The 70630-nt window shown below is 44.2% G+C and overlaps 5 protein-coding genes across 8 annotated transcripts; 2 read left to right on the top strand and 3 right to left on the bottom strand.

Annotated features, from left to right (window-relative positions):
* Positions 1 to 16659: 16659 nt before the first annotated feature.
* Positions 16660 to 19493, top strand: LOC124662314. The gene is made up of 7 exons (XM_047200165.1): positions 16660 to 16674; positions 17915 to 18047; positions 18172 to 18234; positions 18374 to 18421; positions 18526 to 18585; positions 18904 to 18961; positions 19053 to 19493. The coding sequence occupies exons 2-7, from the start codon at positions 17931 to 17933 to the stop codon at positions 19121 to 19123; spliced, it is 417 nt and encodes a 138-aa protein (XP_047056121.1). The 5' UTR covers positions 16660 to 16674; positions 17915 to 17930; the 3' UTR covers positions 19124 to 19493.
* Positions 19494 to 19932: 439 nt separating this feature from the next.
* Positions 19933 to 22756, bottom strand: LOC124662313. 3 transcript variants are annotated; one of them, XM_047200162.1, is made up of 7 exons: positions 22627 to 22756; positions 21594 to 22415; positions 21356 to 21508; positions 21027 to 21245; positions 20729 to 20927; positions 20570 to 20650; positions 19933 to 20481 (listed from the first exon to the last, which is right to left on the bottom strand). In XM_047200162.1, the coding sequence occupies exons 2-7, from the start codon at positions 22401 to 22403 to the stop codon at positions 20444 to 20446; spliced, it is 1500 nt and encodes a 499-aa protein (XP_047056118.1). In that variant the 5' UTR covers positions 22404 to 22415; positions 22627 to 22756; the 3' UTR covers positions 19933 to 20443. The 3 variants fall into 3 exon arrangements, with proteins under 3 accessions (XP_047056118.1, XP_047056120.1, XP_047056119.1); XM_047200164.1 differs by having other exon boundaries at positions 20594 to 20650; XM_047200163.1 differs by lacking the exon at positions 22627 to 22756 and having other exon boundaries at positions 21594 to 22450.
* An 18944-nt stretch (positions 22757 to 41700) lies between these two features.
* Positions 41701 to 48105, top strand: LOC124663468 (mitogen-activated protein kinase 8). Of its 2 annotated transcripts, none has more exons than XM_047201166.1 (10): positions 41701 to 42065; positions 43471 to 43879; positions 44832 to 44959; positions 45074 to 45133; positions 45765 to 45914; positions 45997 to 46152; positions 46240 to 46451; positions 46569 to 46670; positions 46967 to 47043; positions 47132 to 48105. In XM_047201166.1, exons 1-10 carry the CDS (start codon positions 42030 to 42032, stop codon positions 47551 to 47553), a joined length of 1752 nt encoding a protein of 583 aa, XP_047057122.1. In that variant the 5' UTR covers positions 41701 to 42029; the 3' UTR covers positions 47554 to 48105. The 2 variants fall into 2 exon arrangements, with proteins under 2 accessions (XP_047057122.1, XP_047057123.1); XM_047201167.1 differs by lacking the exon at positions 41701 to 42065 and adding an exon at positions 42972 to 43087.
* Positions 48106 to 49912: 1807 nt separating this feature from the next.
* Positions 49913 to 51559, bottom strand: LOC124661892 (60S ribosomal protein L5, mitochondrial-like). Its single transcript, XM_047199781.1, has 4 exons — positions 51449 to 51559; positions 51263 to 51336; positions 51125 to 51179; positions 49913 to 50849 (listed from the first exon to the last, which is right to left on the bottom strand). Exons 1-4 carry the CDS (start codon positions 51515 to 51517, stop codon positions 50244 to 50246), a joined length of 804 nt encoding a protein of 267 aa, XP_047055737.1. The 5' UTR covers positions 51518 to 51559; the 3' UTR covers positions 49913 to 50243.
* Positions 51560 to 54714: 3155 nt separating this feature from the next.
* On the bottom strand, positions 54715 to 62753 carry LOC124661007 (CTD small phosphatase-like protein 2-A). Its single transcript, XM_047198865.1, has 7 exons — positions 62671 to 62753; positions 57637 to 57821; positions 56964 to 57064; positions 56483 to 56588; positions 55800 to 56279; positions 55374 to 55711; positions 54715 to 55134 (listed from the first exon to the last, which is right to left on the bottom strand). The coding sequence occupies exons 2-7, from the start codon at positions 57791 to 57793 to the stop codon at positions 54982 to 54984; spliced, it is 1335 nt and encodes a 444-aa protein (XP_047054821.1). The 5' UTR covers positions 57794 to 57821; positions 62671 to 62753; the 3' UTR covers positions 54715 to 54981.
* Between the last annotated feature and the right edge of the window lie 7877 nt (positions 62754 to 70630).

The raw sequence follows: 70630 nt of genomic DNA, 5'->3' as shown, positions 1-70630 counted from the left end.
TTATTTATCTGCAATATCAAAACCCCCTGAATACTTGTCTGTGAGCATTTACAGTGAATCCTTCATCGAAACTGCTTGTCAACACCTTCTGCTCCTCGTTGGGTTCGACACTCTTATTTATCGAAAGTACTACGATACACCCCCTATACTTGTGGGTCATCAGCTGCTAGGCCCGATCGCACGTAGGACGTTCCGGTTATGCGGTGAAAACCCTAAACTGTCGTGGATCGTTTTAGCTTTGTTCTGATCAAGCAGGATCCCCATGCCATTGTAAATCCAACGTGAAACATGGGGCGATCGGCTCCTTGAGCCGATCCACGGGAAACCTGATGAGCCGATAGGGCTCGTATTTAATGTTTACGTGTCTACCATGCGGGAACAATCGAAGCACTCTAACACCTTCCTGATCGGGTCTAGGTCGGGTGGCACGCCCTAGCAACCGCCAGGACGTGGCTGGAAGATTTGCGGGACGACGCGAGGTGCCAGGGTCCACTAAGCGGCCCTGGGAGCTTCCCGGCTCTTCGTGTTGCTTAGCCATTGCCCGTCGGTGGGTTTTGGAGGGTAACACCTACGGCAGCAAAATATTCAAGATGTACTCAACCAAACAAAATTCTAATTGGATAATCAAAGGAGTCACATACCAGGGAGCAAATGTGCCAAATTTCAGACAGAAATCTGGGCTGAGCAAAGAGATCGAGAAATCGCGAGTTCTTGAGCAGAAACGCGAGTGAGAGAAAGTGAGTACGAGTTTTTTCGGGAGAGAGAGTGCACTGAGTGAAAGAGATGATGGAGTGGGGCAAGGAGGGACCCACACACCAGGGTGGCGCGCCCCCCTTGCTGGCCGCGCCGGCTGGTGGGGTGGCCCCCTGGGGTGCCCCACAGGTCATCCTCTGGTGCTCCCAGATGCCTCTTTGAAAAATAGGACCAACGGTATAATTTTTGTGAATTTTTGAAAACTTTGAAAACGCACATTTCTGGGTGTTACATTAATTATTACTGCACAGGAAAATGATTTCCAAAATCTTAAACAACTAAAGCATATTGCAAAACAAAAAGTGCTACAGCAAGTAAAACAAATGGAGGGAGAAAGAAAGAAAGAAATGTTGTTTAGCTCTCTTATGCATTAATATATACTTGTTAACAAGGTTGATCAAGTCTTGCTACCAAATAAATTTTATATGACATAAGAAGAAATAAACCTCAAATCAATCATGTTACCTTATATTGAATTGATATGGATCCAATCACAAGAGTTTGATATTCTTCTTTAGGCTCATATATAGGGCAATCAATGGATCCCACTTTGATAGTTTTCACATTAAAAATTGTATTAACTCCATATACTTTATCAATCCTCTTGGGAAAATAGACAGTATGTTCCTTGTCATCAACATTGAAAGTAACCTTGCCTTTATTGCAATCAATAACAGCCCATGCAGTATTAAGAAAGGGTCTTCCAAGAATAATGGACATATTATCATCTTCAGGCATTTCCAACACAACAAAATCAGTTAATATCAAGCAATGTTGAGTAACTTGAACAGAAACATTTTCACATACACCAACAGGAATAGCAGTAGATTTATCAGCCATTTGCAAAGATATATCAGTTGGTATCAACTTATCTAAATCAAGTCTCTTATAAAGAGAAAAAGGCATTACACTAACACCTGCTCCCAAATCACATAGAGCAGTTCTAACATAATTATTCTTGATAGAACAAGGAATAGTCGGTACACCTGGGTCTCCCAGCTTCTTCGGAACCTTACCATTGAAGGAGTAATTAGCGAGCATGGTGGAAATCTCCTCATTAGGAATTTTCCTTTTGTTAGAGACAATATCTTTCATATACTTTGAATAAGGAGGAAATTTAATAGCATCAGTCAAAGGGATTTGCAAAAATAAAGGTTTCATCCAATCACAAAATTTATTATAATGTTCCTCCTCCTTTGATTTTAGTTTCTTAACAGGAAAAGGCATTGGCTTTTGAACCCAAGGTTCTCTTTAATTACCATGTTTCTTTGTAATAAAATCTTCTTTAGTGTACTTTTTATTTTTATCATGCTTTTCAGGTTCCTTTTCAATTTCTTCTTTATCAGGGGTATCATTCTTATCATTATATTCATCATGTTCATTACCACTTTCAGTTTCAGCATCAGAAATAGAAATACTATTAGGATCATTAATAGGTTCAGAGGATTCTACAACAGTTTTATGTTTCTTCTTCTTTTTCTTAGAAGGACTACTAATTTCTTTGGTTCGTTGAGAATCTTGTTCAATTCTTTTGGGGTGCCCGTCAGGATATAGAGGATCCTGGGTAGAAACACCGCCTCTAGTTGTTACTTCATAAACTTGTTTCTCTTCATGATTATTTTTTAACAGGTCATTTTGCACTTTAGTAAGTTGATCAATTTGAGTTTGAATCATATCAAAATGTTTAACAAGCATCTTAACATCATTGGAGGTTCTCTCCACAATATCATGCAATTTACCAATAGCTTGAGAATTTTCCATTAGATGATTCTCTACTCTCATATTAAAATTACTTTGCTTAACAATATAATTATCAAATTCATCTAAACATTGATCAGGAGGTTTTGAATATGGAATATCTACTCTATCAAAGCGTTGAAGAGAATGTACCTCGATTGTGGATGAAGGGGGAATTATCTTACATAGATCTTCTATAGGAGTTAAATTCTTCACATCTTCAGATTTAATACCCTTCTCCATAAGAGATTTCTTGGCTTCCCTCATATCTTCATCATTTAATTCAATCATACCCCTCTTCTTCAATATAGGTGTAGGGGTTGGTTCAGGTGTAGACCAATCATCATGATTTTTGCTTATCTTAGCCAATAATTCTTCAGCTTCGTCCGGAGTTCTTTTCCTGAAAACACAATCAGCACAACTATCCAGGTATGCCCTAGACTCAATGGTTAGTCCACTATAAAATATATCAAGTAAATCATGCTTTTCCAAATCATGTCCAGGCCGAGCTCTAATAAGAGAGCAAAACCTTGCCCAAGCTTCAGGCAATTTCTCTCCATCTTCTTGATCAAAACTATAAATTCTCTGCAAAGCCATATGTTGAGCACTAGCAGGAAAGTATTTCCGAAAGAAAACATCAAGCAAACAACTTGGACTATTAATAGAATCATGAGGCAAATTATTATACCAAATCTTAGCATCATCCTTTAATGAGAATGGGAAAATCTTAGCAACAAAATAAGTACGCATCTTAACATCATCAGAAAACAAGCTACTTAAAGTAGAAAGCTCATTCATATGTTCTACATCACTCTCTTTTTCAGTACCACAAAAGGGTGTTTTCTCAACAATAGATATATGAGATAAATCAAGAGACAAATCATAATCTTTATCTTTAATGTTTATAGGAGATGTGGCAAATTTAGGATCAGGAGACGGTTTATATCTAACAGCATGTTGTGCAATAAGCTTTTTGAGATTACTTGTACTAGTAGTAGCATTGCATTTATCAATAAAATCATCATCAAGTTCTACATAATCTTCATCAAGATCACCAATCTCGGGTGAATTAACGAGTGTAACGATATTTTCATTAGGGGTTTCGAGTAATTTCAATTTGTCTAGACCTAGCAATTGTAGCATCTAGAAAAGGACCTAATGAACCAGTATTATCAAGCACGGTAGAAGCATCATCAAAATTATCGGAGGAATTTTCAGATTCAGCGAAATACCAACACGTGAAGTTTGTGGTGGTGAAACAAGTTGACTTATCACAGATGGTGAATCAAGAGCAGCGGAGGTACTCAGAGTTGTACCTTTTCTTGTAGTGGATGGTAATATGGCGACTTTAGTATCGCGAGGTTTACCCATGATGGAGAATTTGCAGCGAACAATATCAATCCAAGTGAACTTCCAAATAAAGCTATGCTCCCCGGCAACGGCGCCGAGAAAATAGTCTTGATGACCCACAAGTATAGGGGATCGCAACAGTCTTCGAGGGAAGTATTACCCAATTTATTGATTCGACACAAGGGGAGACAAAGAATACTTGTAAGCCTTAACAGTGGAGTTGTCAATTCAGCCGCACTGGAAACGGACTTGCTCGCAAGAGTTTATCGAGTAGCAACAGTTTTATAGCGAGTAGGAATAGTGAAATAACGACGAGCGGTGAAATAAAGACAGCAGTAGTGATTATAGTAAACAGCAGGATTAAAATACTGTAGGCATAGGGACGGATGAACGGGCGTTGCATGGATGAGAGAATTCATATAACAATCATGGTAGGGCATTTGCAGGTAATAATAAAGCGGTATCCAAGTACTAATCATTCAATAGGCATGTGTTCCATATATAGTCGTACGTGCTCGCAATGAGAAACTTGCACAACATCTTTTGTCCTACCAGCCGGTGGCAGCCGGGCCTCTAGGGAAACTACTGGAAATTAAGGTACTCCTTTTAATAGAGTACCGGAGCAAAGCATTAACACTCCGTGAACACATGTGATCCTCACATCACTACCATCCCCTCCGGTTGTCCCAATTTCTGTCACTTCGGGGCCATTGGTTCCGGACAGCGACCGTGTGTATACAACTTGCGGGTAAGATCAATAAACAATGCATATCATGATGAAACAATAACATGTTCAGATCTGAGATCATGGCACTCGGGCCCTAGTGACAAGCATTAAGCATAACAAGTTGCAACAATATCATAAAAGTAACATCTACTGGATACTAGGCACCATGCCCTAACAATCTTGTGACTATTACATGATCAATCTCATCCAATCCCTACCATCCCCTTCAGCCTACAGCGGGGGAATTACTCACACATGGATGGGGGAAACATGGCTGGTTGATGGAGAGACATCGGTGGTGATGGCGGTGAAGATCTCCTCCAATTCCCCGTCCCGGCGGAGTGCCGAGACGGAGACTTCTGGCTCCCGAGACAGAGTTTCGCGATGTGGCGGCTCTCGGAGGGTTTCGGCGACTTCGACTTCTCCCCGTGCGTTTTTAGGTCGAGGGCGATAAGTAGTCCGAAGGAGGGCGTCGGGGGCCAGCCGAGGCCGCCACACACTAGGGCCGCGCGGGCCCCTCCTGGGCCGCGCCGGCCTAGTGTGTGGGGCCCTCGTGCCCCCACCTGGCTTGCCCTTCTGGTTCCGTCATTATTCTTGGAAAATAGGGCCTGCTGCATAAATTCCGAGGATTTTCCCAAAAGTTGGATTTCTGCACAAAAACGAGACACCAGAGCAGTTCTGCTGAAAACAGCGTTAGTCCGTGTTAGTTGCATCCAAAATACACAAATTAGAGGCAAAACAATAGCAAAAGTGTTCGGGAAAGTAGATATGTTTTGGACGTATCACTTGTCCACATCATTTTGTCAGTTATTACCTTCACTTAGTATCTCGGTTATAGAATGCAGTAAGAAATGTTTCATTTTGAGTCTCATTTTTAGTTTGCGTCAGTTATGATATCTCATTTCTAGTATCTGTCTCTTCATTTTCTACTTTTGATCAGTTTATCTTAGTTTTTCGCATTTTTGTCTTTCACTTTACGGAACACTTCTAAGCCATCAGTCTTCATTATTGTGTTTCAGCATTCATTATTGTCATTCCTCAGTTAAGTCATTCAGTTTTCAGTTAAGTCATTCAGTTTTCAGTTAAGTCATTCAGTTTTCAGTTATTATATACACTGTATATATGAACATAATGTTGCATTTTATTTGTATCTATCCGTAGGTTTTAATAGGCAATCAGATGGGTTTCTGTCTCATTTCTTCAAGTAAGAACAAGGTACACACTTTTGTGTTTAGTAGAGGGGGTTGAGAAATGTACATGTATAGAAATTTGATATGTTTCTCACTTGTTGTTTTTTTTTTGTAATTTGGTTATCAGTGGAGCAAGTGGAGTCGATGGTTGTGGAGATTGTTGAGAGGTCTTTGGAATTCTGTCTCTTGTATCTCGAAAAATCATCATATGAATGCGATGACTTTGGCTTACTGGTAAGTTCTTTTGGCCACAGTGTTCACCTTTTTGTGACCCTATAAATTTGAGATGTTACCAGTATAGTGTTTCTATCACCTTAGTTGAGTCAGTGTTTCGACAAATGTGGGTTTCATTCTTTGTTAACTATTTCAGATTTTCAGTTTCTTCAGTTCTTCAGCCAGTTGATGTTTCGTCTGTTTGTTTTTCGGCGAGCCTACACGTCGACTCTGTGCACCGTTTGCAGCCTAGTTGATCCCATTCGAATATTTGAACTCCCATATTGCTCAACCTCTTTCGTATTGTTCAAAAACATGCCCAGTTTCTTCGTTGTTGTCGCTTTAAAAATCCGTGTATTTTCGCTATCTACAGGAACTCGCGCTGTCACGTTTTCAGTTTGGCATCAGTTTTAGTTTGGCATCATTTATCCACTCATATGTGTGTTTGTTTCACTTGTTTTCTGTAAAGTGAAGAAATCACAGACGATACATCAGGGCTGTACAGCCCCGCTGCCACCCAGAGGAAGTGGAACCTGGTCAGTTCGTCCCCAAGTGCGAGAAGATGAAGCAGCTCCTCCACGACTGCGTTGGCAGGTAAATTCATCCTCGTCGACCCCTTCATCTTATTCTGCAAGGATTTTTTGCATATCTGCATGCTACTGTGTTAGCAATACTGCTGTACTGCTGTGTACATCATTTTTTCCTGGTGATTGATTTGATAAGCCGCCTTGTTTTTGGGCATGTGTATGGCTTACTAAAAGTTGGCAGGCAGTCTATTGTAGGTTCTTGAGTTAACGATTTTTGTAGGTTCTAGAGTTCTCAGTATGTAGGGATCGCTTGTCTATATAGTATTTTTCTTACTGAACACGAAGTTGTTTTGATACTTGTCCACTGTGATTGGTTCAGTTTTTTTTAGTGGGCTGCACAAAGAATACGGCGACAGATCGATGTTCTAATCTCTAGTACTGGTTTCAGTTTTTGTCCACACATGATTTTTTTCAAGGATTGAATTAGGCAAGTGTGGGCTGGGCGGAGCAGAGAAGCGCATGCTCCAGGAGGCCAATGGCCTGGAGCAGGAGTAGGATCCTTAGTGTGTACCGCTTGCTTTAGGCAGGGCAGGCAGGTTGTCTCTGTGCATGTAGTTAGCTGCTCCATATGTATGCATTTCAAAATTTGTGAGCCTTCATTTATATCTGAACACCATGATATCTGTCTTGGCTACTGTCATTCAGTTAAAGTTGTTCATTTTACCCGATTTCACTCTTAGTTTTTTAGTTTAGCCTATTTTGTCCTCCTTGCAGTTTTCATCAGAGCACCACTCCAGCCACTGTACTCCTTGTGATCGGATCCACCCCGACCTACAACCGCAGTCGCTCGTCTCCATCAGGGCACCACTCCAGCCGCTGCAATCCTCCACAAGGTACCTCTCTACCAGATGCTTTCTTCTTCTTTTTATTACTCCCTGAATGTTTAATTTTGCTAGCTCTCTTCATTTGTGGGGGGTACTAAGCTGTGAGAATTAAAGCGGGGAAATTTGGTCTAGGAATTCTAGCCCCTGGCACTATTTTCTTCTCACAGTATGTATGTCATAATGCCATTCTTCCCAAATCTATGGTTGATTTTTCTGTGTGGTTAGTTCATGAGTACACATGCACGTGAACACCTAAAACAATCAGTGATACAGTTTTTTATGTAGACGACCTTTTCTATGAATCTCTGTGTCTTGTGAATAGTGAAAAGCACATGAAGATACTCCCTTCAACTCAGTTATAGGGAGTAAATTCAGTCAATGTACTTTTGTCAGCACACAATGCTGCAATGCTTTTCAAAATTAGTCTCTCACTATCACACAATCTCTCTATTTTTCATTATTTTATATCACTACATTAGTTTTGTCAAACAAGAGTGCATCATACTGCTTGCACGAGAAGTATATCATCGTAGCTGTGTGTTTTCCCTGGTGCTTGTTCATCATTCTCCTCCATTTTTTATCAATCAGGAGAGGAATATCTGGATGGAGTGGTTGGAGTCGGTAGATCTCACGTGACTACTTTTTGCTTGCACGAGAAGTATATCATCGTAGCTGTGTGTTTTCTGGGCTGTGATGTGCGTAGTCGGATCCCTGCTATATGGGCTTTATGTTTTTTTACTAAGTTTGTTATATGGGCTGGACGTGCTGGTGGGGGTCCCTGCTATATGGGTTTTCTGAAATCTGTTTCAGACTGAATGGGCTAAAAGCTGAAAATGTGTCTGTTTTTGTATAACTGAAACAGACAGTTTATCATTTAATTGAATTGTTGGTTTTTGTTTGAAACAGATATTTTCTGTCTGCCAGCTGTCATCATTTGAATGGTTCAATAAATGTGTTTGTTCCCCAATTGAAAAACAGCCGGCTGCTAGATAGTCACTCCCCTTATTTAATAAAAGACTGACAAAGAATATATATCAAAAAGACTCGAAGCCACCTCTTAAGACTACAAACATAGATAATGAGTAACCTAAAAAAGAACATAGATAATGAGTGAAGATCATACCATCAATTTGGTCCAAGTCTGAAGTTTCTAAAGCTTGGTGCATACATACCCCGCCAATCGCGATGAACCGACGGAAAATTCATCTCCTGATGTAAGAAGGCCCCGTACTATCTTTATCACTGAATTATTGGAGATTCGTGCTAGTAAAATTACCACTGCCCCTCCCACCTCAGTCTAGCCTCATTCTTAGGTCCACACCTTTTTTTTCATAACATCCCCTAGCGTTTCACGTTTCTGGATGGTTTTGTGGCTCCTCTCCCCTTTCAAGCCCGCCGCGAGGGTCCAATTCACATCGTCGATCACTACCATGTCGAGCTCGTCCCCGACCTTCAGCTTAATCGACATCGAGGCCGACGCGTGGAGCAGCGGGACTCCGACCAGAGGCCATGTTGTGGATCCCATCCACCATGTCAGGGAGGTGACGCTCCATCGACCACCTATCATGGATTTGTAAGGAGGTTGTCGACCAAGTCGATGGTCGGTGGGACCTGGTGGCCGAACAGGGACACAACGACGGGCAAGACCTGGCCGCTGAATAGGGAGACAGCGACCGGCCAGCCTCGTGTCGGATTTGATCTCCGCTCGGATCTCCCATGTTTTCATTTTCTCCTTTGCTTTTTTTTTACTTTTTTAGTTCATTTCTTATATGAATCTTGATTGGATCTATTCCGTGGCATTTTTTGTAGTTTAGCTTCCAGTTTAACCATGGGCAGAGCCATGATTTGTACTTAGGGGGGGGGGGGAGGGTGTAGTTAGGGCGGGAGTGATGAAAACCTAGGACCTAGTCCCTCCGTCCACAAATAAGTGGACATGCGGGATTTTCAAGATAGATTAGCAAAAGGAGAGAAAAATTGCATTGGAAAGACGCAACTAAGATCTCTCTCTCTTCTTTAATTATTTCACCTCCAATAGGCTAAGTGCATGTATAAAATAAGATAATATGTGCTGAATATTATTAGGTTTGATTTCCGTGCGATGAGAAAGAAACAATTTTTGCTAATTTAATGTGCATTGGGAACATAGAAATACACTCTTTCATGAACAAAGTTTGAGGCTAAGTTTAAGGCTAGATGTCCACTTATTTAAGGACGGAGGGAGTAGGAAATACCCCGAAGGACGCCTTGGAAAGCAAGAGTGCGTTGGTTGATGTCCCCGAGAGCAATCTCTGACACCTCAATGTGGGTGAAACGCTTGTCGATGAATATACACATATTCTTCTCTTTCCAGATATGGTGTATAACGGCCGACCACTATGGCACTTGGGAAGGTTCAAGATTGAGTCAATCGGCCAAAAAAATCAATCTACTATAATGTTTCTCGTCGTTCTTGAACGAACCTAGTACAGCTAAACTAAAAAAAATAGAAGAGTGAGATCAGATTATCAGTACTATGTAGAATACGGTGTACCATTGACTCTGGTGGTAAATTAACGGGATATTGATGTGGGTTCATGGTAATGTGGGCAGAAGATGAGTTGCCGCCGTTCGACTCTGCTGCCTAGACAAGCCGGCAATGAAGTTCCAACATCGGCCACGACAGGTTTGTCCCACCCCTAGCAAATAAGATCATTCGACCAATCTGATTAGACGAGAGCGGAAGAGATAAAATGATAAGGCTTTAACAATCGGTCATTGCATGTACGCGAGTTCTAACAACTACTTGAATTTGGGTTTAACTACTATCCACAAGATTATTAGCTATGGCCATCAATATGTAGGTACTAAGAGCATCTCCACCGGCGTCCTCGATAGCGGCTCCGATAGCATTTTGGGGGGCGGCATCGAAAATAGGCTCGCACCGGCGCGGTCCAAAAAGCGTCGTCGTAATTTCGAGCCCAATAGAAGCACCGGCAACCCCGTACCGTCCCCTTGGCGAAGGGTGTGAATCGAGCACGCCGGCGCCTCGCGGCACGAATTTTTTTGGGCGTGGGAGCCGTCTGTCAGTGACGCCAGGGCGCCGCATGGGATATTTCCCGCCACGACGATGGCCAGGAAACTCTCCCGCCACGACGCCGGGCGGGAAACTCTCCCGCCACGACGGCGCGCGGGAGGTTTCCCGCCTCGCCGCCGGTCTATATTAACCCCTCCTTTCCCGCATCTCACTTCAGTAGTGCAAAAATCCAAGCCCACCATGTTCGATGCGTGGGAGGATGAGGCGCTAGAGGCGGCCGTAGAAGTCGTGGAGGAGGACCCGCAGCTTGCAGAGTACGAGGCGTGGGAGGACGCGGCGCTAGCGCGACCGTAGATGCATCTGCCGCGAACAAGCGGCAGCTGCGGGAGGCGGGGCGGCGTCACTGGGCGGCAGAGCGGCAGCACCGGTGGAAGGTGCGCCGGCAACAAGGGTGGCAGAAGATTAGGCTGCGGCGGGAGTTGCGGGAGGAGCAACATCGTCAGGATGAAGTCTACGAGCGGCAGCAATTGGTGGAGATGCAGCTGAGCACCGTCGGCGGCGGGAGGGGCTGGAGCAGCAGCCGCGTCAGGAGGCGACGGCCGTGGATAGAGCGGCATACTTAACATTCGTGGCAGAGAGAGTAGCGGGGCATCGACGATAAAGGAGCAGCGGAGAGAGCAGGCTCAGCAATGGGTGATCGTCCACCTCCACAGAGCCGGGTGGCTAGTAGGTAGTAGGCTAGAGATTAAGCAGGTTTCGCATGTCATCCGGGATCGAGAAGTAAATAATGTTTTACTCGGATTTGCCCTAAATCATTATTCATTCATCGATTCTCAATGACATGAAAATAAAACTACAAGAAAATGTTTAGTTTGTCTAAAAAATCATAACGGGACCGCTGGTTTGGGGGCGCTGATGTGGGAACAACATCCCCAATTAGAAGATGCAGTGTCGGCGCTCCCTATACGGCTGTGCCGACGCCCCGCCTATTTAAGGGGCACCGGTGGAGATGCCCTATAATCATGGAAAAAAATAGCGCGCTATTTCAACGCTAATAGCATGCTATAGCATATCTGGAGAGCCGACGCTACGCTATTTTGGTAGCGCGCTATTCGCGTTAATAGCACGCTATAGCATGCTAATAGCGTATTTTTAGACCCACGCTATTTTGTTATAGCGCGCATTTTTTTCTTTGCCTATAATGCTACTATTTCGAGCTGTAAACTCTTGAGGGGGGCGAACGGTTGAGGGGGGTCTGACCCCTGCTCAAGGGCACGTCAAGCACCTGTTGTATCGTACTATCTGCTGAGACGTGCTTAATCTGTGACACCGACGTTCAATGCCAGAGGTGATTATGGTCAATGGACAGCTTTTCTTGCGCTTCTTCTGCGTCTGCTGTACTGTACTTCATTCCAGGTATATATAGGACTAGAGTAACAAAGCTACTGATGCAGCACCGGTTTGACAAAGTCTAGATGCATGACTGTGTCATACTATCTGTATCTTTACTATTGCAGGTGAACTAGAGCTTTCGTTGTCCACGATGCTGTTCGTTAGTATAGCTCCTCGCCAGTTTATGAATTCTTTTTTTGAAACAAGGCAAATGATTTGCCATTTTTATTGATTAAGAAGAAGTTTTAGAGTTGTTATAAACCAAGACTTGACACAAGGTCAAGCCCAAAACATAAGCCTACTCTCGCGGCATTACAACACTCAAGGCCTTAGCCCTGGCTAGGCTCCATATGGCGGTTTCATCTTTTATCTTGGTCACCAACATACTTAAAGTGGAAGCATTGTTCCGAAAAACATGAGCATTTCTTTTCTTCCAAATTTCTCATGAGACCAACATTGCAAGGCACGCAATGGTCTTCTTTGATTGTCCTTGCTCGTGGATCGTCTCATTCCACCACTCCTTTACATTCCTCATAGTACGCCAAGTTGCGGGATTAACGTCTTGTAGTCCTAGACAATTCTTCACCCTTGACCACACACAAATGGTGAATCGGCATTTGAAAAGAAGATGAGAGGCGGATTCTTGTGCTTGATTACAAAGCTTGCATGTTCCACAATTTGGCCATCCTCTCTTTTGGAGCCTATCCGCCGTCTAAACTCTATTTTGGATGATCAACCAAGCAAAGATTTTGCACTTCGGTGGAGCCCATGGCTTCCAAATCAAGGAAGGCATATAAGATTTCGGGTGTCCAAAGAATTGCATGGTGTAAGCCGACTTGGAAGAGTAGCAACCATCCTTGGTTAGCTTCCATAGGATTGAATCTGTTGTGCTAGGGTCCAAGTGTATGCCATGAGTCATCTCCCAAAGATTGGTAAATTGCATAATGTGGTCTAGTGAGAGACCATCTTGAGTGTTGATATTAGTGGTCCAAGAGTCATTGTCTAGAGCTTTGTTGACGGTGCATTTTCTTCTTTTCGATCCTTTATAAATGAGAGGGGCTATGTCTTTCAGCCGCCTTCCATTTAGCCAAGGGTCCTCCCAAAAGCTAGCCTTCTTCCCATCACCAATGGTGACCTTTGTAGCCGCCACAAAAAGATCCTTGTCAAGCATGGTGCAAGGGGTGCAAAGGCCGGCCCAAAGTTTTGCCTCGTCTTTCCACTCATGCCATAACCATCTCATACGAAGGGCCGAAGCAAATTTTGTGAGGTTGAGGATCCCAAGCCCTCCACAATCCTCAGGCTTGCACACCATTTCCCAATTAACTTTGCATTTCCCCCCGGTGACCTTATTGCAAGCCGCCCATAGAAAGGCTCTTCTAATGCTATCAATCTTCATGAGAACCTCAATTGGGACATTGAGGACGGTGATGTAGTAGATGACAATGCTAGTAAGAACCGACTTCACAAGAGTTGCCTGACCGGCCATAGTAGCATGCTTCCCAAGCCAAGGGACAAGCTTGGCGGCAACCTTATATTACAAGGGTTGAAAGTGAATTCTCTTAAGCCTTGTGATCGAGAGTGGGAGCCCTAAATATTTCATTGGGAAATTTGTGCGGTTGGCCGGAAAAGCATGGAGGATGTGATCAAGATCAAGTCCCATACATCTAATGGGAGCCACTTGGCTTTTTGAGCAATTGGTAACAAGCCCGGTAACATCCCCAAATTGGTGCAAAGTGGATGAAAGGAAGTTGATATCATCCTTAAATGGGGCCATGAAGATAGCGGCGTCATCGGCATATAAGGATGTGCAGATTGTAGGGACTCTTCCACGGATCCTTTGAATGTGACCTTGATCGGTTGCTTTGCGGAGAATATGATGTAGAGGATCAATGGCCAAAACGAAGAGAAGAGGTGAGAGAGGGTCCCCTTGCCCTTAGACCCCTTCCATGATTTATTGGGTCACCGGCAACACCATTGAGAAGCACTCTATAGGAGGAGGTGCAAAGGAGAGCCATAATCCATTCTCGGAATTTGCTTGGGAAGCCCAAATGTTGAAGCATATTCATCAAGTAATCCCATCTAACGGAGTCAAAAGCTTTCTTTATGTCGAGCTTGAAGAGAAGGGTTGGCGTTTTTGACTTGTGAAGTTTTCTTGCCAAGTTCCTCACATACAAGAAATTGTCGTGGATACTTCTTTTCTTTATGAAGGCACTTTGGGCGTTGGAGACAAGCTTGTTCATGTGAGGCGCGAGTCTAGTGGCCATCATTTTGTAGATTAATTTTGCAATTGCATGAATGAGGCTAATTGGGCGAAAATCGGTCACTTCCTCGGCTCCCTCTTTCTTGGGAATGAGAGCAATGTTGGCGGAGTTGAGCCAATGAAGGTTACTTGTGTGGAGATTGGAGAATTGGTTGATGACCGCCATGATGTCAACCTTGATGGTGTCCCAACAAGTCTTGAAGAAAGCTCCCGAGAAACCATCCGGCCCCGGAGACTTGTCACTTGCGGTGTTGTTGACCGCGGTTTTAACCTCCTCCTCCGAAAAAGGCTCACTAAGACCCGCAAGATCACATTGTGGCATAGGGATTGTTGCCCAATTGAAATTTTTGGTGCGAGGCCGGCCTCTCTTGATTATCGTCTTGAAGTAGCTATGGATGATAGCTTTGTTATGGTCATGCTCCGTGACCCAACCATTATTGTGTTTAAGGCGATGAATGTGGTTCTTTCTTCTTCGAGCATTGACGCGAAGGTGGAAAAACCTCGTGTTTGCATCTCCCTCCTTGAGATTTGTGATTCTTGATGCTTGCCTTTTCCTTGATCTCTCAAGAGCCACAAGCCCAATGACTCTTCTCTTCAATCTTGCTCTAAGGTCTCTTTCCCCATGGCTAAGAACCCTATTTTCTTGCGCCACATCCAAACGGAGAATGACCTCTAAGGCCATATGGAGCTCCACTTTTGCTTTGGAGAAGAGGCTCTTACTCCATATCCTCAACTTCTACCCGGTTTTATTAAGTTTATGAACTTGAGGTATACGAGAGATTGTACTTACATCTGTAGAACTTCAGAGTTCTGACGTGTAGAGTTACGGTTAACGGTTTTGTATACCACACACTGCGTGCCAGTTCGATGAATGATTTCTAAGATAACTTATGTAATCTTGTGACAGGGGGACTCAAGATTCTGTAATCTTGTCATTGATGATTGCAGCTTATCTGGCGTTCCAGCATTTCACTGGGCCCGCAAGTGTTAGGAAGGCCTTCGATCGTGGAGCGATAGTTGCAAGCTTGTCCATCATCTGCATCACGCTTATCCTTCTCCTGTTCTTGTTCTAATTAATTAATGTTAAGGCGCTGAAGGTTTGCTCGCCACAACTTGTGCAAATGTGGAGATTGAAGTGCAGGAGTCTGAGAGCAGCCTGCAGAAAAATAAGAAAATTACGTAACTTTGTGTTGCAAGATCCTATCATAACCTGGGGCCTTTACCCTGTTGAGAGCAGCTTCTCATTCACCTATTGGTTTTGGCCTTTAAGCATTTCATTTAGTATGATATAGGTATGGTTCGTCAAAGTTTTCATCAAAAGGTTCAGTATAGTTTTTCATTTATGCGTGGCTTGTTTTTCTGAGAGAGAAATGTAAACAATGTTAAAAGATTCTTGCTTCCAATTTTTTCGGAGCAGTGTTGAGATGTCCGTGCTTTAGTCGAACGCTAACTTTTCAGATATTTGGAAGAGGATGCCAGGGCGGCAAAGGCTGCAATACTATAATCAGTGCCACAGAATCAGATTCTGATGTTTCTTTTGGTAGTTATCGATATATGGGATTGCTGACGATTTTCAAAAAAACAAAGTACGGAGTAAAACTTTAACTATAGCACTCTGTAAATCCAGATCACATATTGTTGTTAGCTTGTTATGCAGCGGAAGTAGTAAAGAAGAAGCAAAACACAACATATAAGCCAGGAAATATTGCAACCAATTATTTCGCTTCAACTTACGCATAAATCCAACATCTGAAATGGCTGTAAATTGTAGCACTCCGCACAAATTCATAAGAAGTTCACAGAAACTCCAAGAAGAGGCTAGACCTCATGAAAATATCATTTCCGTCTTTCTGTGAAGCACCGGAAGAGCAACTTTTGCAGATATGTGTTTTTTGAGTAACGAATAAATTTTGTAGCGGCGACATTTTCTAGGTGCTAAGGAAGCTATAGCGGAACTAAGCCATTTAACCTTTTTCTGCAAAAAAGAGAACTCCTAAAAAAATTAGGCATCAAATATTTATATCATCTATAAATATGACAATACATTCAATGATTCAATGATAATAACTTTTGTACTGAAAATCATGATGATTGTAGTAATAAAAAGTAGTATATAAAGTGCATAACTAGGTCTAACTTTTAAATTCCGATATTAAATATTTGGACTTAGCCAGAGAAATAGCCCTATTTAACGATTTAGTGCGATTTAGCGAGCTATTATTAAGAAATTCTATTCAAAGTGCATAGTTTTAGCGAGAGTGTTGTGAATCCGCTATAGCAAGAAGAGCGATAGGGAGGTGTTGAAAACTTTGGTAACAAACCATGACATTTGAATCCTCTAAATGGTCTGAAAATCACATGCTCGTGTATAAATTAATTACTACGCTCTCCACTCTCAAAATTAGAAGTAGGAGGTGATTGATTCGCGCTGTCGTCTTTGGGCACCGGACCATATATGGGCAGAATGGCAGATCCGCACGCAGCGTATAACGAACTGCCACACCACCAGTGAACCACCTCCTGTCTCGCCTCTCGCCCCCCTCGCGACTGATCTCCAGTCTCATACTCTTCGCCACATCTCGGCTCCGATCGCCTGCCCTGCCCCGGTCCACGCCGTCTTCCTATCCGGTAATTCCCGCGGCTCGATCCCCTGCTCCGGTTTCCTATCGATTCCTGGTTGCTTGTGACCGCGGTGGTGTTACGGCCTTACGGGTGCCTATCGATAATCGCGCAGTGATTAGGGCAAGATTGTATGATGAGGCGGCGGTAGATCAATAGCAGTTTTTTTTTTGTAAGAAAATCACGTGACCGATAGCTGCTGGAATTCGTGTTGGAGCGTTCATGTTTCTGTCTTCCATGGATTTCCCGTGGAATACGAGCTCGCATGGTTTAGCATGCCTCGGTTCACTGTACGCACGAATTTGCTAGGTCTACTTATTGAGATGTATGTATGCATATTTTTCCTAATCTGATTGTTTTGGGCTCTGGTTCAGTTGTATTGGACTTTTTTCCTAATGTTTTTTAACATTATAACAGCCTCTATGCGCACTGAATCTGTCTAAATCAGATTTATAGCACTTTTTTTTCATAATTCAGTTCTACTGCTATTTACTAGCATCATAAACTATTAGCCTATAAGTGCACGAAAGAGTCAGGCAATTATGCGGGGCCATGTAATTATTTTGTTTCTAGCTATTTTGATTTTTCTTCTTTTCTGAGTAATGTGGGAATTTCTGAAAACTTTCTGTGGTAACAATGCCGACTCTATGCTCAATATCATTTACTTTGCTCCTATAACAAATGTGTTCAGTCTTGTCCCAAAAGAAGGTGTAAGCTAATGGGGTTTTCAGGTATTTGGTTTGAATCAGTGTGTTATGTGCATTTTTCTCAAAAAGAAAAGTGTGTTATGTGCATTTTTCTCAAAAAGAAAAGTGTGTTATGTGCATTTGAGAACTCCCATCAACGTAGCACAAGAAATATTTATGGTGACCTAATGAAGACATAGCTATCTTGCTATTTATACAGAAGTTTATTTCTTTGTGTGTCTGATTGAATGGATAACAATTTTGATGTGACAAACAGTAAGCTGACATTTAATTTTCAGTCAGGAAGTACTGAAGCTGGACATGTTGAGCTCCCATAAAATATAAGTAATAATTGTTATTAACCCCCAACATGGAATAAATGAAGTGAAACAACTTATTTCTATTCTGGCTCTTATTTTGAAAATACACGAGCAACTTCACCCAAAATCTAAAATGCCCTCTTCCTTTTTTGTGTTATGTAAGCTACTGTTAAATCTTAAACAATTTAGGTTTGTATCATGAATGTGGATTATAGTTCACAAGACTGAACGAATATTTGGCAGCTTAATTTCACTAGTCATGTCCTCTGAAGATGCAAGTAGCCAAGTGAGGCCTGAAGGAAATGTTTCTAGTGAAAAGGTAGAAGAAACTCAAGACCAGAATGAAGGCAGTGGGATGCCCTCGCCCAAAGAGGAGGTACTTGTCTTTACCCAGCACCGTTTTTTCTGCGGTCGTGGGTGTATAGTATTCACGTGACCTTTGTTCCAAAATTGTACATCTACATGTTAATATAGCTCTGTGCTCATATGAGTATTCGTAGGAGGCAGCAATCAAGAAAAAATATGGAGGAAGGATGCCCAAAAAGTCCCCACTTATATCTAAGGTCAATGCCATTGTCTTATTCTGCCTTCATTTCCCCTTTCAAGTTAAAGCATTGTAATCTTTATTATGGAAAGTAACACAGATGTAGGGTTAAATTTTATTTTCAGTTAAACTGATATAAACTCAATTGGAAATATCAGGACCAGGAACGAGCTTTCTTTGACTCTGCTGATTGGGCTTTAGGGAAGGCAAGACTTCCCTTTGAAAAACTAATTTGTGATATCGACCATTGAGAAAATGCAAATATGAAATTCCATTATAAATATTTTACCTCTTTGTTTGTTTGCCACAGCAAGGTGCAGGTGCCAGCAAGCCTAAAGGGCCCCTTGAAGCTCTTCGACCAAAACTCCAGGTAATAATATTGCTCATCAGCTGCAAAACTTTCAGCTTTTGCATTCAGTATTCTGTTTTTAGTGTAAGATGTCTGGTTGAAAGATCTGTTCCTTTTACTGTAAAATAAGCGGATATACTGATCATTCAGATTTAATTTAGCTTTGCAAAGTAGATTGTGGGGATGGGGACGGTATTCATGCTGCACCCAGTATGCTATCTTTCATCGCTGAACATAGTAATGTGGAAGTCAACTTATACAATATAATACTTCCATCAACAAAAATAATATGTTGTGCCAAGTTCATCTTCACTTTAGTGCCTACCAATCAACTTTCAGCCTACTCAACAAAATGCACGTGCCCGGCGATCTTCTTACGCATCTGCAGACAGTGATGGTACTTCTTATCTGCACAACCTGATCAGTGAACTACTTACATTGTTATTGTAGTCCCAGCCTCACACAGCATTGTTGTTCTTTTTCTGTAGATAGCTTGAGTCTACCTGCCGAGGAGTTGATCCAGAACGATGGTCCAGCTGAAGACAAGAATCAGGAATAAGTACAATACACCCCACGCTTCTTATACAGAAAACCATGTTTTCGCCGTCCTCCTGACAAAACTTTGACATGGTAATATAATAATTAGCGCCGGTGCCTATAGTACTCCCTAGGTTGAGCTCTGCAGTTTTACCTGCAGTATATCCGGCTTCTACCACATTCAGCTGCCCGTTCTTAATTTCTGATACCTGAACCAGCTAGGAATGACTATTTCATGATGGTGATGTTTTAGTACCGGATGTGTAAGAAATCAATAACAACAATGCAATATCAGACTTTAACTCGCCTTGGATGAAGATGACTATGATATAGTTCATCCTCCCAATGCACCTCTTTTTTTTCTACAGCAAATCCAGTGTCACATTGCATGTGATATGTTATTATGTATGGTATAAGAGGAATCAAAATCAACTGTCACGGAATACCACACATACTTCCAGCACACAAACTACTTTGGTAGTACAAACATATATACTCTCGGGTTCTACCTTTACACATTTGGGTATCATCGGCATACATTTGGTGCTATTGTTACACCCGAATTTCACCCACATTCATTTTCTATCACTCCCGCATACCCTTATCACCTTAAGAATGAACGATAGTTTAAAAATGTGAAAGGGGTTGCACTAAACAAAAATTGGAAGCCCTGAACAAAAAAATGTCGATGTACCAACCGCACCCCCACAATGGTAATTGAAAGCTTTCACAAACTATTGTTCTTCAGCTTTTCACATATAAATTGGTTTGGAGATGTTGAGACAGACAGAAGTATACAGATAGGTCCAACCATACTGGATGGTACATTAGTGAACATAGAATTACCTCATACATTAGTGAACATAGAATTACCTGTTAATGATGCCATGACCATGCATGTCTAAAACTTGTTGAGAAGTGTCAGTGCAATCTCAATGGCACATTGACAAGTACACAAAAGAAATGATTGGGTAAGCAGATGAGGGAGAACAATGCTAGTGTGGGTAGAGTTTCCAGCATTATCTGGTGTTTCTTTGCGACCATAGAGGACGTGCCCCCACCAGCCGATTGCAGAAGAGACTACGAAGCAACCTAACCGTGAACATTAAAAGTTCACATGTAACGTGCAATTAAGTTGATGATGAAAACCTAAGATACTATTCTACGAAGACAATCGAGATCTTAATGACATGACAGCTGCTGATCTAAAGTTCACATATAGCGTGCAAGTTGATGCTTTAAATCAGGAGCTGCTCATATGGCCTACTCTGCTGCCGAGTTGGTCTGAACTGATAAAGGACTGCGAGGTAAGCGGTTGTTCATCGTTGACCATCAAAGCATACTATCTTGTACAGTTTCCCCGGGTCTTCTTGCGTTGCCCTACAGGAAAAAAAAACAGTGTTGTGATCAAGGGATGAGAGAATTTGTATCATGTGTCATGTCTTAACAACGAAAAATGGACGATTACCTAAAATCTGCTGTATGGCTCTACCTGTTACTGTGGAGTGTAATCGGGACTTGCGTTTTTTAGGTGTGTGATGTGTGTTTCCTTGAGATGAAAAAAGTTGTTGGTTAGTTATACGAAGAAGGGGCGGAAATCCTGAAAAATAACTCCAATGTTTCTCACCAGGAATTGCATGTGGCGATCTCAGTAAACAATCGGTTCGTCCCAATGCTCTGCAGCAACAGCGGTTCTCGGATATAGAGCCAAGAAGTTGGTCCATAAAGCTAAACATCGCAACTTGGTAACTGTTGCTAATTTGAGATATATTTTCCATTATGTGTGCATTGTGTTCTTCCAAAATGGCTGCAAGCGGGTGGCCCACCTACGTTTGGATTGGAACATTAGTTACGTGAACAGAGCAGAAAGAAATTGGATGTAATATGAAGAAATTGCAAGAAATACTAAGAAATAAATGACTCACAAGTGACGGGTATTTCAGTCGGAGATGGTTGGAGAAATCTTCTGGTCCAGTCTCGGTGAAGCTGCTTCGTAGCATGGGATTAATTGGGCTGTGCTGATCTTCCGTACCACCAAAACCTGGGCTGTGACAGGGCAGGTCAGAAGCTATGTCTGCTTGGTTTGTTTCCGGAATGAAGGGCTCTTCAGAGTGGCTTTGGCATACATCTTGAGCATATCTAAACTGCCATGTGAATTGAACAGGAAGGAGATATAAGATGTAAACATGCTCACATGCTATTATGTGATGGCATATACTGTATGTTTGAAAATCTAAAATGGCAGAAGTCTCACATTAGCTCCAGCAAATGATGTATCTCCACCCACATCGTTAGTGATCATTTCTGTCATCTTCTTAACCGACTCGTAGTCAAAAAGACTAATCCTTGGTAGACCTTCCCGTGTCTTGGAAAGCGGACCAAGATCAAGATTGTCCAAGTAGAATACCTGCCAACATGTGCACATTCAAATATTACGGTTTGAGTTGAACTACATTAGCATGATATACAAAAAGAGCAGAAAGAAACATGACCTGCAGAAAAACGTGGCAGCCAACAAGATGTATGGTCTTGTGCCGGTTGCGGATGTCTGATTTCAACTTCCGAACAGCTCGGATCAAATGCTCGAGTACATAACGACACCAGTTGAATTCCTTAATCCGCGAGGTATCGTTGAGTGCAGCCCAGAAATCTATGCCGATGTAGTCATACTTAGTTGATGGAGCCAACAGATGTCCAACAACAAAAACAAGAAAAGCTATCTTGAAGCAATCTATCTGGACCTTGCTGGAATGTTCATTGATATCATCTCTCAGGAGGTAAGCCTCGGCGGCCTTTAGACTATGCGCGCCTTTGCTCAAATTGGAAGAAACACGGAGGAACTCGATGCAAGCTTCGGATGGCTCGGGTGTATCTGGAGATATCAATCTGGTGCCGCATGGGAGACCGAATACCTTCTCGACATCATGATCCTTGATCTTTAGAATCCTCTCCTCATCTATTCTCAGTTCATTCGACTCGACTCTTTCCATTAGCCAGGCGCTGAATTTCAAATTTAGCCTTGTTAACATCCGAATCTTTAGCATCCCACCGAAGCCTATCTCTTCGACTAAATTCCTCTTAAATTTACCAAACTTGCGCACGACTGAGCACACCTTCTGCACTGAAATCCTTGACGTGACAGCAGGTGCGGATCCAGGAGCGCGTGTCGCTTCGCCTGCATCGGCATCTATGTCGCCAGCTCCATGGTCCCTGCTGCTATTCCCTGTGAATGCGGCGGCGTCTTGCTGATCTTGTTCCAGTGTGGGGGCACGCAATGCCGCCTGTTCTAGTGTCGCCTCCATGAGATGAACTAGCTGACAACACCAAAATAGTTGTTGCTCACTTGTCTAGAACAAATCGCTAAAAGAAGGGATTTACGATTGGATCCACTGGTTCGCAGAACTAGCTACTAACGGCAGGTAAGAAGGAACTCTGAACAAATGGAGCAAGGACGCTCCTCATACCCAACCCTAAGATTAATCTAGTAGATTCGTGAGAGACCATGAGTACTTTCGGGGGAAGTACCTGGCTAAGATAGCAGATCGCCTCGGCGTCTCCCAGAACAGGGCCTTGAGCCGACGACCGCCGCTCACTGAGCTCTCCCTAGTTCGATTGCCATGGATTGTTGCAGGTGAGGGGATGGCCGGATGGGTGACGGCGTAAGAGGGGGTGCTTGCCTGCGCGGTGCCTGGCCTGAGCCTGATTGCACAGTTGGGAGTTGGAGAAGCCACGGTAATATTTTTTTACAAGACATTTCGTATTAATGGCAAGCTGTCAACCACCACATATTTACATGGTGAAATACAGTAAGAGCATCTCCACTCGTCCCCCGAACAGGCCCCCGGCGAGCGTTTTTTACATCCGGACGGCGAAAATCGGCCCAGTCGCGCCCCCGGTTCCTCGTTTTCGTCCGGATTTGGCCCTTCATCCATCCGGCGAGCCCACGCCGTCCCGGTCCCCGGGCGCGCTCGGGACTCCGGATGAAACGTTTTGGCGCGAAACACCGTGTGGACCCGCGTAGTCGGCGAAAGGAAAACCAAATCCTGTCGATTTTCCCTCCATTCCCTCCAATTTGCTTGCATATCCCCATTCTCTCCCGCCGAATTTCGCCATTCCCTCCATTCCCTCCATTCCCTCGTCTTCGAGTTCCAGTACCCGGCGGCGCCTCTCCTCCACCACCGCTCTCCTCCTCATCTTCTCGTCCACCACAATGCCGCCGAAGGGGACGACGAGGAAGCCGCGGGCGAGGAAGGAGCGGCCGCCGGCATGACGAACGCACGGTGGGCGGCGGACGAGAACGGCGCGACATCGAAACAAGCCGCAGGGCGGCGAGGGTGAAAAAGCCGCCGCTAAGAGGGCGGCGGAGGCGGCCCGGGAGGAGCAAGCGAGGAAGATGAGCATGGCCTTCGGCGGCGGCGGCGGCGGCGGCGGCGGCGGCTCCATGTTCCCGGCCAATGGCCGGCGCAAGGTACAAGCAGTTCCCCGTCGTCCTTCTCCCCTACGATGTACTCGCCGTCGACGACTGCCATGTTCCAAGAGGGCACCTACGTCCAGCCGTCCAGGTTCACGCCGTCGCCGCCCGAGCTTGACATCGACGGCAGCGGCGGCCAGTTCGAGGGCACCTCGCCGGTCATGCGACGAGGGCCGCTCCCGTTCGGTGCCCCGTTCGGTGCGACGCCGGCGCCGAACGATGAGGCGATCCACGAGATGATCACCTCCGGCTCCGCCGCCGCCGCCGCGAGCCCGAGGTTCTTCATGGACGCCGCCGCCGCGAGCCCGGGGTTCTTCACGCAAGAGGAGGCGAGGGCGACGGCAGCGTGTGGCGGCGCGCAAGGATCAAGTGGAGGATGTTGCCGACGGAAGCCAAGCCGTCGAAGAACAAGAAGACGAAGAACCCGGAGAGACAACTCAAGCCGACGTCAACCCGTCGAAGGGGAAGAAGAAGAGGAAGAAGGACTCGCCGCCCGCCGAACCGCGTATCAAATGGACGTCGAAGGAAGAGGAGTGCCTCGCCGAAGCTTGGATGACCGTGTCCATGAACGGCATAATCGGTGCCAATCGGTCGTTCGACACCTATTGGCTTCGAGTGAAGCGGGCGTACGAGGAACGCAAACTCGTCGATCCCTACTTCAACAAGACGAACATGAACGTGTACCGGGGAGACAAGGCAATGGCCACCCATTGGGGGATCATGCGAGACGGCGTGCGGCAAATGGCACAGCGTACGAGGAGGAGATCGCGAGAGTGCCGATCGGCGGCCATGACTTGGAGCAAAAGGTATGCTCCGTCGACCCCGCATCACCGAGGTATATCGTCGTTAGCTGACCCGTTTCGCCGTGCTCTTTTTTGCCCAGCTGCGCCGAGCTTTGGACATGTACACGGACGACACCGGCCTGCAGTTCAAGTTCCTCAACGTCTACGCCCGCCTCGAGCACTGCGAGAAGTGGAGGAAGTTCGCACAACCCTCTCGAAGAGCAAGACCGAGCAAGTACAACCCCGACGCGCCGGCGGCTTGCGCGTCGGAAGGGCGCCCCGAACTCGGCCGGAAGAAGCCGAAAGAGCTCAAACGGACGGGCAGTCCCGCCGACAAGATGCGGGCGTCGATCGACAAGTGCTTGGCCGACTTGAGGTCGCACGCCGACGGAAGGCACGACAAGTTCGACGGCAGGTGGCGGGAGATGCTCGCCAACCAGGGCGCCCGGATCGCAGCCGCCGAAGACGACGGCGGCGGCGAAGAAGAGGAATACGGACTTGGCGTTCCCGATGGGCGGCGGCGACATGGAACCGATGGACGAGGAGACGAGGAATTGGTACCGGCCCACCGCAGCGACATCCTCGGAGCCCCTCCGGCCGGTCCTTCGTCGTCTCCACCGGCTCCTACCTCCTCTACCTCACCATCTACCTCGTCGGCCGCGGCTGCGTCGGCGTCTACCGTCGCTGCTTCCTCGCCGGCCGCCGCCGCCGCCCGGCCACGACGTGCGAGGAAGCCGGTCCGTCGGACACCGCCGTGCCGGCCGGGACCGCCGACGAGCCTCGTCTCCGTGTAATTTCCCTCCGATCGCCGATCCGTGGCTGATCCTTTTGCTCGTTTTGCCGATCAATCGGCCGTGCTTGTAGCGCGGGACGGCTATTTGTTTGAATCTAAACTCTATCCGCCGAACTCCGGGTGGACGACTGGAAATACGGTACTCCCCACGACTTAATTTCATCCAATCCGGCGGTAGTTTCGTCCGGATTTGGGCGTGGGGAGCCCCAACGGCTGGGGATGCTCTAAGGGCGCGTTTGGTAGCTGCATCTCTCTTGGCTCGCATCGGGCCAGCAATTTTCGGCCCGTTTAGATGCCTGCAGCCAACTGCGTTGTTGCATGAACCGGGTTTAAAAGCAGCCCTGGAGGAACGTCCGGAATGGCAGTTTCTCCGGGGCCAGACCCGTTGCGGCCAGAAGCCTGCACGCGTGGAGAAAGGAAGGCGGAGACGCCGCGTCCCTTTAGGAACACGCGCCATAATTAGGCTCACCGCTCCCTCTTCTTCCTCTCACTCGCGACCTACCCCAAACTGTCACATCACCTGGTGGTTCCCCTCCCGCCGACCAATCCACCGCACCGCCGCACGGAGGACCACCGGTATCGGAGGAAGGAGACATCGGCGACCTCGTCCTCGGCCGGAAGAATGGTGGTAACGACCTCTCCTTCTCATGTCCGTACTCGTTCTTGCACAACATGCCTTTCTCAGGCATTTCCGACGACATGCACATTAGATCTGCTAGGGTTTCCGTTAGGATAGCGGTCGGATTGACTTTGCAAGGTGTTCGTCCATATTTCTTGATGTTCTTGTCCAGTTTTGCTTTTCACGGTCTCGATTTGGTTAGATCTGTGAGTCTAGTATCGGATTGCGGTAGATCCTTACTAGATCGGGCTTTGGATTGCAGAAACTGGCAGATCTTACTGTGCATGCAAAGAGGGGAAGGGTTTTTTGTACTGGGGTTTTGCATGTTCAGGTTGCTATGCGGAGTGAGTCGCGGTAGTTTGCTGTAGATTGTGTACTTTCTGATTGAACTAGGCCGATGATTCTAACCCGTAATCATAGTGTGTGGAGATGATTGATCTGAACCTATGGCATCACTGAACATCACCATGCCATTGGTTCAGATCAAACATCTCCTCCATATGTGCTCATTGTATGAGACCTATGCTACCTTGCTTTCCATGTTTGTACTTCTTCACTTGTTCAATGGCCAATGATTCAACAATGGCACAACGGAAGGCAGGGTGGTGCCCTCAAACTGAGTCGCGTGTGCCATATTTGTTGCACACTAGACTTAGTTTGCGGGCAGTCCCTTTGCCTGCCGTGTGATCCTACATATATGAGGCCTCCTTTTGATTTGTCTAGTGCATTGGTCAATGATTCAACAATGGCACACTGGAAGGTAAGGTGCTGCCCTCAAACTTAGTCGTCGGTGTGTGATATGTTGCACACTAGACTTAGTTTGAGGGCAGTCCCTTGAGCTGCCGTGTGATCCAATGTATGAGGCATCACATGTTTCCAATGTTTGTTTTGTGAGCAGGCACACCTCTAATGGCATGTGTTCTTGTGGCAGACTGAGAAGCTCAAGCTTGGATCACCTGAGACCCCCGACGAGGGACCGTCCAAGAAGAGAAGGGTGGCTAACGTCGGCCACTTCCAGCCGGACGTAGGGCCAGACCAGTTCCTGCGCATCGTCTTCAAGCCAACCTTCAGCCCGCTACGGATCCCTCATGATTTCGTCAGATGGTTCGGAGAAATCCCTTCGAACATCATCGCCACCACCAACACAGGCTGCTACTGAGGATGACTACGGTGATGGAAGGCGATGACGCATACATCGACCAGGGGTGGGCGGCCTTCGCCGTCGCTCATCAGCTGTAGATAGGCCAGTTCCTCGTCTTCCAGAAGGTGTCCACCTTCTAGTACAATATGGTCATCTTCGACTACACCTGCACTGAGGTGATGACCATGTGTCGTTACCATGGCGACGCCACTAGGTGTGTCGTCTTCCAAAGTCATATCTGAAGCTCCTGGTGTGTGTGTACTTGCTGTTCCAGTCGTCCTATGATCATGTATGGTGTGTCCTGAACAATGATCATCCTCTGTCCTGAACTATGATCGTCATGTGTCCTTAACTAGAAACGTGTTTCAACTATTATCACTGCTAAGTTTGTCTGAACTGTGAACTGTGTTCTTCCTTGTGTTGTTTGATCGATGGTAACCTCACCACCGAAGGTAAGAGGTAAGCAGAAGCAGTTTCTCGGTTGCAACCAAACAACAGCGGCATCGTTCTGGGCAGCTACGAGGCCTCAAAACTGACCTACCAAACGGGCAGAGCCCAAATCTCCACGGGGACGAAAAAACTCTATGCAGGCCACCAAACAACGTGGCTTTTATGGCACATGGCCCGTCTGCAACGCGCAGGGGACTCCTTCCCGTTGCGCCAGTGGTGCAGGAAAGTGATGCAGCCTACCAAACGCGCCCTAACTGGGCAGCCGTCCTCCGTTTTGCGTCCCGCGGAGGTCATTTGCCGGCCGAACGGGGGCCGTCTCAAAACCGGTCATTTGGCTCACATCATTTTTTTCTAATAAACACGTTTCCGCCCAACAATGACGCAACTACTTCATCATAAAACGCAGCGAGGTCATCACTCTCCTCGTCTAAATCTCCGCTAGTCCATAGTCTCGGAGATACAAAAAAGCAGGTTCGGCCGCATTATGCTAGCCCTGGGATCCGCCGCGGGGGAAGGCGTCTCCTCCGTCGTTGTTGGTGTAGTGCTTGTAGTTGTCGCCATTGGTGGAGTGCTCATCGCCGTGGTGTATTGCTCGTCGCCGGTGCCCTTTCATGGAAGATCATGGCATGTTGCTCGTTGTACCAAGCCCTCGTCTCGGCATCCATGGTGTACTAGTGTCGGCTATCAGAAGGGCCAAGTCTAGTGGCGGAGCTAGTCCAGAATTTGAGGGGTGGAGGGAGGGGGGCAAAAGAGAGAGTATGTAAAGTTTGGGGGGCAAACAACTCTATTTCTTCTCATCTAGGTCTGTAATTTTTTTCCAAAAATAATGCAAAGTTTGGGGGCGGTGGCCACCTCTGGCTTGCACATAGCTCCGCCAGTAGCCAATTCCTTCTCCCGCTTCTTCACCGCGACGTTGCCTTTGAGTGAGCCGATCTTCACTTCTTGTTTCTCCAACATCGTCGACCACCTCGCATCGGTTTTTTCCTCCATCGCAGTCGCGGCTGTCGGCGTCGACGATACGCTTCTCGATAGAAGATTGCAACCGGTCTCTCCTTCACCGCCTTGTTCCCAATGGGACGTCCCTCTGCGGCGGCCGGTACCGACACGGCAGAATCGAACCTGCCCTCCGTGTTTCCCCAACATCGTCCACCATTGGGCGTTTGTCCAGTTTGGTGGGCATTCCTTCGACTGTCGCGTCTTCTTCACCTTCGTCGGTGGTGCGGCTTCATCAGCAAGACGCAGACCATTGAATTTCCTCGGTGGCATGACGTCGCAAGCGATGCGGCGAGGGGGGCGCAGCGGTGAGGGAAATGTCGGGAATTGTGGCGGCGGGGCGGGAAAATGGGGGAAAAGAGAGGGAAATGTTGGGAGTATTCTCCCTCTCATGCCGACAACACTAGCCCACACCGTTTTTTGCTTCCGTTGGTGGGATACTAAGGGATTATTCTCTCGTTATTACAAAACTCAAATGCTTTGCACCCGCGGCGATCCAAAGGTTGGTCTGATCCTTGATGATTTGAAGTAAGATGGTTGGAGGCGCCAACTTATTGTTGAAGACTCTTGCATTAAGAGCGTTTTATTAGGGTTTAACGCCAGGTTTCCGTTCTCGTCCGAGCAAACATGCTTTACAATTATTAATCGTATACATCGGACGTATACTCTTTTATATTGAATTGATGAGCCGCCAGTTCACCAAAAAGTTCGAACTGTTAGAGAAGGGCTCTGGCTAAATTTTGGATTAATAGTGCGGTTGCCCAGGTCTTAAACTTGTGGCCTCAAAGCTCTAATAGTACCATATTAAATTGATGAGCACCGAAAATACCAAACGTTAGAGAGAGGTTGGTTAATATATACATTTCAACACTTTAGCACCTTTATCATCTTCCCAGAAAATCTAGCCAGCAGTTGTCATCTTTTGTTTCTCTTTGCCTGATCCGAAGCAACTCACTTTGACGTACGAACCTTTAAATCTGTGTTGCTTTCTCCATATATACGGTCACGGAGGTTGCATCGCATATGTTAGGCTACAAATCCACTGACGTCGAAAAACTCCTTCACCAAGCAACCAAAGAAAAGGAAAACACGACTGCGTACGCTCTGTCGCTCGATCTTCATAGGCGAAATCTCTCCCAAAAAATAATTGCTCCGAGTGCTAAAATGCGGCGGACAAGATTACACGTCGCTCGTACCTCGTAGTAGGAAGAAGCACGCCGGCGATACGCGCGCGGGTCGCTAGCCTGGCTAGGTACGTGGCAACTGGCAAGTGTATGTTTTTCGATAAAGCTGGCAAGTGTATGTATCAGTTGAATGGATTAATTTTGCATTATTGCGCGCATCATTGAGGCGAGATCGACGACATGTGTGTGGCAGCACGTACACGGATTCGAGTCGACGAATGGTCGAATGGGTAGTTTCAGACTTTCAGTAGTGCGCGATGTGTTTGCCTGCATAAATTTTAGCGCGTTACTGTCAGTCTAATTACGCTGACAAGCCTCGTTTCTCATTGTTCACATCCCTTTCTCGTTGTAAGCAATCATAACGCAAATCATGCATGCGTGACGGCAAGATTTCATCAATGTACTGGTCCGGTTATCTCTTCAGAATCCACGTGTTCTAGAAACGTCTGAAGGTTTTACGACCATGTATTGTCTCCCATATCTTCATTGTGGGTTTGGATGAGAGTTGAGACATTGCGGAGCCACCAGCCGGCAGGGATCCGCAAGAAACCACGGCAGGCCCACATACTTAGCAAAGAAGGAATGAGATCATGCTGGGAAAGCACCAACCCAGCATCGGCGCGCCACTAACCTAGAAAGGTGAAAGCACTTGATCGAGTTGTCCCCTAGCCATTAGAGGAGTGGTGGTGCTGCCATTCTGATCGAGAATACAGTGGAAGGAAATGGCACCAATCTGCACCGGCAACCGCAAGCAGACGACGCCCGCATGGGGAAGCCGGGATGCGTAACAAATGACACCGGCCGTGTATGTTCCTTGCTGAGCATATCATCTCCAAACCAGGCCGACCGCTGCTTTTCTAAGAGAAGAATTTTCGTTTTCAGGGCGTGATGTGTTGCCTGCGTAAATTTTAACACGTTACTGTCAGTCTAATTACGCTAGCAAGCCTCGTTTCTCATTATTCACATGCATCATCATAACGCATATCATGATGCGTGACGGCAAGATTTCATTCCGGCGGTATAACTCTTCAGAATCCACATGTTCTAGAAAAGTCTGAAGGTTTTACGATCATGTATTGTCTACCATATGTTCATTGTGGGTCTGCTCGCAGGGACGAGAGTTGAGACATTGCCGACTTGCCGAGCCACCAGCCATTTAGCATGGACAGATCCACCATGGGTCATCGATGTGCAGATGAACGCCCAAATATTTCTCAAAAAATTGCTTACACATAATGTATATTGTTCATGTATCACTTATGGTATTTCTATGTACGACTAGTTCGCATTTTCTCTTCTAAATTGGGACTAAATCTTGAATTAGCAAATACTCCCCATCCACAAGTAAGTGTACTTTAGCTTTTGTTCTAAGTCAATCCTACTAAATTTGTCAGACTTTATAGGAAAATATAATATCATTTATGACACTAAATTAGTATAGTGAGATCCATTTTAATGTGTAGTTCCATAATCTATCACATTGATGTCATATGTTCTTAAATTTTCTCTATGAAGTTAGTTAAAATTTTAGAAGTCTGACTTACAACCAAAGTTAGATATTAAACTTATTTGTAGATAGAGGAAGTAGTTCATACGGTAACGAAATGTGACCCAACAAGCAGGCCCAAATCGAGAACCAACCCAACGCTAGGCGGTCCCCCTAGCTCCAATGTCGCTCGCGCCGGGCTAAGCAGAGAAGGGAAATAAGAAAGCCGATGGGCCGATAGCGGTAGGGGCGGAGGGATGCCGTGCGGCTTCGAAGCTATGATAGATCATATTGCCGTATTGTAATTTTCTTTTGGTTTTTACATGTTTTTAAACCTTTTGAGATGTTGTTGCTATAATGGTCGATTTGTACTTTTAATGGGGTGAAGGCATGTGCCATTTTTTTAATTTTTCACCTTCATGTTTTCTAATATGATTGAAATTTGAACACCCAAAGTTAAATTTCTAGATCGGTCCCATTAGAGGAATGGTGGCGCTGCCATTATTCTGATCGAGAATACATAGAGTGGAAGAAAATGGCACCAATCTGCACTGGCAAGTGCAAGCAGACGACGCCCGCATGGGAAAGCCTGGATGCGTGCCAAATGACACCGGCCGTGTCTGTTCCTTGGTGAGCATGGAATCTCCAAACCAAGGCCGACCGCTGCCTTTTTAGGAGAAGAATTTTCGTTTTCAGTGCGAATGGATCCCTGGGCGTCCCAGCACTCCTCCTGTTGCCGTTGCCTGCTGTCCATACACGGTCTGCTATGGATAGGCTCGCCGACGTGGATCCCATGCTAATTGCTAGGACGATATCTGCATGCTGCTACTCAGACTTCTCTGTCGCCGTCGTTCCGCCTTTTCTTTTCTTCACTGGGGCGAGCCGCTGTCGAAATCGCCGTGCCTCTCCGTTACTCCAATTGTATATTTATTATTACGGGTTTTGACTGACGTTGATCTCCGGTCTTAGGGTTTGGGTACTAGGCTACTAGCTAGTGTGTTCCTACTGCTGTACGTCTACCGGCCACTGTCAATTCTCGGGTTATTTTCCATTTTTTGTATAGGGTACGTCAGAGAATCTCAAGATTGTTTACGAGTATCCGGCTGAACCAATGAGCTACGGAGTGGATACACTACTTGCTCACTTCGCTGGGCGCGACGAGTCACCAGACTCGTCATGACAATCAATCACTGCACCCAATTCTCAATCAGTAACAACACTAGTAGATAGTCTACATGTATATAGAAATATTTCCTGACATACAAGCACTGTGTCTGTGGGGCTCCTGCAATTATACAAACAGTAATTGTTCCTTTCTGCTTTAAAGGTGGTGACAAAGACTCCACGAATCAATCCATTTCTAATGGCGGGAAAGTGACCGTTGCATAGTATTAAGTCTTTCCCATTGGATCTTGAACAACTGTGGAAGTGGGCGTCCATCTTGGGTCCATCCTGAGGTCCAACTACAGCAGCAGACATTGCATAGACCGTAAGCTGCAGGCACGGTTGTGAGGCTCGATCTACAGTAGTTCTAGCAAAAGAGTGCTCGAGTAAGTAAACTAACGCTGTATGACTGCAAGCCTTAGCTGTGATGCATACAAAGGGAATCCTAAGTGCTGCTACAAAATCATTTGTATTAATCACGTATGGATGGTACCGCACTGCTTCCCCACACTCCCCCTGTTGCTCTATGTTATGGTTTTATCAGCGAATGTGATCGTCAAGTGGATAGTGCCATGCATCTCGGCCACCATGAGCTCACGCATGCTGCATGCGAAGGGTGCCAGTCACGTGATTGATTATTCTGCGTTGAGGTGATAATCGTGTGAAGTCTATTGCAAATGTTAAACCCCTCTTGTCGGGTATGTTGAGCATGAGAGTCATAGTGTGAACTCTCATATCTTGGCAAGTGAAAGTTCTTTCTAGTGTGTTTACCACACCGCCAGGTGCACACACAAAACACATGAACCTCCCCCGCTACAGTAGGGAGAAGCGTATTTGTGAACCAAGCCAGGAGATCCACCTCGCTCGTCGTCGGATCGTCGATCCCCTGACCTCTGGCGGCCGCTCCGGCGGCGGGAGGGTGGGGAATTGTCAATCCACGACATGTATATAGTGTAGGTTTCTCTAGGTGGCCCGCCGGCAGCACGGAGGAGGAGGTGGTGCGGTCAGCGCGGCGTTTTGTGGAGAAGCTCACCCTCTCCGGCGGCGGCGCTCTCAGGAGCTCTGCAATCGAGTCTTCTCCTTCCCCGAGCTCTAGGGTTTCTGGATCAGTCGAGCACGTCTTCCCCTCTCTGGTGCTAGCGTGGCGGTAGGGACAGATCATGATGAAGCAGAAGAAGGAGGTGATATGGAGCCTTGCGATGGAGATGATGGCATATAGTGTAGGTTCTTAGGATCCGACGACCGGTGACTTCCCGTCCGCGAAGGGGTTGCATCTGTACCAAGCCATCGTGGGATGCAGTGGCGGCGGCGCGCCATCGGAGGCATCGGGGTCGTCTTCAACATCGGGGTCTGGAGAACTTGTTTGTAATTTTATTTTTTTGATGGACCTGGCTGTAAGTACGAGGCTTTAATATATCACATGTTTTTTCCCTGCAAAAAAAAACACATGAAGACGTTGTGCTTATATTGTCAGGGAGCTCGCAATCCAAATGTGTGACGAAGCTTGGTCCGCCGGGCGTTTGCATCGTTAGACATTGAGAAAAGAGGAGGTAAGTTTGCAAAACCACTTTTAAACTTGGCGCGTACCCGAGAAAAACCATTTTCCGAGAAAAACATTTCAAAATGTCAAAAAAATGTAAACAAAAATTTGGCGCGTAATGTCGATATTATATGTATGCACGCCAAGTTTTGCGAAAAAAATGTTTTGTGTCCAGTATAAAAAAAGATAAAGAAATTTTGCTTGAAAAGATTTTTTAAGCACCAATTTTTGTCCTTTTTGAACACGACACACAAAAAATGGTTTTCCGCGAAACAACTTTATAAGCACATATAATGTCGAAATGTACATGTCCATTTTTGGTTCAGATTTTTTAACATTTTTAACTAAGTTTAAAAGTTATTTCATAAAATGGGAGTATATGCTTCCGGGTGCAAAAACGCCTCGTCCAAGTAAGTTCACTATATCTGGAAGAGAGATCTGCAACATAGATACAATACTTAATGTAGGATCTTCGAAAATTTTCAAAGTTGACTATATGAAAATCAAAATAAGTGAACTTACACGATTCAAACTTTACTAACCAATCAGCATCACTCCGGTTTCTCCACTCCACTTGCGATCACTGTAGGTACGTGTAGCACGAAAGAGCAATGCTACACGTACGGACTACTTTTACAAAATTCACTTACGGACTCACAGCAGCAGGCTAGCAATCAGAGCGCGATCCGATTTTTCAGCAAGGGCAGGGAGACACAGCCAATCAACCCGCACCACGTGTGTCCGTAACCAGTCCGTAGCATAACCAGTCCGTAAGTCTAGTATTATTGAGCACGAAAAGGGAGGCCACAATGATTTTGAAACTAGGAAGGGCCAACTACTCCATCGGATCAACATGGCCTAACATGAGCGGCAGAAGCATGTATGGGACCCCTTGGACTCACTACATCTTAAATTATCATACGGAAATTATTGGGAGTTCCTTTAAGTACATCAGGCTAAGATCTCTTTGAGCAACTGCATTATTGAAAGGAAGATTCCACCGGTTCCTACAACTAATATATTGCATACAAAATGCATAAGGTCCCTATAGAGGTGATCCAACGTTTGGAGCTGACTTGGGTCAATAGCTTGATCGATCACGGATCACATATTAGTAATTTAGTATTTAAATAATGTACTCGCAGACAAACATGCTATGTGCCGCCTTTTTTGTTGCTTTTAAAAAATGATAATGTACATGTTATTTTGTTGGTATTTAATTTTATTCTTTTGCAAATTGTTGGTGTTTAATGTTGGTCCGTTGAGACACAACCCATAGTTGGATGGTTAGGAGGGTAGTGCCACCCAAGCCTATCAAAGTTTAAATTCTAGATTTGAGGCTTTAAATTTGATGTCACATAAGAGCAAGTACAATAATGCTTAGTTAGCAGGCTACAAATATTTAAATATAGTACTTATGCTTAGTTGGAGGGGAGAGACGAAAAGAGAGAATGAAAGTGAGCTCTCATGTAAGAGCCAGCTCTAGCATGTGCTCCTAAGCATATTATGAGACTAAAAGATGGGTCGTGTATTGATAAAGTAGTGCATTTTAGAACCAACTATTGTACATGCTAGCTATATGTTGGCTATAGTTGACAAACTAGCAACTCTCTATACTATTAAATTTGCTCTAGAGGCAGAATATTCTTTAGGCGACGTTCTTGTCGACGGCTAAACGCGCATGTGGTGGCTTCGTCAATTTCAATACATGCCAGATCCGTTTCTTGGTCTCTCGAAGGTTTTCATAGAGGTAGGATGTGTGCCTGCATGCATTCATAGGGGTGAGTGTATGTGCGTATATGTGAACGTCTATAATTGTACTATGTTTTGCAAAAAAAAAATGTTGGTCCGGCTTGCACGTGCTTTCCTGAACATTGCATGGATTATTAAGAGAAGATTGACGCTTATATATTGTGCTTCAACTCTCAAGGTGGTTCACGGTATAGAGCCGGCTTTCGTTCAATCCCCACGGCCTCACTCACGGGTGATGCTCGCACACCAGTACACTGCACGTCAGTACAAAAATTGTATCTTTGAGTCAGCCATTCTGACATGACAAACCTAAATGTAGATACAGCCGTGCCGATCCTGTCACCTGCAAATATCTCTCGTGACCTACCTTTTAGGAAACCATAGCTAGCTCTAGCTGGCTGGTTAAAATTTTGGTCCAAGAGACGGGCAGTAAAAGGAATGTCACACATCAACACAATTACTCGCGTCAAAATCAAATCAAGAGCTCAGTACAGAACCAACCGCACTCGTTCGATCGACGGGCCACCATTGGTCACTAACCAAACAAAATGGGTTGTCCGATGCATTCCAGTTATTTTGCCGTTTGGATCGGATCTCCCCGGCCACGAATGATCGTCTCCGACGAACTCGAAGTACTTGTCGTGCTGTGCTAGCACTCCGACTCCACAAATGAGACCTAGCGTGCGGGCGGTGCAGACCCAACACGACAGCCCTGCCCCTGCTATGGTGTCTGCGCCCACGACCTTGGCCCCTGGGACCCGCCATGGAGTGTGTGAGGAGAAGGTGGATGGAGAGAAGATGGAATGATGTCGCTAGGGTTGGGGATTGTGGAGGTAGTTAGGGTTGCTTGAGGGGACATTTTATACACCAGACATGGGCGGAGAGAGCATCCAAATAACGGGTGTACACACTTGTCTAAAAAGTATAGTTTAGTCATGTTTTCTAATTTATTTAATGTAGATTGCTCTATATATCTGAACTATACACATCTATTCAAGCTTTTCTCAAAAATAATGGGTGTACATTTGTACACCCATGTCCTCATGTACCTCCGCCCATGACGCCAGAGCTAGCCTAGAGGGTGGTGCCGTGCATTAGTGTCAGCACCCATTGCTAGGCATGGGAAACATGCATCGGTGCGCGGTCATTAATTTTACTTGGCAGGATTTGGAAGTGACACCGCCCAGCGCCGCGCAGAAGACGAAGCGAACAAGGTCGCTGCTAGGTGAGCCCAAGATAGAGGGGAGCGGTCACGCGCAGCGTCCGGATAGATGCATCGCAATCCAAATATGAGCCATGCTTGCATCTCGGCGGACCGTTCGATCACTATGCGTCGATCCGCTGGGCTGACAACAAATCCAAATTTTCACCGCACGGATGCTAACGGTCACTCTGCGTTCGTTTACGTCGAGCCGCTGAAGGAGCGCTTACCACCAAAAACCCAACAGCAGCTACCATTCTACCCGACTAAGCGTAGAACCGGCCAAGTCAGCCTTCTCCGAGCTCCACCTGCGCTGCACCGAGACACAACGCGCTGTCCTTCCTGGCTCCCGCCGTCGCAGTCGAACCGAAGAGCAACGAGCTAGCAGACGCCGAAGTGGAACCTGGAACAGATAAAACGACCGCGGCAGCTAGCCAGCCAGCTACCGGCTAGCGGATGGGCTCTCGTCCGTCTTCTTCCCCCAATTTGCGCAAGTGGCCGCGCCCTCGTCCAACTTCCAAGCCGCCGTCGTCCTCGGCGGGCTTCGCTGTATCTAGCTAGCCGGCGACATCGCGCGGCTCTCGTCGGTCTCACCGCACGGCGCGCCGGGGAGGGTCGCCGTCTCGCCTGGCGTCGCCCGCGGATCAACGGCGAGCGCAACGCAACGCAACGTTTTTAAAAAGGAGCACGACAGGATGGGGACACCGTCAGTCGAGCAGCTCGTGTCCCGGCCGTAGCACGAACCGACGGTGAAGGCGCGGCGGGGGCAGGGCAGCAGATGGGGACGTCGCCTTTCCAGTAAAAGCGACAGCTCGTCCGCCCGGCTTGTCCGGTTCCTGGCTGCGCATGTGACATGTACCGGGAGCGGAGCTCGATCGGGGTTCGGGGAAGCAGGTGATCAACCTCAACCGGATGGATGCCAGTCTCCAGGCCCCAGCTAGTTGATGAAAACAGGTGGTGTGAGCTGGTGGCCGACTTTCTTCAGCAAATCCGGCCTGCACGGGCCAACGGTTCCTGTAAAATGAAAAGCCATCTACAGTAGGTAAAGAAAATCCCAACGGGATCTTCATCAAGAATGCATGCGCGCAGGAGACGACACCTCGGGTACACGTTGGACACAATTTCTCCAACGCAAACGCAAGGTATTGGTTTGTGAAGATTGACCGCCGTTTTCACTTGTTGCGGGCAACGACAGTTGTCGAGCTAACGTGCAGCCATGAAATTTCTTGCAGATATCATAGTATGACCAACGCATGCCTTGTGTTAGATCTAGGAGAGCGACCGCGTGGTTACTTTCGTGGACAATATAGGATAAAACCGCCGACCCGGACGTTTGGAACCTGGGTGCGCGCGCACCCGTTTACGAAAAGTTTAAAAAATGTTATTTAAAAGTTTTCAAAAAAATGTGAAGTAAATTTTTGCATGTACATATTATGTTGATACTTACTCGTGTGAGTTTTTACGAAAAAATACCATTGTGTGTGGCATGCATAAAAATGACAAAATGTCCAAATGAGAATAGTGAATAGGAATTTGTACTATTCACAGGAATAGGAATTTATATTTTGTCATTTTTGTGTAGGTCACACACAATGGTATTTTTTCGTGAAAACACACACGAGTAAGTATCAACATAATATATACATGCAAAAATTTACTTCACATTTTCTTGAAACTTTTAAATAGCATTTTTTTGAACTTTTCGTAAATGGGTGCGCGCGCACCCAGGTTCCATTCACCATTTTCGATAAAACCGCACCTTAATCTAGTAGCTTCTGAACAGAGGAAAGGAATGCCATGCGCAAATATATTAACACGACTAACACCCACTGAATACAATACTGCTTGCTTAAACACAGAGACAATATCCACCTCGCACTGACGCAAGATGAACAGCACAGAGCGAAATCTCAGGAATTATACAAAAAAAATATCAGCGATTTCCTAGTCTAGATTGGACTTATATAGTCGAAAATACAAACATTTGTGTCAAACTCTGACAAATTCGTTGGGTCCAATTAATTTTATGGTCAATTCTTTCAAGAAGCAAGTCCCACCAACATATATAGACAAGTTTGCACGCAACGATGACGTCGAATTAAATTTGTGAATGTGATGCATGCTGCTGCACGTCATACATCTGTATACACAGGTTGAGGTGCAAAAACAAATTCTGGTCGTCGACCTACATGTGGTTAGCCACGTACACACTATTGATACCACGTGTCTTTTTTTTATTAACTGTAGTAGTGCGAAAATCAAAAAAATTGGCATGAATGCAAGTGAAAAAAAAGATGATGCAAAACATATATAAAGTACATGAATAGTAATTTCGGTAGAATTTGTGAAAATTATTATTGATCCTACAAAAATGAGTTTGGAAAATAGGCTGCAAAGGACATTGAAATTCATGCATAATGAGGACTATGAGAAGACAATCCAGAGAAATCTAGTGCAACCATTCTTTTGGTCCAAAGGGCATGCATATGAAGAATTAATAAGAGTCAGTGCTGTATAAAAGAATATATATGTAATATTGCAGTTTATGGAGGGTCTAGATGATTTTATATTTCAAGAATATTTTCAATATTCAGTGATTTGAACTATGTTAAGAGCATCATTGGATTGTAGGAAAAGGCTTACAAGACACATGGATTGTATGCTGCGAAATATGTTGGAGCAGTACAAAACAATCCCTCGTAAATTCTTTGACAAAGAGGTTTAGGTGACCCATAGAAACAATATACGAATTTCGAGAACAAAGGTCATTTCTTTACCAATCCTAAAACCCAAAAACCTTTCATAGGTATTTTTCCTTGAGGTTTATTGTGCCAGTAGATGTCCTAATTATCTTTTCAAGGTATACGACTTCTATGTGCTTAGAGAATAAAATTGTGTAAATGTGTTGCTGTCAATTATATAGTACAATAGTACATGATACTAATGCAACGATAAACATGTCTTGAAAATTATAAGACAGCTATGTGCTTTGAGCGTACCTTGTGTAAATGTGTTGTTGTCATATGAAGTACACCAGTACATGATAATAATAATAATAATAATAATAATAATAATAATACAACGAATTTACATGCCTTGGAAATAAATGAAAATACTTGTTGATTTATACTCTAAGCTAAAATATAACTTTCAACGGTCCAAGAAAACAAGCTCTAGCGCGTGTGAATATTTGCACAATTAGATGGAAATGCAAGTTTGTCCACGCAGCTACATATATAGGAAAGAGATAAATTCAAACAAAAGAAACCACTAGAACTTGAATGTAGCTATCGTATGGGGGCAATAATTCTTTAAATGATTGGTTCCTCATAATGGAAGAACATTAAATTCTTAATTATTCATAGTTAAATAGAAAAAGACCACTCGTAAAGGCTTGATATATCTAGCCCATATGTCTATCGCCATGAGCTAGGAAGCACTAAAAAAATTGAATGGTGTTGCTATTCAAGAGAGACAATAATTCTCTGAATGATTTGTCCTCATGATTGACTAGTGTTAAATTCCGTGTTATCCGTGAAGAGCCGATAGATATTGCCACGCAGACTTTCCGGAAGAGGTAAAACAATTGTGCCCGTGTGGATGACTGTCACTTGTGTTGATGTCAACATGAATGCAAGCTAAGTTTGAAAATGTCCGTTTGCAAATGATAGTTATATGAGGGTGAAGAAACAAAGCTAGTCTCCCTGGCAAATAAATTGGCGCAGCCATGTAGTACTATGTTCAATACAAGTGTGCCCAAATTAAATTGCGCTGAATCTTTTTTGCCATCTGGATAAAGCTTCAATTCAAAGCATTTTGTTAGGCCAAATATGAGCTGATGATGGGTATGTATATGATTACAAGGAGGATCGTACGGGCGAGGCAATGTGAATTTTGGGAAATTAAAGAACGGAAACAAAATGCTACCTACAGAGTACAGACACACTCTCATGATTAAACCCCGCATGGCACATTATTTGCCACTCACGTGGGCGAGCTTCGGGTAGAGAGACAGAGCAGATGCCTTATCCAGTTATCCACACATATTTTCTTGAGACGGAAGAAATCCAGATCCACCAACCCGATAATTGCGATATCTTATCGTATCATCGCGGCGCGGCGCACGCACGAACGAAACTTCCGACCGCAAATCGCGTCCTTATATTTTTTTCAGCTACTATAGTACAGTAAACCAAAAGAGATTTCGCTAGGCGCGGCGCACGCACGAACAAAAACCACTGCTACTTGCGTTCCACGCACATGCCCATGTGGCCGGCCGGCCACAAAGGAACGGCGACGGCGAGATGAAAGGAAATGCGTGAAAAATCAGCTTTGCCGGGCTAGCGATTCGTCGTGGTCGCACCGGCCAAACCAAACTCCTACGTCGAGCGCCAACCCAAACCCAGATGAAAAGGCACACCACTTAGCACCGAAGAAAAGTACGACGAAAGAGGGGACAGAGATTTGTTGCATATGGAAACCACTAGTGATCTGTATTTAATTTTTAAAAAGTTAAAAATCATAATTTTAAGTTTTAAAAAAATCTAGAAAAAAGTCATGATGTAGCCGGTAATGTATCTCACAAACGTGCAAAATTTTAGTTGAAAATAATGTGCAGTTTGGGTTACACAAAAAAAAGACAGAATTGTAGATCTAAGCATAGTGTCATTTCTGTGTAGCTCACAATACACAACATTTAAAATTGAAATTTTGCACGTTACTGAGATATATTATTACCTGATTTTATATAAATTGCTAAATTTTCTAATATACCAAGAGCACTTGTGCTTGAGAGCTAAAAATGACTTTTTTTTGGAAGCGAAGCGACCTGGATAGCACGCCACGCCGCCCGAACCAACCCAAAACCCTCTCACATGGGGATGGAGCTGAGCCACCCCGCACCACGGCGCGCGCGGCCGGTAAAATAAAGCTCCCCTTTTTAACGGCCGCTCATGGCGGCGAGAGGCCCCCAGGCCGGTGACCGAACCTGATCGCACGAGGCGGGGACGACACGGAGCGGAGGGAGCTTCCTTGTTTTCCTTTCCCTTTTATCAACACCACCTTTGCCCCACCCGGCCACAAGAACGAACCAACGCCACAACTCACACCAGCCAGAGTCAGACCCACCCCATCGCCTCGCCCCGCCCCGCGAGTTGCTCAGTCGCAGCGAGCCAGGAGGCCACAAGAGCGGGGCGAGCGTTCCGGTTGGGGTCGCAGCCACCCAGCGCTCCTTCCATTGATCCAGAGATCGACCGAGAGATCGATTCATTCCGGGAAGAGAGATCTCTCTTACGCGCGTGCGGGCGGCGGCGGCAAATGCGGGTGGAGGACCGGTGAGGAGGCGGAGGAGCGATGCAGCCGGAGCAGCAGCAGCAGCAGCGGAGGAAGGTGGGTGGGTCTCCCGGTGGTTGTTTCTTGGTTGCGGGGTGGTTGGCTTTCGGCGACGGTGTGCCCGTGTGGGTTGTTGGCCGCGCGCGTTTGGAGATCGGTTGTTGGTCCGGCGGGTTCTTCCAACCTCACAAAGGATTTGGGCACCGGGAGCCGTGGGATTAGGGGAAGAACAAACTCCTCTTCTCAGGAGAATTGTTTGATTTCTGCGCGCATGGTCGTACGGATTTGTTCTCGCCATTCTTTTCCGCGACTTACCTTATCCTTCCGTGGATAATTCCCTATACCTTTGATTTGAGCTTCGGAGCCGCTCCTGTGTTCCATTTCTTTCGCCAAACAGATTCTCTTCCGCTCCTGTTTCTGGATCACAACTTATCTGAATTACCACAAGGTTCTCTCCGCTGGATGCTTTCCTTTCCCGATAACATCTGAAACCTTCTAGGCTCGGGCAACGTCTTCTTCTGCTCCTCTAAAGGAAATCATATTCGCCCCTGACTTTTCCATGTTAGTAGTAGAATACTCATTGCCCCTTAAAGGTAATCAACACCAGAGAGAAAGCACGGAAAAAGGATGATTCAGATGCAACTTAGTAAGAGAGGCGCCACAGACGCAAAATGCCGTATTAGATTCGCTGAGTAGATATGTTTATCTCAAACATCCAATTCTGTGGCCTTCTTCAATTACCGTCCCTTTTCCTGCCAAAAAATAATGGCCAATCATCTTAGTTGCGTTAGTGGATTAGGTTGCCAAGATATTCTATGCCCACTTGGACGGCATATCGATGTGGATGGTTTTGTGCCCAGGAACACATCCTTAAAAAGAGCCATTCTGCTGGGCTTATGTAAGCATTATTTCGCCGCTCGATAAGCCCTGTTTAGCTCATCGCTGGAGACCAAGGAGATTTACACAACACGGACAGGAAGGTGTAGCTACGGTCTTTAAGCTTGGTCCAGGAGTAACGCTGCCCAATTGTGCTTCATCCAGAAGCTAACGGAGTCCAATTAATCACGCTAGAATCCGCTGTGAGTTACTTGAATGCAGATTATGAGCCTGCTGTTTCAGTGATCCCGTTTGGTAGGATCTAGGAGGCGAGCTTGTATACAAAGTTTGACTATTTTATTCAGGATTTGGATAATTTATTTGGAAACCACCCTAGATAAACTTCGTCTTTCTTTTTTTCCAAAATTGTTTCATTTAAAGCTTTCCGTGACAAGTTTTTGGGTTTATCCAAAGAATGATCTGAAATTTGTCTCGCGCTTGACTAAGTTATTATACTTGTAGGCAGGCTGGGCCATCTGACATTAAGCTTAATGCTTGAAGCAGATGTTACTCGGTAAATTGGGCCTTGTTTTCTTTTCATTGTGCCTGTGTTTATTAACTCGGTTCCGTTTGTTGCGCTTTTCAGGGTTCATCGGACATGGACTTCTTCAGTGAATACGGTGATGCTAACCGATACAAAATTCAGGAGGTCATTGGCAAAGGGAGTTACGGTGTCGTTTGTTCAGCTATTGACCAACATACCGGCGACAAGGTGGCAATAAAGAAAATACACAATATCTTTGAGCACTTGTCTGATGCTGCCCGGATCCTCCGTGAGATCAAATTACTCCGGCTATTGAGACATCCTGATATCGTTGAGATTAGGCACATAATGTTACCTCCGTCGAGGAGGGATTTCAAGGATATTTATGTTGTCTTTGAGCTGATGGATACAGACCTCCACCAAGTCATCAAGGCCAATGATGACTTAACCAAGGAGCACCATCAATTCTTTCTATATCAGATGCTTCGTGCACTGAAATACATTCATACCGGTATGCTGCTTTTCTTCTTTCAAATTGAAATCTGAGTTGCTACACAATTCTCCATCACCACGTTATAATCTTTCCCAAGTATCTAGTCGAGGGACAATTCTTTTTGTAATACTCTATCCACAGTTCAGTATTGATGCTTTGTTGTGCTCCATTAGGAGCATACCATTTTGAGTAGTGCACTCACACGTAAATTTCAGTGTAGTGCTAAGTGCTTACTCAATAACCAAGGCCACCATATTTAGGGAAAACTATGCTTTGTCGGGGACAACTTGGGTAGGATCTATGAGATCAATTTTTTAAAAGACAAAAAACATGTTCAGAAATTCTCAAAAAGATCGACAACATATATCTGTGTTATATATGCAACACCAAAAAACTGCTGCTTCAAATTCGACCTTCATTTAGAGAGCCAAAAAAGATAAATTTGGGAATGAATAGTGTGAAATACTATTCACCCCAAGCTGGCACTATTCACAATAGAATTTATCTTTTTTGTTTCTCTAAATGTGGATTGAGTTTTGAGATGAATTTTTTTGGAGTTGTAGATACAGACCATAATTATGTTGTATAATTTTTTCCGATTTTTTCGCATTTTGTAAATATGTTTTTTATGAGCTGATCTTATGATCTCACCTAATGAGGAGATCCTATACAAGTCTCCTCCGTGCTTTGTCCTCAATTAATTATGTACTTGTGTGATAATTTGCCTCCAGATACCAACATTTGGCCTTTGATTGACCTTAATAATATCACCCACTTTCTTTCAAACCTTTTGTTGACAAATGCACACTTACTTGCATTACCTTTGATGTCATCATGATTATTTTCTACTATCCATCATTGAGCCACTATCTCTATCAGCTTAAAAAACCCTCCGTTTCCAGTTTAAAGTGCATGCTCAATTGCTTATTTACTATTGTCTATATTCTAACCGATGTTTATATGATTGCAGCTAATGTTTATCATCGTGATTTGAAGCCAAAGAATATATTAGCAAATGCTAATTGTAAACTCAAAATATGTGATTTTGGTCTAGCACGAGTGGCATTTAATGACACTCCTACGACTGTGTTCTGGACGGTATGTGATTTTGCTGCACTAGAGTCACATACTTGTTATTTGCCAAATTTGATTTGTATTCAAGAATAGAATTTTGTCACTTAATTTTCATCTTATATTCATGATTTTCTGCAGGATTATGTTGCTACTAGGTGGTATAGGGCTCCTGAGCTTTGTGGGTCTTTCTTTACTAAGGTAATTAGTGTGCACATCTCTGTAGTTGTTTGTTAGGATACTGTGTGTGCTACGTTCCTTACAAACATGCCTCATGCGATTCCTGAGCAGGCTATGTTTTTTAATATCGTGTATTATTATTATGTACATAGCAATAAAGAAGAAGATAATCATTTGTCACAACTCACAGCCTGCACAAGGTTTTAAAACGTTACAAACGGGGGAATGATCCCTCCCTTGGCTATACGTTGTTAGATAGGATATGAGACCTATCCCGCTTTTTAGCACGAATAGCACCCCTAAGGGGTCGGTTCAACACCTTGAACTCCTGCCACTGAGCTAGCACTCAGTTCTCAGCATGTACAGGCGCTACAAGCCTGTACAAGGTTTCACTATCGTGTTCCATGTATGGTCTACAGCTTTGCTGTATGATGGATATCATATTTTTATTTTCATGCATTGGCAAGTTTCTTTCTTGTATAAGGCATGTGTCACCACTCACCAGACTGAATTCAAGGTTCATACTACTACTAGATCCTAGATAGTCAGTTGGTCTATGCTAATAAGATGGCAATAAATACCTTATCTCAGCTGCACTCTTTAAAAGTTTTATATGTTAGATTCAGGATGCTAAATCGCTTGTTCTCTGCAGTATTCACCAGCTATCGACATATGGAGCATTGGTTGCATTTTTGCGGAGATTTTAACTGGGAAACCTTTGTTTCCTGGTAAAAATGTAGTTCACCAGTTGGATTTAATGACTGATCTCTTGGGTACGCCGTCGCTGGATACTGTTTCCAGGGTATGCTTTTCCGTTCATGATTCATGATCCAAAGTACATTATCCATAAATGTCAAGCATCGTTAATCCCTTTGCAACTGCAGATTCGGAATGAGAAGGCTAGGAGGTACTTGAGTAGTATGAGAAAAAAACAGCCAGTATCTTTTTCTGAGAGGTTCCCTAAAGCAGATCCTGCTGCACTCAAACTTATGCAGCGGCTTTTATCATTTGACCCCAAGGATAGACCAACGGCGGAAGAGGTAAATGTTTCCACATAAAATTTGACTAAAACCTAGGTGTTAAAAACTTAGTCATTCTAATATTCTTTGTTCGATTATCATAATCAGGCTTTAGCTGATCCATATTTTAAAGGCCTTGGGAAGGTAGAGAGGGAACCATCCTGCCAGCCAATAACGAAACTGGAGTTTGAGTTTGAACGGAAAAAGGTTACCAAAGAGGACGTAAAGGAGCTTATATTCCGGGAGATATTGGAGTATCATCCTCAACTTCTCAAGGATTACATCAATGGAACTGAAAAACCGAACTTCCTATATCCAAGGTTGTTAGCATAAGACATCTAATTTTTTATAACCTGCTATCCCACCTCACCATTTTTGCATGCCAATTTTCATAACTGATCCAATTTTGGTTGTGTTGTGCCTATGTTATTGCGAAGTGCTGTTGACAATTTCCGGAGGCAATTTGCCAACTTGGAGGAAAATGGAGGGAAGGGAGGAGCAGTTGTTTCATCAGACAGGAAGCATGTTTCGCTCCCCAGGTAACAAGAACCTTGACGGTTTTTCTTTCCACTGCAAATATTTCACTAATAGTATATGCCGCCATGCTCTGCTTTTTCTGTTTTAAAAAGAGATTCCATTAATATAACTAAATGAATAGCTATATTCGCGTAGTTAAAAGATTGTTCTTCGGTGATTTCATGGTACTACGGAATCACTTTAGATGAAAAAAAATGGTATGGTAGTCAGGAATTTCAATACATGTTTGATGATTTGGGGTGATAATAATGACATAGAGTGCCCAAATTTGTTGCTGACATTACTTTGCAATTTGCAGGACGACTACAGTACATTCTACACCAATTCCTCCGAAAGACCAAAAGCCTTCCCAAGTTCCCCAAAGAATTCCAGCAGGTAATAGTTTCTTCTAAGTAGATGTCTAGTGTTTTATTCTTCGAGTAGTACCAATATGATATAACCTCTTTCCTGCGAAATTTTGCAGGTAGACCAGGAAGAGTGGTTGGTCCGGTAATACCATATGAGAATTCAAGCGCTATGGATCCGTACAGTCAACGAAGGGTGGCGAGGAATCCAGTGCTTCCTGCAGCTGCGACCAATTTATCAGCATACGCCTACCACCGAAAGTCAGACAGTTCAGAGAGGGAGTTACAGCAGGAGCTTGAAAAAGACCGCATGCAGTACCAGCCTTTGCAGCGTTTCATGGATGCGAAGATGGTCTCTCCCGACTTGAGGTCTACCTCCTATTACATTCCAAAGGGTGCTCCAAAAGGTGATGTAGCAGAAAGGGCTGCGTTGCAGCCTAACATGATGCAGGGAATTGCCCCGTTTAACGGCATTGCTGCAGTCGGAGGTAGCTACAGTAAGGTCAGTGCTGCCCAGTACGGAGTCTCAAGGATGTACTAGTGCAGTGGCTATTTCCAAAATGCTTGCTTACCTGAAGTAATAACGTGGAAGAATCGAAATGCTTCCAAAGTTGCCCCATGGGCCAAAGATTCAGACAGTGGATCGATGATCTCTGATCGAGGAGGAAGTTGATGTCTGCTAAAGAAAAGAAAAAACGAAGATTCTGCATGGACAACATCCTGCCTGTTGATCTGGCTGCCAAATAATGGAATGACATGGGCTATTTGCTGCCAAGGGGGAGGCTGGGGTGAGAAGATGATGGGTGTCTATGTACTCTGAAAGAAAGGAAACACGTGGGAATAATGAAAATGGTGACTTCTGTACATAAATAACTTGATTTTTCCTTAGTGCTACTGCCAGAGACAGCCGTCAGTTTTGTTTTAGATTTGTGCACCGTGATCTTTTTCCTTGGTTTGAAGCAGTTATGCTTCTGTAGGAATTCAGTGCTGTAATACTTACTTAGTATGTTTAGATCTGTAACAGAATAATACAACCAAACTTTAGTAAGATCGAATGGTAGTGAACTGTTAGTTTTGTGGGCTGTTGGCTGAACCCCGTGTCTCTGACAATAATTGCTACTCCCATTTATTTTCCAACATACAGATATGTACTACTTTGACCATGATTTTCACTCATAACATGGCTAAAGAATTAGTAGTAATACGATATATGGCATGAAGGTACTTTACAAGACAAACACAACCATGCTATTTTTACATGCCCGATCTATATCTTTAGAGTGTGTCAGTGGTCAAAGTGTTAAAACGTTGGATAAGACTTGAAAGGAGGGAGTATATGAGATACGTGCATGGTTTTTCAGTATTAACAGCAACGTGCTCATAGAACTACGAATCCATTTAGTGCTAGTGGTTTCTGAGTTGAGATTTTCTTGCTAAGAATTTTTACATGTATTTGCATGCTGTTGTGGTTGCAAGCGTTTGCCTGAGATTAGGTCACAGGCTTTGTGGTTCATGGTTGATCTATGGCATAGTGACTGACAGAAAAATTTCAGAGCAGATGCTTGATGTTCATGTACTATATGCTTGTTGTGTTGCTTTATATGGCAAGACGCGAGAGCTTAAGTGTGTCCTTGCTGTATGTGACTGATCTGTGCCATATTTCCGCAGATTACCAGAGTATATATGCTCAATGGTTTGCTTTTGGTGTATGTGCTTTCTTTGGCACGAAATTTGACACAAGTCCCTTGGTTCTTACGATTTTTTCTTCCTGGTTAGAGTTTATATTTGATAGCAAATTCATAAGCGTGTACAGATGAAACATGACAAGACCCCTGAAAGCAAATTGTATGCATTTACCTCTCGGAGTTTTTCTTTTGTCAGATGTGTTCATCTAAATTGTCTGGTAATTTTGAAAAATCGTTGCATGTTTTATACTATGAATACAAGTGAGGGCAGGTTCAGTTGGTTAAAGAGGCATTATGCGTACAGGAGAAGGAATTAGAATTTATGTCTCATGTGGTGTAACATTAATAGTGGGATCGATTATGTTCCTTTAGCTTTGTGGCGTGCACTACCATTTGAACTGGGTGTTAACTTTACTTGATTGTATTATTTCTACATTTTGTCATGCATTCTATTTCTATGGTTGTCCGGTTTATGTTCATCTTGTTATATATATGAATATTGCATTTCTACATTTCATTTTTTTGGATGGGCACGAGAGTTGCAGTGATGATGAACATAAACTATGTACTCTGATGGTTCCTATAATAATTCAGCAAATATGTTAGCATGCTCATTCTTTGACGCCATTATGAATTTGCTTGTTGCTTGCCTTTTTGAAATGTTTCTGTATGGTTAATGGCAAGTGTGCCATCAAGAAGTCAGCAGTCCAAAAAAATACTTTTGTAATTAGAAGTAGTTGTTACGGAGGGTTTGAAATAGAGAGAATGTGAACACTATTACTTCAAGTTTGTAATTAGAAAGATGACTAATCATAGGAGATGGAAGAATCAACCAAACAAACTACAGTGCCCTCGTGCAGGCAACCATACAATGTCCTTATTTTTCCCATGATGCAACAGGAACGCATAATCTGTGTCTGGAAAGGCCTTCTAAGAACTGAAGTTAATATTTAAGCATGTGCTTCTCTTTTTTGTTCAGTACATCAGGCAACTAAAAATAAATTACTCATTGGGCCCACCTTGCTACATATCATTCCCAGATAAGATTCAAGTTGAAATCTATAAATTCACAAGAGAAAACCACCACCACCAACAACAACATCAAAGCCTTTTTCCCAACCAAGTTGGGGTAGGCTAAAAATGAAATATTATGCTTGAGAACTGCTCTCCTGCATTCACTTGAGTAACATACACCATATGTCCATCCACAAGAAAAGCAACAAGAGGAACACAACGTCCCAGTAAATATGTTATCAGTTCGAATGATAAACTTCAAGCGCAAGACAAATATTGGCTAGCTTCAGGTAACAAAAGAAAATCTACACCAGTTGCTATCCAGAATCATAGCCTACTTGAGAAGCCAAACTTCACAAGTAACTGGCTACTAACGCAGCAAGAAAAGCCAAGGAAGTACCCAACTTTTTCGTTCTTGGCATCTTGGAATGCTTGTCCTGGGAAAATTACAGATTACAAAATGCTAAAAGCTTTCATCTCAGTTCATATTTAGCCGTGACACCTGTGATCTCATTGCTTCATCTCCAGCATCTTAGTTAATGTCACCTTCATCTTTGAGCAAAAAGCCACTCCACAGTAGGGAAGTCTCCTCTTTTGAACAGGCGGAAGTGACAATAGTCACATTGAACCCTCCAATATTCTCAAAGATCTCGAAATGGTCTTCTATCTCTGGGGAGAACTCGCAAAACTCAGTTGCCATGAAGAACTTGATGCAGTTTCCCTGTTCTATCGATACCTTAGAATCCAACATAGACATTACTGTCAAGACCCTGACCAGAAAATTGTACATTCCATGCCCTCGAATGATGCTCTGTCTTAGAGATGTAGCGTCTTTCTGGGACGCCAGAAATGAGTTGGCTGACGACCTTCCTGATTTCAAATGGTCAGGCAATTGTGCCTGTATGGATTTCTGGCCACACAGAATCTCCATGGCCAATTTTCCAAATTGGATTTTGGCATCAGAGGTGGATTTTGGTACCAGTCTGATCTCGAACAACCCAGGGACTTCCATGACATTGGTGTGATTAAGTTTGAGCAGCAGATCCTCACGCAATACGTCTTCGTAATGAAAATGGAGCGGAAACATCATGGCTTTTCCGCTTTTCGCGCCCTTGGCCTTCTTGCCCACCCGCCGTGTCTGCGCAAATAAACTATCTGTTAGCAATTTCTACCGGCAGCACCACTACTAAACTACTACCAAAGTACCAAGTGAAGGTTTTTCGTCATCAGCATCGAAACATCAGACCAATTGAACATCAAACAACTGACTGCATACGGGTACAGAAATGGCCTTACAAACTAATGACATGATATTGCTGTTCATTTGCAAATTACAAATGGGTACACTCTACACAATTAGCAGAACATGATAGATTCAGAGCCATTAGGGCGGAAATAGGCAAAAAAGCACACCTGCCCTTCCATGACAGAGACGCCTGGATCCACATCAGCTGCTCCAGGGCTTGAGCTGCACACGTAGAACACATACAATTCAACACTCTTCACAAGCAAGAGGCAGGCTGGCACATGGCGTTGGCGTCACAAACTTACCTGAAGGCGCGAGCGACCGGTCCAAGCCTGGAGAGCAGAGGAGAGATGGTGGTGTGTTGGTGCACCCTGGAAGCCTGAACAAAACACGATGCATCAGATCAGTTCAAAGACCTTGTAGATCGGTGCCATGTTTCTCTCGTGGAGAGCTTCAAGAAACTCGCGGGAGGGGGGAAAGGGGGGCCTAACCTGAGAGATAGCGGCGGCAGCGAGGGCACGGCTGGACCTGGACGCGGCGATGAGAGATCCGATGGCCATGGCTTCTCTGCTCAAGCTTTCCCAGCGGCGGCGACGGCGACGGCGGCGGCGGCCTGTGAGGAGGAAGTGTGGAGCGCGATACGTAACTCCCAGCTCTACGCATAACCATTCTCCTTCTTGGGCCTGGCCCAGTTACTGCATTGACATGGCCACATGAGTGTAATCGATCTCACTTAATTTACTATCTTTTCTAAAAAAAACTTAATTTACTATCCAGATTATTCTCAATCAAAGAAAAAACATCCAAATACGATGTATTGCATGTTTCATCTTAGTAGGGTCAGTGTAGAGGTACGTGAAGACGTGTATAAGGGACGTCTTGACGAGTCACAGGAAAGAATAAATCTGACACCATGAAAATGTGTATAGGAGACGTCTTGAATATTGTAGTCATCCGGTAGGATTTGTATAGTGCTACCTCTGTCCATAAATAGATGTCAAAATTTGAATGTATATAGACACATATATTTATGGACAGAGGGAGTACACGGGTATCAGTCGAATTGGCTGAGAACTTGTGATATACTGACCTATGTACTGTCGTAGTAGCAAGTAAGATAATGATTTGTAGTAGCTCGGATCAAGACGTAAATATGAATACGCCGAACATTTAGTTTAGCGTATTCATATATCGGTATATGCACTGGATTTCTTACTATCCTTAAATTTCTGAGACCATTCGCACTTAATAACAATGTAAAAACATGTATCCGACCTCTTACCATCTTCAAATCTCTAATAGTCCCTCCCGCTCTGAATACTTTTCGGAACTTTTCGGAGGGAGTAGATCATTCCCAATCAGCAATGTAAAAAACGTCCCGTATGGCTGTATGGGCACAACTCATCATTTCAAGATGGACTACGCAATCCACAGTTAAACATCATAATATTCACGCCATACTACAAAATCCAACTGAACACATAAGAGCATCTCCAGCCGCGTCCCCCAAACCGTCCCCCAAACCGCGCCGGATTGAGCGTTTGGGGGACGTGTTTTGTTCGTGCCGTGTTTGGGGGACGTCGCTCCCCAGCCGCGTTCCCCAAACGCCGCCCCCAAACATTTAAAATATTTTCTCTAACACATGAACCATTTATATGAAATGTAGCATATGAAAAAAAATATTTTCGAGGATTGTTTTCAAATTAAATTACAACAAACAATAAAACAAGTAATCAAATATAATGAAAAGGGCTAGATGATACATCAAGGTGCCACGGTATTTCCTTTGATCCTCCACAAATGCTCAACGAGATCGGCTTGAAGTTGCTCATGCACATTGCTGTCACGGATCTCTGCGTGCATGGCGAGAAAATCGGCAAAATCTGCGAGGCAACTCATGATCAACCTCCGCGAGAGGGCCTTGACACTCATAGGGACCAACATGTGACCTAACATGATTCTTGCGGTCATCCTCGATGATCATGTTGTGCATGATCACACAAGACTGCATCACCTCCCACATTTCGTCGTGAGACCAGCTTAGAGCAGGGTACCGAACAATTGCAAATTGAGCTTGAAGCACATCAAATGCCCGCTCGACATGCTACATGCAAGCCTCCTATCGCGTAGCAAAGTGAGAATTCTTCTGATCTGATGGATTCGAGATTGTTTTGACAAAAGTGGCCCATTTTGGATATATACCATCGGCTAGATAATAGCCTTTGGTATATTGGTGGCCATTGATCTCATAGTTGCATGGTGGAGCATGCCCTTCGACTAGTCTGCTGAACACCGGAGACCGCTGCAACACGTTGATGTCATTGTGTGATCCCGCCATGCCAAAGAAAGAATGCCAAATCCACGAGTCATAATCTGCCACGGCTTCAAGCACCACACTTGCAATATCCATGACGCCCTTTGTATATACCTTGCCAAGCAAACGGGCAGTTCTTCCATGCCCAGTGCATGCAATCGATGCTTCCAAGCATTCCGGGAAATCCTCCGGCAGCATTTTGTGCCATGATCCTTGCGATCTCTTCCTCGGTTGGCCCTCTCAAGTAGTATTTGCCAAACTTTCCCACCACGGCTCGGCAAAACTTGTACATGCACTCAATGGCGGTAGACTCACTCATGCGAAGGTAGTCGTCCGTGTATCGGCGGGTGCTCCGTATGCAAGCATCCTCATGGCGGCGGTGCACTTCGAATGGATGAGAACCGAGAACGCCTACGGCGTCGACCTTGAGCTTGAAGTAGGGGTCGAACTCTCGAACGCCGTGGAGGATATTCATGAACGAGGCCCTTGCTCATCCTGTACCGGCGCCGAAAATTGTCGGCATGTGTTGCCTCGTCGGCGAAGTAGTCGTTGTGCAGCATGGCATGCCCCTCCATCCTCTGCCGGGGCTTCGACCTCCTTCTTCCCGGCCTTGATCCTCCGCGGCGCGGCCTCTTCCTCTTCTCCGCTTCAGCGTCAAGCATGTCCTGGAGGGACGCGATGATCAGCAAATGCTCCCGTAGGTCGTCGTCGAACGCTTGCTCGTCCTCTAGCAGCAGGGCAACCATCTCATCGTCGCTGTCCATGGCTAAAGCAAAATCAATGGTTAAAATTGCGCCGAGGCAGACGACGCAACAAACGACGACCAATCGCGCCTGCCGGCAAGTCGTCGAGCACCTTACGTGCGCGGAGGTGGGGCGGATTTGACGGCGCGTTCTGGGAGGCGCTGGCGACGCGGCGGCGGCGGCACGACCAGCGGGAGCCCCTGCCGCGACAACGGTGCTGACTCACAGCACAGATCAGACGCCCAAACGGCCGGAAAATCCAACGGCGGCGGTGGGGTGGGAGGCGCGGGAAGGAAGGAGCGACGAGAAAAGAGGCGCGAACCAACGGTTTATGCAAATAGTCGCCGACATGTGGGAGCCTGCCTCGCTTTTCGTTGTGTCCGGCGTCCCCGGAGCGTCAGGCTCGGGGCGCCGGACACCATATCGGGCCGCGCCGGACAAAAAAGGGCTTTGGGGGACGCGGCTGGAACGCTTTTTTTGTCCGGCGCGCCCCAAATCCCTTTGGGGGACGCGACTGGAGATGCTCTAAATCCTTGGACGATATACAAGTTAGAGCTTGGACCAAGTACAGAAATGCTATTAACTTAACAGACACGGTACGCCGTGGACTGCCAAAAGAAACAGACGACAGGCCAATCAGAAGTCAAAACGGCAAGAGAATCAAAGTAAGAATCGCTTGGCCACACATGACAACGGTGCAAAGAAGAAATTTTCGGAGGTTCATTTTCATTTCTAACAGCATTCTATGTACAAAATTCTATGGAATGTGCTGAGGATATGTACAATTTCAAGAGGGGTAGCTATGCAACCAAAATTCTTGATCCTATGGAAGCGATGTAAACAAGAGAAGAAAACTGCAGAGTCTCAACTAGTCCAGTCAACATGTCATGTGAGTTCTTGTTCCTCTATCTGAGTAACCACCAATATGCTCCTATCACTTGCCGGAAAACCTCAGGAACTATCCTTTTTAGTTGCCATACTTCTGGGCAATTATGGGTCGAACATCATCCGCAACAGCAAGAGTCTCTAGGAATGGAATCAGCTGGGGTAACCCCTCGTCCAAGGGGTTCTTATACCAGCTCTCTATGGGTATACCATTATTCACTTGCAATTGGAAAACCTGTACAAAGCAAGGAACAAGTATTCAGACATCATCAACTATTCTGACATTATAAGAAATGCTTAGGCAGAGAACTGAACAGAGAATGCAGCAGCGATCAGTAGAAGTTTTTTTTTTGAGAAGCGATCAGTAGAAGTTGCCAAACAGAGATGTTGGTTAGTAACACTTTGTGAGACACTTTAACTACTAATGCAACTGTGGCAGTACTAAGAGCCAAATAATTCATCGTAGCAATTTACCTGCGGAGTGTTGTCAATTATGGCAACCTTTGCGAGGTCAACTCCAATGACAGTCAGATCTTTTGTGTAACCACTTTCCGTAAAAACACACGACTCACGGAAAAAGCGCCTAGAGAATAATTTCTTCTCTGGGTCAAGCCTGTCAAGCAGCTGATCTGCATAGACACTTTGGCTGGCTGTGAATATAACAACGTCAAACATCTCCGCCATCTTCTGGAGGAACATATGCAGATGTGGTCTCTTCCTCACATATACCACATGTTCTTTCATATCAAAGAACACAGGAAAGGAAAAATCAGCATCATCACAGTGCTCCATGGTTGAATGAACAAGGGTTTCTGCACAGGAAGAAGTATCAATACATTAGTCTCGACGGCAAGCAACAAGTTAACACATATAGTAATTACTAGCATGCTAGCAACATACCATCCAAATCAAGCACAAGAGTGACCTTCCTGGTCGCTTGCTCTTTAGGTACACAAGCAGCATCTGAACCCAACTCGGCATAGTCAATAAGATTAGGTACATTCTCCTCATCCACATATGGATTAAGCCACTCTAACACCTCGGAGTTACTAAAGTACTCCCCACCAGTGTTACTGTAGCACATATCTCCTGGTGCTGAGCATGCTTCATTGCAAATACCGCCTTCCACAGTGATCTCATTAAGTGGGAACATTCCGCAAATGCCGCTCATGTCTATCAATGAATCAATCGATACAAATTCATCACATAATGTACTGTAGCTAGCCAGGAGACCAGTTGGAGCATCAAATAAGAAAGGGAAAGCATCGTCGGGATTATAAATGTCCAACAGACTGCAGTCCTGGTTTGAGCCCAGGACTCCTTCATGATCATTAACAGCACAATTATCTTGTGCTGCATAAATTACACCATCTGCAACACCTGCAAATGCAAAATTGTAAATTAATGCACAGGTTGAACCTTGCTCTTAAGCATAATAAATGTATTCCCCAAAAGATCACATTTGATGGATGTGTTTTTGTAAGTACAGATAAATATAGATTGGTCATGAACAAAAAACATATAACCTAGAGGATAAGCATGATTACAAACAAACTGATGTAGGGGTTTGGGTCATTCCTTACCTTTATCGACATTGGTGACTACATTTAACTGAGATTTGCTGCCATCATTATCAGACGAGGAATCAATTTCCAAATTTGGTGAAACCACTCTTTCAGATATTAAATCCTGTAAAACAAATAGGACAACCTCAAGTTGCAGGGGTTCTTCCAAATTGGAAACGGTAGTGAATCTTACTGAGAGCCATCATGTAAACATACTTACAAACAAAACAAAGAGAAGTTCAAATATCGAATTAAGGCTGTCAAGCAATCATCATTACAACAAAAGCATCAATAATGCAAGTCGAGAAGAGAAGACCATCCACCTAACTAATGCCCAACAGTGACCCAAGTGACAATATTACAAACTAGGGAAGCAATGGAATCCTTTGGTAATAGAAATACAAGAGCCCAAAATGAGAAGTATTGAAGCCAAATTACTAAACACAAGGATGAGTGCACAATGTTAATCACTGCAAATATGAGACCAGATGATGCTGACCTTGAGCAAAGCAATAGATGTTCCTCCAAGTACAGCATCCAAGGCAGAAACTTCCATGATCCTAATATCCTGGACAGCTAGCTCACTTGTTGGCTCAGGCTCTGAAAAAAGGAGACTGTCAATCCATATGAAATATACACAGGTTCACTAACCTTAAATCACCAACCATCTATGGCCACAAATAATGTGTGTAAAACCAACTCATCAATGTTAAGACACATACAATACTTATTGGAGGTTTTTTATGAAATCCTCTAGCTTTGTATGACAACAAAAAATACTCCCTCCATTTCTGACACCATAATTTTTTTCCTGAAACACTTGTCACCTTGGACTTGCTAATATCAAGGTAAATTTCCCAAATATCCCTATTAAACCCTCCTCCAGGTTACACTTCATGTTAGATTGGTTTTGGTCAAATTTTATTGTAGCCATACCTTGGTATGCTTCACTTGGTCATAAGTGCCAAGTATTTAGAAACAAGAGTACGTCCTGAATATACAGCTAAGGATAATAGAGCTATGAACAAATAGCAGAGCTAATTTGAATGAATTTTTATTTCAAACTTGTGGCAAAATGTATGTTCAATATATTTTATTCATTAGAAAGCAAGACACCTATTACATGCACATGTAGTCACCTCTCTTTTTAGAGCACCTATGCAGAAACTTACCATCCTGAGGATCTTCATAAGATGAGTTCAACACAGCTGCCTGCTCTAACTCATCAACTTGAAAATGCGAGATTTTCATAGATTTCTTGGACTTGGTGTCAAACTCATTCCCAAAAGCATCCTCGTCAAACTTTCTCTTCATTCTCAGTGCTGGCATCTTGATCAGCTTTGCAGTTCACAACTGTCTGCACATCCATTACATAAGTAAGAAAATGTGACTTCCAAAAAGGGAGAGAACAGGCTCAACATATACTTATGATTTAAAGAATGTATGACATGCTAAGATGTACTACCTCCGTTCCGAAATGTAGTATGTCTTAATTTAGCTTTCCAAAACATAATTACATTTCCAAACGGAGGTAATACTATTGTTCTGTATACAAAGTAAATCTTCGACCTACCCCTGCTTGGTTACTTGAAAAAAAAGGAGGAAATATTTTAATCTATCACTATTCAGCATGGATCACCGAGTGTACTGATACTAAACAAAACCCTTAACCCACAGTGACTTTGCAAAATAAGAAAAAGGATCAGGACCATGCTTCTGTGATAACTGACACCCACACCTAATACCAAACAGACCATTTTAGGCTGCAAAGCAAGTTGGTCTGTTTACTTGAAAGTACCAATCTGGATATCCCCAAACTAATGCAGGGGCAGCACCAGTATTCATCATGGTGGCATCACAGATATAGACATGCAGCGCGAAGTACAAGTGGACATAGAGTGCTGTGGAAGTATGCAGTGTTTAGTGGTATTGGCAATGTAAGTTAGCTGGTTCATGGTCATGTAAAAGCAACCATGACACAGTGTCTGTTTTTAAGCTAACATTGTGAATCACTCCCATCCTCTCCCATCCTCCTTGCTTAACCTCCTAGTCTATACAAACAGAGGAGTGCTGATAATCTGTTTGCAACAAACAGGTATAACATACAAATGTCCTACGTGTCCAACCTTTCTGAAGAAGAGTTTTCAGTCCAACCATACGACATTACTTGATAATCAATGTACATCTAATGCACATTGCAGTTCTTCCCATGCCTTAATACCCCCAACATTGCGCAACACTGCTTGAGCCAATTCTGAACTGGGTTGAAGTATTGAACTCATGAAGGAATATATAATATAACCTACACCTTGAAAGACAGTCCCGTTGGCAAAAGTCGTACTGTCTTGGACAGTTTGCACTCTTAATCACATGTTTCCGTAAATGCTCCTTAGCTTATGCAAAACCAGTATCCTTTTACCAGAAAAGCAGGCGAACCATTAAAATGGTTAAATACGCATATTTTGTTTCTCACATGTTTCCATAAGTACTCCTTAGGTTACGCAAAAGCATTATCCTTTTACCAGCAAAGATGGGGAACCGTTGAAGAGTTAAATTTGTATACTTGATTTCTCACATGTTTCCGCAAGTGCTCCTTAGCTTAAGCAAAAGCAGTATCCTTTTACCGGCAAAAATGGGGACCCGTTAAAATGTTAAATTCGCATATTTTGTTTCTCACATGTTTCCACAAGTGCTCTTTAGCTTACGCAAAAGCAGTATCCTTCTACCGGTAAAGATGGGGAAGCGCTAAGTTAAATTCGCATATTTTGTTTCCCACATGTTTCCGCAAGTGCTCCTTGAGCAAATCAGGGGAACCACTAAAATGGTTAAATTTGCATATTTTGTTTCTCACATGTTTCCAAAAGTGCTCCTTTAGTTACGCAAAAGCAGTATCCTTTTACCAGCAAAGCAGGGGAACCGTTAAAATGCTTGCATTTTTTTTTCAATTGTAGAAGCAAACACACAAACCTAGATGTATAACATACTTCATCAATTACTAGTATTGTGAAGCTGCAAGCTAGAGTAAGAGATTTCAGTGTACTACAGCAAAGAAAAAAGAACTTAGAAGCTAGATCGGCAGCAAAAGCCTAAGTAGAAATAACGAACGGCATCAATACATATAAGTTCCATGCAAAAAAAAAGCAACCACAAGGTAAGATCGAGTAAAACGAAAACAACAAGAATCCAAACCCTAAAGGGGGAAGAGTAAGCAAATTTACACGGGAGAAACTATTTCAACTACGTCATTCCTTTTGAAGGGATGTTCCCAAATATCAAGCACCAAAAGAGCAGGAAAAAACTGAAATTACAACAAACAAAACCCTAAAAGTACTCGGATCACGGCAGAGCACTAGGACCACATAAGCTCTCAAGTCAACATAGAGATTTAGCTAGAAAAAAATATTACACGCTATGTGCGGTTCTGACAGAAAACTAACGAAGTAGGCAAAGCAAAGCAGCAAAGTTCAACTTGGATGAAGAAAAATAGAAATCTCCAACTAGAACGAGGTTGGGAGGACAAAACAAGCACGCAGACTAGAGGGTCCAGAAGAATCAAAACCTCGTACGCGCTACCAATCTGATTCGCCGCCCCAGAACTCAAATTCCCCGTGTGTGTGTTTTCAAAATATCCCCCCAAAACCCAAATCCTGCAGGCCAGGACAAGGGAATTCCCGAGCCATCTGCACCACAATCTCGAGAAGAACCCTGATTGGGCCAATTCTGAACCGGGTCGAACTCATGAACGAATATAATATAACCTACACCTTGAAAGTACTGCCGTTGGCTAAAGTCGTACTGTCTTGGACAGTTTGCACTCCTAATGACACGTTCCTACAAATGCTCCTTAGCTTACGCAAAAACAGTATCCTTTTACCAGCAAAGCAGGGGAACCGCAAAATGGTTAAATAGGCATATTTTGTTTCTCACATGTTTCCGCAAGTGCTCCTTTCCTTACGCAAAAGCACTGGCCTTTTACCAGCAAAGCAGGAGAACCATTAAAATGGTGAAATTTGCATGTTTTGTTACTCACATGTTTCTGCAAGTGCTCCTTAGCTTACGCAAAAGCAGTACCCTTTTACCAGCAAATGGGGAACCGTAATTTTGGCATGTTTTGTTTCTCACATGTTTCCGTAAGTGCTCCTTAGCTTACGCAAAAGCAGTGTCCTTTTACCAGCAAAGATGGGGAACCATTAAAATGTTAAACTTGCATATTTTGTTTCTCATATGTTTCCAAAAGTGCTCCTTAGCTTAGGCAAAAGCAGTGTCCTTTTACCAGAAAAGATGGGGAACCATTAAAATGTTAAATTTGCATATTTTGTTTCTCATATGTTTCCACAAGTGCTCCTTAGCTTACGCAGCAAAGATGGGGAACCGTTAAAATGTTAAATTTGCAATTTATTTCCCACATGTTTCCGCAAGTGTTCCTTAGCTTACGTAAAAGCAGTATTCTTTTTAGCGGCAAAGCAGGGGAACCGTTAAAACGGTTGCATTTGCATATTTGTTTCTCACGTGTTTCCGCAGGTGGTCCTTAGCTTACGCAAAAGAATTTTTACCAGCAAAGAAGGGGAACGGTTAAAATGGTGGAATTTGCATACTTTGTTTGTCACATGTTTCCGCAAAAGTGGTCCTTAGCTTACGGAAAAGCCGTTTTACCAGCAAAGCAGGGGAACCATTAAAACGGTTACATTTGCATACCTTGTTTCTCACATGTTTCCGCAAGTGGTCCTTAGCTTACGCAAAAGCCGTTTTAGCAGCAAAGCAGGGGAACCGTTAAAATGGTGGAATTTGCATTTATTTTGTTTCCTCACATGTTTCCGCAAGTGCTCCTTTGCTTACGTAAAAGCAGTGTCCTTTTTGCAGCAAAGCAGGGGAACCGTTAAATAATTAAATCTGCATATTTTGTTTTCTTTCCAATTGTAAACGCAAACAAACAAACTTAGATGATTTCCATTCAAGAAAGCAACCGCAAGGTAAGTTGGTGTACAGCGAAAACAACTAGAACCTAAACCCTAATAAAGGGTAAGAGTAAGTAACTTTACGCGGGAGAAACAATTTAAACCAAGTAATTCCTATGATTTCCATGCAAGAAAGCAAGCACAAGGTAAGACCGCGTAAAGCCAAAACAACTAGAACCCAAATCCTAAAGGGGAAGAGTAAGTAACTTTACGCGGGAGAAACAATTTGGACCAAGTAATTCCTATGATTTCCATTCAAGAAAGCAAGCACAAGGTAAGACCGCGTAAAGCCAAAACAACTAGAACCTAAACCCTAAAGGGGAAGAGCAAGTGAATTTATGCGGGAGAAACTATTTCGACCATGTTAGGTTATTCTTTTTGAAAGGATGTGTGCCTGAAAACCAGCTAGTACCAAAAGAAGAGCTTTTGAACAGGAAAAACTGAAATTCGAACAGACAAACCCTGAAAAGTAGTCAGATCTCCGCCGTGCAATAGAACTGTTTGGACCAAGTAATTCCCATGGTTTCCATTCAAGAAAGCAAGCACAAGGTAAGACCGCGTGCCGCCAAAACAACAACTAGAACCCAAACCCTAAAGGGGAAGGATAAGTGAATTTACGCGGGAGAAACTATTTCGACGAAGCTATTCCTTTTGGAAGCATGTGCCCGAAATCAGCTAGTACCAAAAGAACATGCTTTTTTGAACAGGTGAAACTGAAATTCCGACATACAAACCCTAGAAAGTAGTCAGATCTCCGCCGTGCGCTAGAACCACATAAGCTCCTGTAAGTCAACATAGAGATTTAGCTAGAAAAGAATACACGCTAGCTGCGGTTCCGACAGAGAACTAACGAAGTAGGCGAAGCGAAGCAGCGCAGTTTCATCCCAGACGAAGAAAAATTGAATTTCCCCGGCTAGAACGAGGACGGGGTGAGAGAGAACAAGCATCGCGGTCTAGCGGGTCCGGAAGAATATGAAGCCTCCTATACGTTCCCCCCAATCTTGATCCGCTGCGCAAGAACTTAGAATTCTCCGTCTGTGTGTTTTTTTTTCTTTCGAAAATACATCCCCCAAAACCCAAACCCCGTGGCCAGGACGAGGGAATTCCGGCGCCATCCGGACCACGATCTAGAGGAGAACCCCTACCAGGCCAGACGCGAAGGAATTCTACCGAATCGAGCCGCCATCTGTAGCCTAGGAGGCAGAACAAATCAGGGCACAGAATTGCGCAGAGAAGGGGCTGGAAGCTTACCGAGACGCAGCTGCAGGTGGCGCGGCTCTCCCTCTCTCCCTCGACCTCTCCCGGAGGCGGGACGGAGGGAGGAGAGAGGAGGGGGACGGGGAGACGGACCTCTGGGTGCAGAGGGAGACGAGCACCGGAATCACAAGAGGAGAGGGGAGGGGGGGGGGGGGGGAAGTGGAGAATTATGAGGGCTCGGTCTCGAATTTGGTAGCGAGCTATAGCGGCCCTCCTCTCCACTCGTCTTGGGCGGGATCACTGACCGGTGGGCCGACGGTGGGATCCGGGCCCAGATGTCATGGTGTCAGACGCTGCTGTGGGTGGGTTTCCGAATTGGTCGTGCCACACTTTGCTACCCGCGCCGCGGGAGATTTTTGGGTCCGAGCCGCTGTACGTGGGTCCGGGGTGGGGCGGGTCCGGGTGTCAGTGAGAGGGTAAGGTGTGTGTGGGTGGGTTGCGGCGGTCGGAGAGAGCTTGCGGCTGGAGTCATAGGGCGAGGGGTTGCGTGTCGGGGTTGGTGAGAAGGGTCAAACAGGAGTGGACGTGGACGGACTGGATGGAGGGTGTGGGTGCAGAGGCGTGATCTGAGCCGTTGGTGTGGAGCTGACTGCGGTCTGACTCACCGTTCGTCTCAACCGTCACGTCACCGGCGAGGAAAGAGAGGCGCTGTGCTGACCAAGGTTGTACTCGCACTCGCACGCACCGCCATTTCGAATGTTTTTCGCCCTGTTGTGACAAACGCTCGCTCGGAAGAAAACGTATAGAGCATCTAGGCTATGGGGGCGTTAGACGTATTTTTTCACCTAGTTGATTTTTTCTACTCGTAACTTTATTTTTTTATTGGCAAAGGCGTTTTTCTAATCCGGTGTTTCAGGCCGAATCCAACCCACCGGCGGGCTACCGAGGGCGCCGGCTGGAGATGAAAACAGCGTGGGTCAGCGTTATCGACAACGACGAGATAACCAAAAAAACCCAATTTCAACCATTCTCTCCGCAACCCCGTTAGATCGTCGCAACCACCATGCCTCACCACCTCCACCGTTCCCACCATCGGAGGAGGCAGGGACGTCGAGCCCCTCCCACCCCATCTCGCCGACCATCGCCCACATATCCGTCGTCTGGAGGAGTCTGCCAAAGGCTCCGAGTTTCGCCCAAGCTGTCCGGAGAGCGAGGTGTTCGGCGCTTTGCCCGGGTGGATTCGGATGACGAGGAGATGGTCGCCGCTTTGCTAGAGGAAGAGGCCAAGGTTGTTGTTGCTGCCGACTACAACGACAACGAGCATATGGAGATCCTCACTACTCTCATGGCCACGTACGCCCAGGATTTGAAGCCTCTGCGTGGAGGTTCCGGGATGGGGCGGCGCAAGAGCAAACCAAGGCACAAGCTCGACGGGTACTGCATGTTGTACGAAGACTGCTTGGTCGATGATCCAATGCATTCTGCGCCATTTCATGATGAATCGAATTATCGACAGCTGTTTTTGTAAGTTGTGATGACCATCCGGTAGTACGACACCTACTTCGTATGTAAGAAATATCGTATTGGCACATTTGGTTCTTCCTCGATTCAGAAGTGCACTGCTCCTTTGAGGATGCATGCCTATGGAGCTCCTGCTCGTACACAAGATGACTACATGTGTATGTCCGACTCCGCTGCCATGGAGTGCATGCATCAGTTCTTCAGTGCAGTAGTGGCATTGTTTGGGGAACTATACTTGCAATCTCCCACTGCAAAATTACACTGCCCGGATCATGGCACGGAATGCAGCAAGAGGATTTCTTGGGATGCTTGGACGTATCGATTGCATGCATTGGCACTAGAAGAACTGTTCATTTTCTTGGCAAGGATTTGATGCATGTAAAATGCATACATGAACTTTGCACTTTATGGCCACATATTATCACATATTTTCATCTTATATAATGTTATTTCCATGTTTTATGATGTTTTTTGGGATTTTATAAACAATCACCTCTTCTTCGGTTCTAATTCTGTTTGACAAAAAAAGCCTCTATTTAGTGTTTTTGACTTTCCAGGTGCTACGAGAATCGAAAAAGGGCAAGGTCAAAGGCCACGCTTCGGAATTTTTGAGACGAACAAAATAAGCTAAAGTGGGACACGGGGAAGTCAAGGAGCTGGAAACTAGGGCAGGTGGTGCGCCCTCCCCCTCCGGGCGCGCCACTTGTGCTCTTTTCCATGTCGTCCATCCGATTCACCTCAATCTCGCGTCCACCGACTTGTTTTGACCTAAAACCACTATATATACGACCCCCTGGTGTTTCGTCGAGCCTACAGCGGCGGAGATCAAAAAAACGCATAAACAAAGAGTCAGCAAGCCAACGCCAGCGGAGATCGGAGGGGGAAATGCTGCCGGAATCGCCTCCGGTGGACTCCACCCCCTCCAGTGAGGGCATCATCAGCATCTTCATCATCTTCATCACCATCTACAACAACACCATCTTCATCTACCCCTTGTAATCTCTCGACAAACATGATGTGTGAGGCAATACATTGTTTTCCAATGATCTATTGTATCTCAATGTTGATGTTTGAGTAGTGACTTGTTCATGGCAATTGTGAGATAGTTTGTGATGGTTGCATATAAGTATTTGTTATCTTCTATGATGATCTTTTGTACTGAGATGTGAGTGCACACATATGTTGGGGGATGCATAAGGTTGTCACCGTTGCATGTTGATAGGATGATGGATAACTGGAGCCTGACAGAAACCATGTCCCAATTATTAGATGCATGTTGTATTAATTCATGGTTAATCAACGGGGGTATAACTATGGGGACCTTTAAACTTACAGCGGTGGTTGGACTATATATCTTAATAATTCCCTTGTTTGTTCTTAATTGGTCTTGGGATCAATCACTAGTGGTGTATTTGCACATGTTTATGGCTTCACCTATCTATGGCTCCTCTCTAGAAGAAATTATAAAAAGATTATCTTTATGCTTCACTAGTTATGGCAACCACACAAATGAAGTAGCAATTTGCTAGAATAATTACTCCCTCGAGTTACTCCACTTCACTTCACTTCATCTCATATTACTTTATTGCACTTTAATTTTATTGCACTAGTTTTACTTCTTGCATTTTAATTTTAGCACTTGTAGTTTCATAGTAAAAACCTGTTCTCACACACATATTGTAGATCCTAGATTTACATAGAAGGCCATATAAGTGGGTTATAGGGCTTTAGAGAATAGGTAGTTTACCTTCAGCTCCTCTCGTGGGTTTGACACTCAAATACTTACCAAATTGTACTGCGGTGATCCCCTGCACTTGGGGTTTATCAAGATACTTTTCTGGCGCCATTGCCGAGGATCGTAGCGCTATGCTTCTATTCTTGTTTGCATTGCTAGTTTACTTTCAGTACCTTTCGTATAAAAATAAAACCATAAAAATATTAAAGATGCTTTCTCATAAGCGCAGCAGTATGGATGATATAATATTCAACTATGTTAGAAGCTTGAATATTCCTTTGCCTACTAATATTTTGAATGCAATAAATTATCTTGAGAGTGCCAAGGAAGAACAATAGAAGGAGGATGACAAAAGCATAAGGTTGGGGATGCCCATGCAACCCCAAGAAGAGCATAAACAAAGAACAAGTGGACGAAGAATGGAGTAGCTAGGGTGGATATCGAGCCAGCTCGACTCAGCTCGCAAATACTCGTTAGTTAACTGATAGCTCAAAATTTTGATGCTTTTCACTACGGATTTGCCACCACTTATCCCTTGGTTTCATTGGATTTTGTGTTTCAACTAATGCTAATATCGCAATCCAGGTGAAACCTTGCTTTTGAATTATGTATTTCAGGAAACCATCATGTCTGGAGGATCTGAGGACATTTATGGGCTAATTGCAACGAAATAAAGACATTTACTTTTGAGGGCAAATCCATCCTGGCGATCCAGGGGCTTTAGCGGGCATCGGTACGGGCGGAGGTGACCGTACCGCCCGCCGTACTAGGCGGCGCTGCCTTCCCCTTATCAAACGGAACCCTTTTGGTAAAGGGCAGGAGACGAAAAACACAACACAACAGCCACCATTCGCCCCAAAACATAAGAGATCAGATCTGAAGAAGGAGAAGACCATCCTCAACTCCATCGAAGATCAATCTCATCAAGAACACCACCTCATCCATTACACCCCACTTGTATTGAGGGAGAGAGCGAGGGAGAGATTCATACTTGTAAGATTAGGGATTGAAACCTCTATTCATGTTGGTTTGTATTTGATTTGATCTTCAACTATTGTAGCTTGCTATGGTAATATCAAGATGAAATCCATTTACTTCTCTATTATATCATTATGCTATTCTCCTCTCATGTGTGAGTACATCCCATTGGCGTGGGAGATGTAGGGGATTGGTGAGATGTGATGTGCTAATTTTGTTCCATCTATTTGTGAATTTATGATTAAGATGATTATATATGAGTATGAATTTTTATGTGCACCTAATGTTGTTATCTAATTTAAGGGCCCAGATAGCATGATCTCAAGAACTCATAAACAGGAACTTGTGTGCTAGTGAATCAGCGACCTTCTAGTGACATGACCGATATCAGAGAGGATCTATCAATACTCGGGGAGTCACAAGGAATCACCAAGCTTAAAGATTTACTCTGGTTTAACCACCTTAATAGATGCGCTGATCATGGCTTTGGTAACAGGCATAAGTATTATTGGAGGAAGATGAAATCTACCAAGAGGAGTCTTTCTCTCTTATGGGTTGCTTGCCTTCTCAGATATAAATGGGAAAAATCATATTCACTTATCACACTTATTCCACCAGGCACATTCACTATTGCCATGAACCGAATCACCCCGCACCTACCTTTTCATCTGTAGAAACCCGTTTATTTCTTATTAGTTGTTTACTTTTACGCACTTTACTTTATTGCACTATCAATACTCTAAAATCCTATCATTTACACTCACCGTTTTCCATTTCAATTCTTGTAGTCAATTCACCTAAGTCTTGTGACACCTTGGGTGTGACAGAAACACCGTAGATAAACATCCTCCTATATGCTCCTTGTTAGGATACGATATAAAATCCGGAAATAACAATTCCACAAAAGTATGCATGAATTTCCATGTGTTCTTGCAGGCCATCAAGCTATTTTCTGGCGTCGTTGCCGGGGAGCTAAGAGCTGGGTGTTTGTTTCTTGACACTTGTAAGTATTCGTGATCTCTGTTGAGGATAGAGGTTCCACACGCTAAGGTAGAGTTCATCTACCAAACTTTGTTGATCGAGTACCAGACTCTAGACGTCTGGAAGTTATTCAAAATCTAGCTAATTCTCGTGTTGTAGACGTAAACAGTTTAAGTACCATGATGGAAAATTTATCCATCACAGCTAAGGCAACAGGACCTAGCAAAACCTTAGGGCATATGGAACTCCTTCAACGTTAGTTGCAAAAAATCATATTGTTTATCCTAATGTTAGGGGCATTGAATATGAGATAGATCCTAAGTTACTGATTATGATGCAAGATAATGCCTTTTCAGGAGAAGAACACGAAGATCCAAGCGTTCACTTAACTAGAGTGAATGATATATGTGAGGTAATTGGGCCTAGGAATTTGCCAAAAGACTTCTTACTTCTTAAATTATTCCGTTTGTCCTTAAAGGACAAGGCATTCCAATGGTTGCAAGCCTTACCAAGAAATACTATTGCTAGCTGGAAAGACTGCATTAAAGAATCCATGAATATATTTAATTCTTTCTATAAGACTATATGCAGGATAAAAGGGAGATTACTAATTTTTCCAGAATATTGGAGAGAGCTTTGCTCAAGCTTGGGGAACATTCTCCGGATTACTTATGAGGGTTCCCAACCACGGTTTTATGGACCATGTTATTTTACAGTATTTTTATGGTGGTCTTAATGATGAATCCTAACTTGCCCGACTCAACTCATTAACATAACGAGCTTAATACCTAGCTTGGATGGACTCGGTAAATACTCGAGTTGGCTTGATAAGCTTTATAAGCTCATTAAGAAACTGAACAACACAATCAATTCATGGTGGTGTAATATTACAAGAAGGATGCTAACCATCTATGCCTTTTTGTGTAGATTTGTGCAAATTTAACCTGAGTGCTTTTGTATTTTTGTCCTACTAGTCTTTATTTACTTTAGTGTTGAGTATTGTATGAGATAGTATATGAGCTTAATAATATTAATGAGCTTACCAAGTACTCGCAACTTGACTCATTAAACTCATTTTCTTAACAAGCTACAAATACCAACTTGGCTCGACTCATTAGTTTCCGAGTTCGAGCTGAGTCGAGCCGAGTTTTCGAGTACTCGTTAAGCTCGCGAGCTTCAAGTTTTATTTCCAGCCCTTAACCCATCTCCAACTCACAACAATGGTAACACACATATTCGTATAAACATCCCTTCTTATAATTTTGATGATGATCCTCTATGTGACATAAGTTTGTCTAATTTATGGGAGGATCATGATGATGTAATAGAAATAGATGATACCATAAGCTCATTAGATGATTATTCTTTATGTGGTGATTCTATGCATAATTATGTTGTTGAGTCTACTCTTGATGCTTGCAAATATTATGAAAGAGAAAGAGATAAGAGCCCTCTTTATGTTTCCATGTTATTTAAGTCTACGCACCCCATTATGCTTGTTATTGCAAACTTGACACATATTCAACGATGAATTATATCTCTACGTGTCTTTAAAATATGAAGGTTGATGTTTGTGTGATAGCCCAGTATTTTAAATGGTGAACCTCATGGTCGAAGCATACATAAGTCAACAATATCTTTAGTTGACCAACCAATGTCTTACTAGCCTTTGAACCATTGAGCCACCACTTAGAAAGAAAATAAAAGATAAAAAAATAGAAAGAACGAAAAAAAACAAGAAAGAAAAGAAAATAAAAAAAAGAATGGAAAAGAGAAGAAGAGAAGAAGAGATAAAACCCAATAAGTCGGCCATTATGATTATGTCAAAGAAAGGGCTAAAACTAAGAAGTGCCCGAGGCCACACCAAATGCTTTTATGCTCCAAATGGGAAGAACCCCTGCCACTCATATAAGGTGTAAAGCTAAGAAGCGAACACCATTTCCACTCCAATATATGGTCAACTAAAGATATTAGCTACTTACTCATGTATGAGTCTTTTATGAGAGTTTGAATGTTAAAAGACTAGAAGGATACGACATCCTCCCATTATTTGGTTTTGCAATGCAAGCATAATGAAATTACTAATTGACAATTGAAAGAATCAAAGGTCTCAAAAACATTGCAAATGATTCAATCAAATGTGATGCGAGAATGTTATTTGTTGACATTATCAATTAATCATGTCCAAGTAGCATTGCCATATAGTACTTCTTTTACACCATGCATAGATAGAGGAACATGAACATAGTGCATATTTAGTAACACTTTGACATTCATTTGTGAAGCTATGTATAAAATATTTTCCATGTTGAATTGTTTATGCATGCATAGAGAAAAGTTCTTGTCAAAGTATTTTATCACTTCTGCACTACGTTTGAGTTGTTTGAGGACAAACAATGAGCTAAGCTTGGGGAGTTGATACATCTCAAATGTATCCACTTTTCCAAGCAATTTGCTCAAAGATTTGATCCAGAATCTCACCATAATTGGATAAAAACTGTTGAATCTAACGTTGTTTTTAGCAAAGTCTTGTTTCTACCAAAACAAGGGACATGGAGCTTTGGAATTGCACGTGAGGGGTGATGGGATTCGTAGCATAGAAAACAAAAAAATTTCCTACCGCAAGAATGAAACACAAGCCAAGATCTAATCTAGTAGACGGTAGCAACGAGGAGATCAAGAGACTAACCCTCGAAGATTCGCAAAGCTTAACGAGAATAGATCTCGGGGTGGATGTAGTCGATCACTTGCCCCTTGCAAAAGCGCGTAGAAGATCTTGATGGTACCACAGTCGGGCAG

Source organism: Lolium rigidum, chromosome 6 (assembly GCF_022539505.1).
Source record: "Lolium rigidum isolate FL_2022 chromosome 6, APGP_CSIRO_Lrig_0.1, whole genome shotgun sequence".
Taxonomy (NCBI): Eukaryota; Viridiplantae; Streptophyta; class Magnoliopsida; order Poales; family Poaceae; genus Lolium; species Lolium rigidum.
This window is presented reverse-complemented; position numbering and strand designations above follow the sequence as displayed.

Coding starts and splice junctions, on each gene's coding strand:
- LOC124662314 (XM_047200165.1), top strand. CDS start 17,931: ATGTCCTCTGAAGATGCAAGTAGCCAAGTGAGGCCTGAAGGAAATGTT. Junction 18,048..18,171: donor TGCCCTCGCCCAAAGAGGAG/GTACTTGTCTTT, acceptor GAGTATTCGTAG/GAGGCAGCAATCAAGAAAAA. Junction 18,962..19,052: donor CGCATCTGCAGACAGTGATG/GTACTTCTTATC, acceptor CTTTTTCTGTAG/ATAGCTTGAGTCTACCTGCC.
- LOC124661007 (XM_047198865.1), bottom strand. CDS start 57,793: ATGCCAGCACTGAGAATGAAGAGAAAGTTTGACGAGGATGCTTTTGGG. Junction 56,589..56,963: donor CATCTATTGCTTTGCTCAAG/GTCAGCATCATC, acceptor TTTGTTTTACAG/GATTTAATATCTGAAAGAGT. Junction 55,135..55,373: donor TAATTGACAACACTCCGCAG/GTAAATTGCTAC, acceptor TGCTTTGTACAG/GTTTTCCAATTGCAAGTGAA.
- LOC124662313 (XM_047200162.1), bottom strand. CDS start 22,403: ATGGAGGCGACACTAGAACAGGCGGCATTGCGTGCCCCCACACTGGAA. Junction 20,651..20,728: donor ATCGCCACATGCAATTCCTG/GTGAGAAACATT, acceptor TTTCATCTCAAG/GAAACACACATCACACACCT. Junction 20,482..20,569: donor AGCCATACAGCAGATTTTAG/GTAATCGTCCAT, acceptor TTTTTCCTGTAG/GGCAACGCAAGAAGACCCGG.
- LOC124663468 (XM_047201166.1), top strand. CDS start 42,030: ATGCAGCCGGAGCAGCAGCAGCAGCAGCGGAGGAAG. Junction 45,134..45,764: donor GTGGGTCTTTCTTTACTAAG/GTAATTAGTGTG, acceptor TGTTCTCTGCAG/TATTCACCAGCTATCGACAT. Junction 46,153..46,239: donor ATAGACCAACGGCGGAAGAG/GTAAATGTTTCC, acceptor TATCATAATCAG/GCTTTAGCTGATCCATATTT.
- LOC124661892 (XM_047199781.1), bottom strand. CDS start 51,517: ATGGCCATCGGATCTCTCATCGCCGCGTCCAGGTCCAGCCGTGCCCTC. Junction 51,337..51,448: donor CTGCCGCCGCTATCTCTCAG/GTTAGGCCCCCC, acceptor TGTTTTGTTCAG/GCTTCCAGGGTGCACCAACA. Junction 50,850..51,124: donor TCTCTGTCATGGAAGGGCAG/GTGTGCTTTTTT, acceptor TTATTTGCGCAG/ACACGGCGGGTGGGCAAGAA.